The sequence below is a fragment of the Heliconius melpomene genome, chromosome 17 (genome assembly GCF_056956725.1).
Source record: "Heliconius melpomene rosina isolate 202511_hmr_F chromosome 17, ASM5695672v1, whole genome shotgun sequence".
Lineage (NCBI taxonomy): Eukaryota > Metazoa > Arthropoda > Insecta > Lepidoptera > Nymphalidae > Heliconius > Heliconius melpomene.
Window position 1 is genome coordinate 8,035,341 of NC_140405.1, and position 60,948 is coordinate 8,096,288.

The 60,948-nt window shown below is 31.9% G+C and overlaps 6 protein-coding genes across 9 annotated transcripts; all 6 read right to left on the bottom strand.

The window, feature by feature from the left end:
* Window positions 1–21,025: 21,025 nt before the first annotated feature.
* Window positions 21,026–22,990, bottom strand: LOC146530123 (lipopolysaccharide-induced tumor necrosis factor-alpha factor-like). Its single transcript, XM_085200628.1, has 3 exons — window positions 22,722–22,990; window positions 22,124–22,400; window positions 21,026–21,138 (listed from the first exon to the last, which is right to left on the bottom strand). Exons 1-3 carry the CDS (start codon window positions 22,732–22,734, stop codon window positions 21,039–21,041), a joined length of 390 nt encoding a protein of 129 aa, XP_085056754.1. The 5' UTR covers window positions 22,735–22,990; the 3' UTR covers window positions 21,026–21,038.
* Window positions 22,991–24,290: 1,300 nt separating this feature from the next.
* On the bottom strand, window positions 24,291–26,573 carry LOC146530124 (lipopolysaccharide-induced tumor necrosis factor-alpha factor homolog). Of its 2 annotated transcripts, XM_085200616.1 has the most exons (3): window positions 25,523–26,573; window positions 24,990–25,260; window positions 24,291–24,686 (listed from the first exon to the last, which is right to left on the bottom strand). In XM_085200616.1, exons 1-3 carry the CDS (start codon window positions 25,533–25,535, stop codon window positions 24,587–24,589), a joined length of 384 nt encoding a protein of 127 aa, XP_085056742.1. In that variant the 5' UTR covers window positions 25,536–26,573; the 3' UTR covers window positions 24,291–24,586. The 2 variants fall into 2 exon arrangements, with proteins under 2 accessions (XP_085056742.1, XP_085056741.1); XM_085200615.1 differs by having other exon boundaries at window positions 24,990–26,573.
* A 143-nt stretch (window positions 26,574–26,716) lies between these two features.
* On the bottom strand, window positions 26,717–28,933 carry LOC146530125 (lipopolysaccharide-induced tumor necrosis factor-alpha factor homolog). 2 transcript variants are annotated; one of them, XM_085200619.1, is made up of 3 exons: window positions 28,775–28,933; window positions 27,665–27,794; window positions 26,717–27,084 (listed from the first exon to the last, which is right to left on the bottom strand). In XM_085200619.1, the coding sequence occupies exons 2-3, from the start codon at window positions 27,781–27,783 to the stop codon at window positions 26,985–26,987; spliced, it is 219 nt and encodes a 72-aa protein (XP_085056745.1). In that variant the 5' UTR covers window positions 27,784–27,794; window positions 28,775–28,933; the 3' UTR covers window positions 26,717–26,984. The 2 variants fall into 2 exon arrangements, with proteins under 2 accessions (XP_085056745.1, XP_085056747.1); XM_085200621.1 differs by having other exon boundaries at window positions 28,769–28,924.
* Window positions 28,934–29,845: 912 nt separating this feature from the next.
* LOC146530126 (lipopolysaccharide-induced tumor necrosis factor-alpha factor homolog) lies at window positions 29,846–32,658 on the bottom strand. Of its 2 annotated transcripts, none has more exons than XM_085200617.1 (3): window positions 32,504–32,658; window positions 32,199–32,352; window positions 29,846–30,389 (listed from the first exon to the last, which is right to left on the bottom strand). In XM_085200617.1, the coding sequence occupies exons 2-3, from the start codon at window positions 32,330–32,332 to the stop codon at window positions 30,287–30,289; spliced, it is 237 nt and encodes a 78-aa protein (XP_085056743.1). In that variant the 5' UTR covers window positions 32,333–32,352; window positions 32,504–32,658; the 3' UTR covers window positions 29,846–30,286. The 2 variants fall into 2 exon arrangements, with proteins under 2 accessions (XP_085056743.1, XP_085056744.1); XM_085200618.1 differs by having other exon boundaries at window positions 32,199–32,364; window positions 32,504–32,599.
* A 657-nt stretch (window positions 32,659–33,315) lies between these two features.
* LOC146530127 (lipopolysaccharide-induced tumor necrosis factor-alpha factor homolog) lies at window positions 33,316–36,824 on the bottom strand. The gene is made up of 3 exons (XM_085200679.1): window positions 36,665–36,824; window positions 35,969–36,107; window positions 33,316–34,247 (listed from the first exon to the last, which is right to left on the bottom strand). The coding sequence occupies exons 2-3, from the start codon at window positions 36,100–36,102 to the stop codon at window positions 34,145–34,147; spliced, it is 237 nt and encodes a 78-aa protein (XP_085056805.1). The 5' UTR covers window positions 36,103–36,107; window positions 36,665–36,824; the 3' UTR covers window positions 33,316–34,144.
* Window positions 36,825–38,060: 1,236 nt separating this feature from the next.
* Window positions 38,061–40,357, bottom strand: LOC146530128 (lipopolysaccharide-induced tumor necrosis factor-alpha factor homolog). The gene is made up of 3 exons (XM_085200678.1): window positions 40,264–40,357; window positions 39,640–39,973; window positions 38,061–38,658 (listed from the first exon to the last, which is right to left on the bottom strand). Coding segments are annotated over exons 1-3 (438 nt in total). The 5' UTR covers window positions 40,265–40,357; the 3' UTR covers window positions 38,061–38,555.
* Window positions 40,358–60,948: the final 20,591 nt, after the last annotated feature.

The following is a 60,948-nucleotide window of genomic DNA, read 5'->3' on the forward strand; positions in this document are numbered from 1 at the left end:
AGTGCTAAAGCACCACAAGGTTGATTGAAAGCGGAGAACGGAGTATCTTAACACTCTCGGCTCTCTGCCTTAAGGCTTTAAACAGAATAGTATTTTTTAATTTTTTAAATGTAGCGTGAATTTAAAAAATAAAATGAAATATATAAGACTAAAGTGCTTAACAATATCATATGAGATACATAAATTACTTAAAATTATACCCAATTAATAAAAAATATCAAAGGAGCTGTAAACAGTATTAGATAAATTTCATATAACATAAATTAATCTTTACTTCACTACTACTAGATCTTAGAAGTTTTACTTCGTAGGTTCCCATTTAAATGGTTCATAGACATGCACCACCGAGCGTAAGGTAATAAATCGAAGAAAATTTATTGCTCTTATCTGATAACAGTTTGTCGATATACTTACTTGCAATTAAAACGGCGACGTTTAAAGGAAGATAGAATGAATTATGTATTATTTGTATATAACTAATGAAATTATTAGTATACGGCGTAGAGTTCCGCCACTTAAACTGCAATGCTTTGAAAATTCGGAGGAAATTGGGGAGCGGAGAGTTTTAACACTAGGTTTCCTATGCTTGAAGCGGAATACAGCGTGAAACTGAAAACGCACAAACTTTTTTCTTCCACAAACACGATTTTAATTGTATTATGCATTTACGATGTTACAAGGATATTTTCTCATACTTACTAATATTTACTTACATAAAACTTTTTTATTCAATAAAAAGATACAAATCTAACCATTAGTTGCTTAGATACCATAAATCAATTTACGACCTAAAATTCAAAATAGTTAATTTTTGCTCGTTCCACACTCAACACGCACCGAATCAAAATACAAATTGTTCTGTCAATCACGGTGCAGCCCTCGTATGCGCTATGCCCTATGCAGTTCTTGTTCACTCTGATTTCAAAAGAAAGGGATGTCATTGCACGCTCTCATATAACAACGGATGTTTGTTTTAGAAGCGCCTTTTAAGTGAGATACTGGTATCGATTTTTGAGTTAATTTACCAATTTGTAGGTTTATAAATTTTATTTCACTAGGCAGTATTGCTATGAAAATTTGCAAAACAACTACGACTTTTTAAATGTATTTTTTACTTAACAATTATTATTTTTTTCACATTGAAATATTTTTCAATTTTATTTTTTTTTTCAAATGTTCGGACAAATAATCGATTTTTTGTAAGTAAGATACTAAGAATAGAAGGTACTATCGCATGGCATGCAGGTCGTATTCGTAAACTGACTACCTCTGCGTACCGACATGATTTCATTTCCATGTGAATATATAGGTCCATATACATAAAACATGTGAATATGACTTTAAAATGCTTATTGGGATTGTTCGTGTAAGTTAAGACTTTAGGGATTTAGTTTTCTTTAAGTAAAGTTCATTTTGCAGCTCCAATTCCTTTCCGTATAGCAAAGTAGGCGAAAACGAACTTGGCATTTGGATACTCTATTCACCACTTTCCACCCAAATTTCGAAGCATTGTGGGTTGAGTGACGGAAAACTAAACCCCACAAGTTTTGTTTTTTGAGATTTTTTTGTTATTTTAAGAAATAATTGAATTAAATAAATATATAAAAAAATATAATAAATTCGAATTATGTTTCTTTATATTTCTTGTATTATTTCATAAAAATAACTATTGTCATTATAAAGCATACAAATCTCCACGTTCAATAGAAAATCGATTTATTCGTTCACGTTAAACAAATAAAATCAACGTAAGGGGATGGAACGTTAAACAGTTTATTCGATTAGAAATAGAGTAATCAATGAGCAAAGAATTTGTAAAGCAAACAACTCTAACTCTATCACTAACAAGCGAAATGACAAAGTCGACTGCACGCTATGGGTATTTACTTAAAGAAAACTTATTTCATTTCCTTTTAGATAGCAATGCAAGAATATTATTTTAAAAATAATATCATAAAATCATTATATTTCTCTCTATTTTGTCACATTATTGACAAATTTAAAAAGGTGATATTATTGGTCACAAAGGAACAAGCAATTATTTTGATTTCACCGCTCAACAGACACTGTCTTGATTTTGGGCAGAAAATCTTAATGCTCTTGTCTACCCTCTTATATTCAGGAAACAGTATGAACAAATAGATATTTTTTTGAGATTTTTTTTACACACGTATAAAAATATATAAATAAAATATAGCGCAAAAGATACTTATTATTATGAAAACTGTAGTAACATGTTAATATCGATTTTCAGAATTAAATAAGTAAAATGAACACATAATTGAAACCACAAAAGCACAAATAACAAGAACATGTATTCAATTCCTACGTAGCGTGCCTTTAGGGGCGTAAAAACCTGCGTCGTCCCTTCGCAGAAGAGTAAGGATCGCATTCTTCAATAATGAATTCAGGACCTTAGTATATTTTGAAAGGAATTATATAGCATAACATATTCTTTTTATATTAGATACTCTAGAGTTTTTATATAAACAAAAATATATGTATACATTTACTCTGGAATTGGCTATTTTAACCGACTTCTGTAAGAAAAGCAGGTTATCAATTCGAAATATAAAATTAAATAGTTAATTATTTTTATATAGTTAAGAATTTCCCTTAAATATTTGATGTTTTTATTATTGAAATTATATTTTTATTATTTTCATTTCCTCACTGGTAACGAGGCAAAGCGCGGCGTTGAGTTATGCCACTCAACAGACGGTGCCTCCAGAATTCGGAGAAAAGTGAGAAAGAAAATGTCAAAATGGGAACGGAATATCTCATCGCTAGGTCCCTATTCCCTCTGCTATAAAGCTAAAAGAAAAAATTACATTATTCATAAATTTCGACACAAATAATTATTTTTATCTATATACAAAGTACCTAACTAAGTGTGAAATGAAAATATGTAGGGTTAAATTAGGGCCTAACCGCACGAGCCAAGGGTTATTTAAAATGCCTTACGGTTTCGGCAGTGGTCAAGCCCAGACGAACACCAATGAATTATTGATGGGTACTGGAAGATGAGCTCCATTTATTAATCCGTCCATAAAATGTATGAGCAAGTTGTGAAAAAATGTAAAAATGTATTCATCGAATATGGTGTCAAATCTATCATGACGCTGTTTTTAGCTAGTTGATTTTACGTGATGGTTGTGGGTTTAAATTCCGCTTATTTTTTTTTATGTTTAAGTTTCTTGGTTTAAGATGGTGTATGGAAATTTCTTTACCTCAAATCCCATTTGAGGTAAGAAGAAGTATTTAACATGTTCATTTGGCAACGCCCGGCGTTAAGTTCCACCTCTCAACTCGTAATGCCGTAAAAATTCGGAGGATTTTTTTTTCATGCAAAAAAAAACTTTTTTATCAATATTTTTAAAATCTGATATAAAAATATATGTAGTTGCATAAAATTTTAATTTTAACGCATATTCCGAGTTATTACTACAGTGTAGCTTTCACGTCATTGAGGTATACTTAAAAGCTCTTCTCTGGGAAATTATGACAGATGAAATCCGAAGAGCAAAGATTTTCACATTCAAGCTTACATGATGAAGACGTCTTCAATCCCTTGAGCTTTCTCCCCTTGTCAGATGGGCTTTCACTATTGGATATTTTTGAGGTTATAAATGTTGCACATTTATTATATTGTATTGTTGTATTAATATTGCAAGTTTTCCTAGGTACAAACGGTAATATTGTTCACGCTAAATTGTAATTCTGTGATTTATCCTTACATAAAGATATTTTTAAATCGATTAAAAGTAAGTCTCCTTTTTGAAGTCGTTTAAAAGTATTGGTCTTAACGCATTCTACTAAATAGTATTTCTTTTCTAATTCTATTAATGTTTCCAAATGTTTACTAAACAATTTACATTGAACAACTATTGGCAAAATGTACCTGCAAACAGTAAGAAAATAAAATTATGTTAAAGCAAGGAATATTTAGACCAGAAACTTGGGTGAAATCAATAGTCACGTGTGGTGCAAAATAAAACGTATCAAGCAATATTATTTATTAAAACTTATAATTGAAAATTTTACTTTTTTTTAACTTGTTTTTCTTATATTAGCTATTAATTAATCTATTCATTCTTATTTTTAAAGTTCCGTACCTCAAAAGAAAAAATGGAAAGCAATTTGTAACATAATTTTGTTTTCTATCTGTCTATCTGTTTATTCATTTGTTTGTCTGTCCGTGTGACAAGACTATTTTTCTCCCATAACATGGTTTTTTTTATTAAAACTGTACTAAAACGTTAGTTCGTTATACTACTATTACATACTCACTTTTAGTTGTCTCATAATCTCATAATGTCTCTTCAAAGAAAATAAATTTTGTATATACGATTCTGTACCATCTCAAAGTAGTTTATACTACTTCCATTTGTGGATTTATACATTTTAATATATTTTCATGCATAAAGTGTGGTATAAAATATAAGTAAAAACGCTACCGCCTATACCTTGTACACAGGAAAACAGAAACTAACCTTTAGTTTTAAGTAAAGGAGCAAACAGCTCCGGGGTAAGTAAATATGCTGACGAAGGATAGAGGCACGGACACACCTCGCCGTTTGTATCTTGGTCTTATATTTACCGGTTTTTATCTGTCACTGACAGCCGAAGGGACAGCCTTTAAGTGAACCCTTTGATGATGTTGACTTTGAATATGTTTTTTGTGGTTTATTCGGTATTTTTATAATATTTTTTTTATTTCAATATTGAAATTAGTTAAGTCTTTAAGTAAATACCATTGAAGGTAAATAAAATAGATGTGTTATATTTTATTTATTATGAATAAAAGTAGCAGTTCAAATTAAAATATTACATTTTTCCTGCGTGTAGTTAGACAACTAACTTTGTAGCATATTCGATAATTGTCTTCATCTTTTCCTTTTTTTTTAAATTGTGGGCTAGAAACGGAACTTAAAATCTAATCAATGTTGTTTTCATACTTATATTTTTCAAAAGTTATTTTAAAAGTTAAAAGTTAGCTGAAAATTTACAGTGAGAATATTTTTATATACAGCTTTAACTAGCGAAAGCCATCAATTAGAATATAAAATAAACTCAATTCCAGCATAATTATATTTTACTTTCATATTTTATTCAACTTTTTATAAAAAGATTCAATAAAAAAAATATAGAAAATTACCTCTCATAATAATTAAACATAACTCAACCAAGAAAATGTTTTTCCCATACACTATTATAGAAATGAAAAAAAAAGGATGCATTTTTTATTAAAAGGTAATATAAAATATAAAACGCTGTACACTCATAATGTGAGGGGATCATCCGTCAGCTCGATGCATCGTCAGCTGAACTGAACGAGAGGGTATTGTCAGGCCCTCTGAATTTAACGTGGGGGAAAGTAAAGTAGACAAGGAACTTATGTATTAGAATTTTCATATTCTGAAAGTTTTAATATGGCACATAATGCGTAAGTATAATAAAGTGACGGATTTAAAAGTCATTTTTAATATATGAAATATCTATTCTATATAAATAAAATATATACAAATATAACATCGAATTAAGATTCAAGTCTACGGTCCAGCATATCTCAAACGTCATTGTTATTTTTGTAGATAGGTTTCTTATTTTAAAAGTTTCATATAACTCGGGCTCTCTCTTTTCTAAATTAATCATTCATTTAGTTATATTTTTTTTTGTTATTTAAATTAAACTTAGAATTAATACATTATTAAATATAATTATTTTTATCTATGTATGAATGATTAATTTAGAAAAAAATAACAGAAGATACTTCTAGAAATAAATAAAGTTAAATAAAAAATAGTTTAACCAGCCAACAAGTTAATTCGAATACTTTATTAAAATAAGGAATAAAATGATATATGACTGTATGTTTTCAAATTTACGCTTTCAATAAATGCCAGAGCTGGTTTGGCCGAGGTCCAGTACATGAATATAAAAATGCTTAACCTGTCAAACGTTTTGCCAAATAGGTACCAATACATAGTCTAAGCAATTTTCATAAATAAGATTGTAATCAGAAAAGTTCAGTTTATTTAACTTAAGTATATAAATTATACAACAGTTATAAAGCTTATAGAAAAATTCAAGCAAAATTCAAGAATTATAGAAAAATATCTATATATATAATAAAACTGTAAGGGGGGTAAAATCTGTACATTGAATATAAACTAAAAAAAACCTTTCCGGGGGACTTTATACAAGTAATAGAAGAGAAAAATATAATTTTTGGAATTCTTGTCTGTCTGTCTGTCTGTTGTGACTCTTTAACGCAAAAACTACTGGACGGATTTAAATGAAACTTCTTTTGTCGCATAGCCATTAGTCTTCGCCTACACATAGGCTATAATTTATTTTGATAGCCCGAATACCTGATGTGAAACCCTAGCAGCCCGCCTAATCTATAAGAGATATCAATACAACGCTTTAGGAAAAGTTATTTAGCGTGATGAGCATTTTCTGTTGAAATAAAAAAAAATTGGATCCAATTTTAAAAAATTGCCAGAAAAGATATAAAAACAACACTTTTCTACATTCCCATACAAAAGATCCGTATTAATACTTAAAAGTCAATTTGGACTTTAATACCGTACTATAAAGTTTAAATGTTAGTCGCTGGATTCCGGGAAGGCAAAACAATTGACTGACGTTAGTATCGTATAAATATTATAGCTCCAGATCCCAGAGTCGCCTGGACTATTAGTCTTACATGTAGTTAAGACATATGCTTACATATTATATGCTTACTCACTAATTTGAAAATAGGATCCTTTAAAAGGTAGCAAAAAAAAAACGGTATATCTCTTTCTGGGCAAATGATGAAGCCATCGGATTGATCTGGTTATATATGAGGGATCTTTAAATAGTCCGTAAATAATATATTTAAATTTTAAAGAACCTTTAGGAAGTTTGGCAGAAGTAAAGGTACACGTGAAAGAATGTGAAATATACATTTTTTACTTTAAAACATATATAAAAACGAGAATTTCTATTTTAATGTAACTGGAAGTGTGCTTTAAGTTGGCACTATCTCTGAAGGTTTTTTTAAGTTAGAGAGTATGCATACAGTCTTAAGTACATATTAGATTTCAGCTTTGCTAAAATGATGTAGGTCTGGGGGCCCTGGGATCTCAGTCTTTTAATGTCAATATTTGTCAATATTTCTATGGTAAAATGTCACTTGAAATGTAAAAGTCTCTTTGTTGTAAATGTGCATCTACATTATTAAATCTAAAAGCCACAAATTTTATAAAATTAATAAAGTGTTGTGTATTTGTGACTTACTAAATATGCCTTCTATAAGGCGGTGGACAAATTTAGGCAGAAGAATCTAATCGTACTGCCCAGAACGTGAAGATTGCAATGAACGTGAAAAAAATCGATTGAGACAGACCCGTAAAGCACGATAGTTTACTACTACTGATAATGGTGCAAATTTGAATCGAGCTCCTTTTTGTTATATATATCAATTGATGCCAGCAGTGCCTACAGCTGTGTTGCTATTGGACCTATGAACTCAGTTAGCCAATATTGTAAGGTTATTGTAAAAATTGAAATTTAAAAATTGTTATTGTAAAATAAAGCCAATAGATTGTGTTGTGTAAATTGATACCGTAACTTCCACCTCCAGAGCCATTGTACTCATTGGTTTTAGGAATAGGAGCATACTCCATATACACTTTTTAAAAAATATTCAACAATACAACGACTGCTTTCAAATGACTTCATTTGGAGTAACAAAAGCAGTTCGGGAAAATTTAATGCTAATTTTTAAGTTTTGTCATAGTATCTGCAGTTGCATGTATGTTAATCATAACTATTATAGTCCATACGCATTACAATACATTTTTCCCTCAACAGTTACAAGGTCAAATATATCATAGAGCAGGTTTATTGTTACCAGTACCAGATAGCGACTACAAGTCTTAGCAAATTTATTTTATGAAAAATTCTCCACAAGAAATCAACCTACGTTGTACACATAACAATTCACTGAAAAGGTCAATAGTTGAACAATTACAAAAATTATTTCACGAATACAATTAACTAATTATATTTTTCAAAAGTGCAATGTTTTAATGCATCTTCTATCGATGAAGTTGCCATTGTTGTAATTGGAGAAAATTTGGAGTAACGTGAAATAATCGATTACAACGTATTAAGGAAACACATCGCTCATATGATGCACTGCAATATCCCATTATATTTTGGCAAGTTGAAGATGGCTATGATTTCCCAATCAAGATGATAAATGCAGGTAATTGAAATATTTTGTTTATGAGATGCTATGTCATCTACTATATCACTTACTAAGCACTTTAATTTGATTGGACAGTTGAATTTAGAAAGAACTTTAAAAGATCTACGGATTTTATTATCAGGAGATTTTCGCCAAACATTGCCAGTGGTTCCACGTTCAAAGCAAGCTGATAAACTGAAATCATGTTTAAAGTCCTCCGAATTGTAGAAACATGTCAAGGTAATATAATATTGCATTTAAGCGAGAATATTCGTGTCATGATGCAAAATGATCAATCTGGAGACATATTCTCTAATTAACTCATTGATATTGGTAATGGCAAACTTCCTATAGATGCGCTGATTGGCTGCATCACCTTTCCTGATCGTTTTTGTCAGTTAACGTAATCCAAAGATGAACTCATTCATCATAAAGTGCTTCCAAATGTTGCTGAAAATTATTTATTCCATGGTTGGTTGAACGGAAGAGCTTTACTGGCTGCCAAACACACTGATATAAATGAATTAAATTTCAATTTCCAAGATGTCATTCCTGGCGTAATGAGGACATATAAATCAGTTGATACGGCTACTAATGAAGATGATGTCGTGAACTATCTACCGGAATTTTTAAACTCACTTGATTTGCCAGGGTTTCCGCCTAACAATCTTCATGGTCCATTTAAGTGGCGGTTGGCGGTTTTTAATTGGAGCCACCCCTTTGTGGGGAAAAACCGAGGGGAGAGTAAAATAGAAGGAGTAGGATAGGTAGAAGAAGGAGAGAGCTAAGGAAAGGAGGAGGGGAAGGGGGGGGGGCACCATTCTTCCGGACTGGATGAGGATGTAAGAGTGGCGGCTCGAGGATCCGGGGTCGCGTACCCGTATGCCCACAAACAAATATCGGACAGATATTAGTCAGGACATCCTCTGGAATAAGAATGAAGAACGGAAAAGCGGTGGGACCTGACGACATTCCGATCGAAGCGTGGAAATCGTTGGGCTCTCTTGGTGTGCTCATGCTTACTGACCTTTTTAACCATATCTTGAACACTGGTAAGATGCCGCATCAGTGGCGGCTTAGCTTTATTACCCCTATTTACAAGGGAAGGGGCAGTGTTCAAGATTGTGGTAGTTATAGGGGCATTAAGCTTATGAGTCATACCATGAAGCTCTTCGAGCGCATGATCGACCTCAGGCTCCGCCGAGAGTGTACTGTCTCTGCGTCTCAATATGGATTTCAGCCAGGATCGGGCACCATGGACGCCATTTTCGCCCTCAGAACTTTGATGGAGGCATACAGGGAAAAAAGGAGAGCTCTGCATGTGGCCTTTTTAGATCTGCAGAAGGCCTTTGACTGTGTGCCTCGTCAGTGTATCTGGTGGGCATTGCGATCCAAAGGGATCCCTGAGGCCTATATTGAGATTATCAGAGGCATGTACTACGATTCCGCTTCTATGGTTAGGACTGCTGTTGGCGACACTAGACCCTTCCCGATTACAGTGGGGGTTCACCAGGGCTCGGCTCTTAGTCCGTTCTTATTCAATGTAGTGCTCGATACTGTCTCGGCTCACATCCAAGACCAGCCTCCATGGCTGATGATGTATGCCGACGACATAGCACTCATTGCCGAGAACCGACTGACGCTGGAGCGTAAAGTGAACCTCTGGAAGGGTACGCTTGAGAACGGCGGTCTTAAACTAAATGTGTCGAAGACAGAGTACATGGCCTGCGGGAGCCGGGACTCGAGCACCATCCTTATAGGTCCTGAGCCAGCCGTTAAGTCGGAGAAGTTCAGGTACCTTGGATCCGTTATGCACGAGTCTGGAGGCATCGATCACGATGTCCATGGCCGGATAAGCGCTGCCTGGGCCAAATGGCGGGAGGTCACTGGTGTGGTCTGCGACCGCAGAATACCGCCCAAGCTCAAGGGGCTGATATACAAGAGCATCGTCGGACCGGTTTTTTTATACGGCAGCGAATGTTGGCCAGCACTATCTCGGCACACTCAGGAGCTTCACGTCACGGAAATGAAGATGCTGAGGTGGATGTGCGGCGTAACGCGGTCTGACCGCATACGCAACACATTCATTCTATTTAGTCTTGGGGTCCGTGATGTAGCGGATAAGCTCCAAGAGCGTCGCTTGAGATGGTTTGGCCATGTTACGCGCCGGCCTAAGAACTATGTCGGACGCAAGTGCCTTGCTATACCAGTTCCTGGGACGCGACCTTCCGGACGCCCAAGGAAGCGCTGGTTGGATGTCGTGATGCAGCACATGAGAGCCAATGGTCTAACCACCGAGGACGCAAAAGATCGTGCAAAGTGGAGTAGTTTGACTAGGAAGGCAGACCCTGGCAATAGCCGGGATTAATGCCAGGAAGAAGAAGAATCTTCAATTAAAGCTTGTATGTGTAGTTGTAATTTTGCGAAACTTTGTAAAGGCACACGATTAGCGATAAAAAAATAATGAATAACGTAATAGAAGCAATCATATTGAAAGGAAAGTATAAAGGAGAAGACTTTTTGATGATGCGGGGCATCCCAATGATTTCGACTGACATACCATACGAGCTTAAAAGACTACAGTTTCCAGTACGGCTTGATTTCGCAATGACTATAAACAAATCCCAGGGGCAGTTATCAAGTGTTTGTGGTATTAATATAGAAAACTCATGTTTCTCGCATGGTCTATTGTATGTTGCCTGTTCCCGTGTTGGAAAACCATCTGCTCTGTTTGTTTACGCGCCAGATAACCAAACAAAAAATAACGGGTACCATAAAGTTCTACAATGAAAATGAAACTGAATTTAGAATAAGTAAAAATAAAATATAATAAGTAGGTATCATAATAAGATATCGGAAATTGTTATTTTTATTGTAATTTTTAATGAATATTACAAGAATTTAAAGTGATTTAAGTTTTTTTTTTTGATATTATATAATTGTTGACTTATCAACTTTCTTTATTTTTTTATCTTACTAGCTGACCCGGTGTCCCGAATAGTAGAATACATATTAAAAAAAAAGAATCGACTGTAAGGCGATACGAAGTTCGCGGGTCTGCTAGTTTAATATAAATCTATTTATAGTCGTATCATTATCAACTATTACTTATAGATATATAATACTTCTCTTTAACCATATAATTTAAATTTTACCTCGTCTTCTCAGTTTTCAGTATAATATTTTTTTCTTAAAAAACTCCATGGGAAGGCAACTACCAGTTTACTTTCTACTCTTCACAGCCAATTCTAAATAACATATTAAAATATGGAAAAATAAATAAAAATAGAAATATTATCAGTCCAAAAAAAAAGTCTTTATAACTTTCTAATTTTTTACTTTCAGTTACAGTTGAATAAGCTTTTGTGTCGTTCTACTTACGCGTGTAACACAATTACCACGAGTCCAGTAAAGGAAGTTAGCGTATTCAGAACGAGCAGTCCGTGAAAAGGGCAGACGTGTGGTCACCCTTGCAGGCTAATGAAAATTCTTTGCGCAAATATTTGAACATACTTACATACATAGTGACAAGTTTAATGGAATTGATGTACTCCTACATACTTGTATAGAAGTTTTTGCGTTGCTATTTCTATTTTTATAAATATTAAAAGCCGTGATAGATATTTTTTTATAATATACTATGAATGTTAATTGCTACAACTTGTTTATTCAAGTAAAACCCGAACTTATTTCTGAAAGAAATATAGAAAAACAGCGATATATTTCATTAATGTACGATTGTTTATTTCTTTTCTCGATCTCATTTTCCGTGCAAGTAATAACTTATACTTGGATTTTATCCAAACGAATCTTCGGAATGCTCTTGAAATGAAGGAGGGTGCTACATGACCACTAAAGGAACTTTATACGCTTGTCTAATTCGAGCACCACCAATAAGGAAAGTTTTATTTTATGGAGACTTCTTATAGTGATAGTTCAGTCGCACATTTATTATGCCATTAACATATTATATTGATATAGTCTATTGCCTTGTATGAAATAAGGCAGACATATGAAACCATTTTGGTATATTATACTATTTAAATATATTAAGAAATTCCTTCACATTTTTTGTTCTTCGTTGAACTTTATAAGGCAAATTAAAATTTTAAAAAAGTTTAAATTTTGAGTTTTATTGTATTTATATCGATATTTCCATTTTGTTTAAAATGGCTTTTAGTAATTTCACTCGCTATGGGTTAATTTTCTTTCTAGGAAAATAGGAAATATTGAACGAATATAACAAAGATGCTTAGAAAAAGAGCATCGTTAGTTTCCGTCACACAGCATGTAATATATCTGGGAGGAAAGAGAAGATTGAAGTAATTTATTGTTAAGTATTTTATATTTATGCCGCAAAAAAGGAAAAGAAATAACAAATATATTTTATATTTATGCCGATAAATATACCCAAAACTAGTACCTCTTCAAATGAAATAGAAGCAAATAACATAAAATAAAATTATGTTTCTTTTACATTTTGCATTTAGTTTTTTCGTGTTGTAAGATTCGCGGGGAACGGAGTGTCTTTACACTAGGGTCCTTTTGTCCACCCGGCCGCAAAACGTGGCCAAAAAGCAGCAAAAAATCAGCAGCAGCAGTAACTCGTAAAATTACTACTGCTGCTGATTTTTTGCTGCTGCTGATGTAAAATTATACTGAAATTACCACCACCCCCATATGACATAGATATATTTCAATTCCTTAAGACCCAAAGAAAATCTAGGATCAGTTCTACAGCGGTGGACTCCAGACGATAGGTCATTAGTAATCGATAATGAGCAGTACGTGCTTAATGCGTATCGAGGGCGACCTAATTGGATTTGCAAATCAATTAATGTTGAACATCGCCTCATTATACGTACACACAATATTGTAAAGTCAATAGCGGTCCGGCATTCATAGCTAATTGATTAGTTGCTGGAGTGATTGGAATCACCTTACCTTACGGTATAGTTATCTATCTATGGGGTCAGTTGAGCAAGATAGGTGGAGAGGTGCTGTGGGAAACGTGGGATTACAGGTTTAAATGATAATATGTATATATTTCTGAGATATTCCTATATTATTATTTTTTAGCTTGCCGCTATATTCCGCCTATTGCAGAGGGAAACTGGAAACCTAGTGTTAATATACTCTGTTCCCATTAAGACACTTTCAGTTGATTTTTGGAGAAATTTTGTGTTGAGTGGTGAATGTCAATGCCACGCTTTGCTCCGGTACCAGAGCTAGGAAGAAACTATTATGTAAATATTTGAATTCCTCTAGTGAAATTCGAACCCACCGTTGAACTTACAGTCACGCACTTGTGCCTCTGTGCCACAACGTTTAATTTGATAAATGTTAATAAATAGATAGATAGAATAAATAACTTAAAAATATATCCGGAATATTTTATTTTGAATTTTAAAAACATGTATAAGCCAACATGTTAAATGTATATTAAATAATATGTATATTCGATTAGTGTTAGCATTCAATTTTTTTAGGCTTAAAAGAAATTATTCCGTTTGTATTTTTACACACTATGTAATTTTTTTATTGAAAAACTTACATTTTAAAATGTTGTTCCTATTTATTGTTATATTTAACAGTATTTATTAAACCAAGGATTTGTTTGTTTCAAGGTAGAGCTACGATGAAATTGAGTATTAACACAGTTTCATCTAATGTGCATACATGCCGTTCAATACTAATGATATGTTAATCACTGTCATTGTTACATGACATGTAAAATTATGTTTACATAAATTAATCTTAATTTTAAATGATAACGAACTGTAAACGCGACGGTTGTAGGTTTTATTATCACTCGAGGAATAAACTTTTAGTGGAAATTGTTTCCTCTCTCTCTCTATTAACGAGCTAAAGCGTAGCGTTATAAGGCCTGAATAAGGGAATGGTATGTTTTAATACTAGGCTACCAGGTCCCCTTTGCCAACCCTGCTATGTGCGGGAAATTTTCTTGAATTTTAATTTTAACAATATGTAAAATCATTTACTTTCATTATTGTAATAAGCTTTTCCTTCCCTATATAAATAATACTCTAAAAGAAATGGATCAATTTAGTTCGAAATAAATAGTTTGCAAAAAAATCTACCAAAAATCAATGTTTCTTAGTTGAAGATCCCCTTCCCTTTATCGTATCCGTCTAAATTTAACGAATCAAGGCAATATAAAATATATTTTTAATATTTTTTTTTGTATAAACATTCTTAATTTATATAAACACATTGCATATATTTGTGACATAAAATAAGGTGACTGAAATATCTTTGCCCTAAATAAAGTTCCCTGACGTGGAGGGCAGCCTCGCAATATTCTCAATAAAATGCTGTTGACCTTTCTCTTTGTACCCGAGTATAACGATATGACCTCTACATTCAGCTAAAAATATCTTAAAAGTGGAATATTTCATCCATCAATCTCTTTACTGTCACCTTCATCCTGCGTATCATTGAAGAAGTGGGGTTGGTATGGCAAAAATGAGCTTTAAGCTTATATTAAGCTTACTTGGAGTTTGAAGATATGGAGAAAAACATTGATATATTATCATATTTATAAATTCATATTTTAATTCATAAAAATATAAATTTTAATCAATATTGATTGAGGTTAGTCGGACAAGCATGTGAACGGTAAAGCGACAGTTTGCAAATTCGATTACCCACTCAAGGACATGAAATATTTAATCTTTTTATTTCTTCGCTCTATTGTAGAGACAATGCACGACGTTGAGTTCCGCCACTCAAAAATGATTCCAGAAATTGGCAGAAAGTGGGGGGCGGATTCTACTCGTATGTAGAATTTTAGTAAAAATATTTCAAAGGTTTCAGGCGTTAGGGCTTTGGATTACACGCTCGCGTTTTAGCCAATCAAGTTATATGTTCACATACCGCCGCTCTGAAATTTTTATACGGCTGTTACAACTTTGTTGTTAGCACCTCGCTAGGAAAATTTTTATAAAGTTTTGGAAGCCAAATTATATTACGAATGGCCATTTCGTTGGAGAACATGTTATACAGTTATTTTATAATATCTTAATGATTATAATCTTACGTCAGTGATTTTTTTTTACATAGTTAAAAAACTCTATTGTCTGATAATGATTATGTGCAATGAGTTTTGAGCGAAGGTACCCAATCGTACATGAATCGTTTTTTTTTTTTTAAATCCGTCTGTGTCCCTAGCGGGGTAGCCAGAGAGAACGGAGCGCCATATGCTACGGTCTCTGGATACCTCTTTCACCTCGTCTACTTTCTTCAACCTCTTCATACATGCCCTCCGAGAAGTCCATGATGACCTACCTCCAGTATCAAGAGCCAAGGCCACCAGTGGCTAGTAGTCCAAAGTGTGAAGCTCCCTCACGATACTCCTCTTAAGCAATAAAGTTCTTGATCTACCAGTTCACCGATAGTCTCTTAAAACGTTCATCGAGGCTTTTCACTATTAAGATAATTATTATTAATATAAAGATATATATATTCCAATCCCACTATGATAGCGCAGATTACCTAAGAACAATGGAGAAATACACAAAAGGTAGAAAAACAATATATCCTCAACGTTTAGATATACACATGCCTATATATGTAAAGCATTTAGCTTACAGCAAATTGAACCATGTCACATCTACTCAGCTATATGTATATAGGGAGCTTAAAAGCATAGGTCAGTGCATCAAATATCGACGATAATTTGTGTATTGTTCGCTAATACACACTCTGAGCCAAATGGCAAGTAATTATCCCTCTCTCAACGACTTATTGAATGCTGCTTTTGCCATAAATTACGTAGAATATAACAAGTACTTTGAATCGAAATTCTGTATAGGGTAATAAGGCTTCAAATGTCAATCTTTTAATATATATATATTGGTAAACTGTTTTCTGAATAAAACTATGATAATATATGATAAATATCTTTATACGAAATTTATGTTGTGTTATCTATATTACTTGTACATGAATATTTCGCTTTTTTTAGTATCCCGCTTTTTTAGCTTCACGCTGTATCCCGCACATGGCAAGGTAAACAGAGGAAGCCCGAGAACCTAGTGTTAAAACACTCCGTTGCCATTAAGACAATTCTATTCTCCAAAGCGGGAGGCGGAATTTCTTTACACTAGGCCTCTGCCTACCCTGCTAGATGTGGGATAGAGCGTGAAGCTAACTCCCCACTTTCCGCCGATATCTAGATCTACATAGATCATCTACGTTCTACCTAAATATTAATTTAGTTATTATAGCATGTTATTTTTGGATATTTGTTACTTAAACCTGCATAATGAATAATTATTAATTATTAATAATTATTAACATTTGACTTAAATATTTCAATATTAATAATGTAGAATTAGTAAATTTAATATTTCATAATTATATTAGTCCCTAAAACATATAAACGAGTTAGCAATAAATTTGGTCCATCGACGACTAACTCTGAAACTTGGATCAAGTTGTTCTAATTAAATTATAGAGGGGTTCAAAGGCAGAATGCATAACATCTATGCACCGAGTAAGCTATGGAAATGATTTACCAAGTTCTAGAATGTTCGGTAGAATGGATGGTACACGATGGGATTGATTAAGCATGATAAGCCGCAATCGAATGAGGGGGGAGTTTGGTGGTTACCACTGAAGATGTATATTATATGTATATATGTATGTATTTGAGTTTCAATTTTTCCTCCTCATATGATCATTGCTCTAGTAACGAAGCAAAGTGCGGCGTTGTGTTCCGCCACTCAACACGCAATTAATGCAAAAGTTCGGCTGAAAGTGGGGAGAAGAAGGATTTAGGAGCAAGTTTATATATATTTTTTATTTTCATATCTTTTTCGGTATATTTAAAAAAGAATCAAAACGAATACAATTCGATTGACATTCCTATTTGTAACCGCTATATTGTTAGCATAAACTATGTGCTCGGCGCCGTCTCCGTGGCGCGTGACTGATGTTTTTACGCGGCCTACTTGCGACGTTTATTGCACCTTTACTTAGAACAAACATCATGGAATATATATATGCATAAATGTAAGTAATATATAAACAAATCCACAAAAAAGATATATATGAAAAATATAATTATATCATATGAGGAGGTTCAGAGGTCAACTAAAACAGAATTTAATCAATACCATTATTCGTTATGTTCAAAAAAATAGGCTTACCCTATAGAAAAAGTACCTATGTTTTCAATTCAAGATATTTTTTTCTAGCTACACACTCCAGCATATAACTAAATAGGGGAATCTAATGATAAGACACTCTGTTCCACTTTCCCCCCAATTTTCAAGACATTGCGTATTGAGTGACGGAACTTAACACCGTAACCAGAGCCAGAATACACATATAGGTACACGTCAATTTATCATAAAGCACATTTAACACTTCTATTTTTTTTTTATTGCAATAGAAAGATCTCATGTTTATATCGCATACGTTCGCGTTTTATGGGTAACTGTGATGAGTTTGGTTTGAATACCGTAAACACGTACAGAAACGTAATGCAGCTAAGAAGTTAGTAGCAAACCTGACTTGCAATATCACTAAATATTTTATGCCAAGCCACCTTGTGGCCTTGAGTCTCTGGAACTACTGTACAGATTACATACGATGTTCTCCAGAAGAAAATTTATAATTATTGATGAGAGTAAAAGTTTGAAAAATATGAAAGCAGAACGTGCGTACTATTAAAATAATTTACTTAATCAATACAATTAATAGGTTGTATAGATCCTCTGTAAAAGTACCTACTTGATACGATTCTTTCGACTTTTACACAATAACTTTTTTTTTAATTCCTTAAGATTTTTTTACATCCTCACGTTGTATCCCGCGTGTAGCAGAGTAGGCAGTCCAGTGGCCTGACTAGTGTTAAGACACTCCGCTCTCCACTTTCCGCCGAATTCTGTAAGCATTGTGTGTTGGATAGCGGTAGTCAACACCGTGTTTGCCACGTTACAAGACCAAGAAAATGAAATCTTCGAATGAGAATCGAACCCAACAACCTGTCGCATTTACAGTAGAACGCTTGTACCTCTGGACCACGACTGGCCTCAGAATATAAGCATCTTACATAAGTGTATTCAACATTTACGATGTGGTACGTTTCTGAACAGAAGTTATGAAACGAGGAAAGCTGTAAAAGGATGATAGCTTTCACTCACGTACTTCCTTCCGTGGTTTGCATGCTACGATTTGAAATCGGGCAAATAATAAACCTGTAAACCTGTGTAAATATGTATAAATAAAATATTTTACTTCGTTATGCCAAATTTTATTGTTCTATATAAAAATAAAACTATAACATTACTGTAAATGTTTATATTGTGGCGCAGAGGCAAGTATAACTGTAAAATCGACTGGTTTTGGGTTCGATCCTCAGTCGAGGAGATGAAATATTTATTTAAATTTATATTTCCATTTCTTCGCTCTGGTGTCGAGAGCGCAGCGTTGAGTTCTGCCACTCAACACACAATGCCTCCAGAATTCGGCGGAAAGAGCAGAACGGAGTAGAACCCTCTGCCTACCCTGCTGAGTGTGGAATACAGAGTGAAGCTGATTAATTTGATTTAATTATTTGATGTAAATTCTTATTACCAAATTCATAATAGGCTAATTAGATACATACAAAAAACGTGCAATCCAATTTTCAAACTCCTCTGTTTTATACTAGCTTAAAAAGGTATGCTTTTCTGTGTATAGGTACCATATTTCCTACATCATAAAAAAATTGTAAAATATAATTTCTTATTAATTAATTGTTTATTACAGCCGATAGACGAAAAAGATAGCAAAAGTCATTCATATCGATTACAAATAAATAAAAATAGAATTATCTATAGATATTTTGTTTTCTTGATAAAACGATTATACAAATATTTTAACAAATTATCAAATAATAGTCCCAGTATTTAAATTTTTAAATGAATACTTATTTATCTGTTTAATCAAATGATAGGTAAAATCTCAATTTTTTTCTGATTCCGTTTTAATAAATGAAAAAAAAACAGCTTCCTATGCATATATACTTTCGAATGTGTCTTGCTTGTCTTAATTGCTAACTACCCATTGTAGTGTCATAGTTGTAGATTCGATTTCCAATACGAAAACCTATTATTTTGTTTTACCTGTTGACATCCTCCACATGACATTTATAGCTTGAATCCAGGTGAAAAGAACAGAGTGTTATATTTCTATTTAAATAGGCAACCACCAGTCAACACGAAATAACGGAAATATTTTAATGGGAAGGGAAACTGTGATAACATTTAGGAGATTATCTGCCTTTATTTGGCATTGTCTACGTTTGGCTACTAGCGACCCAGTCGCAGCTTCGCCTGCTTGTAGTGTATAATTTATTTTCTCACCTGAATTACTCATAATAATTAATAATATAATCTTAAAAATTTAAGAATATCCATATATTCAAATTTCAATCATACATTAAAAAATTTCAGCCAATTCAATAAAACATTTATTTTGTAAAATATTATCGTATAAAATAATTTGTCTTGACATAACTTTTTTATTTATAAAGTGATTTAAGTAAAACTAACACGAACGTTAAGAAAAGCTTTCCAAAATAAAAGTAAATATTAAACTTAACCGATTTAATGTTATGCAGTTCATTTAAATCGGTTAAACCGTTTCTGAGATTAGCGTACACAAACACACAGAGGCACAGATAGAAATTTTAAAAATCATTGATTTGGGTTCAATATCACTTATAAATGCCTCCAGTACAAGAGTATATACGAGTACAGATAAAATATAGATAAGCGTTATCATGACGCAGGTACAAAAAGTGTAGATATCGATTAATGTGGTTCAGTTCGTATTTAGGAAGTAATTGTATATATTTTTCATGGTTAAGGACGTGAAACTGAAGATATTTTTCGTTATTTAATAATATACAAATTTGTAAGATATATATATAAGGATTTCTATCTATATATATATATACTAGCGGACCCGGACGCGGCTACGCCTGCTTGAAATATAAGAATATAATTTCTATAGAAATATAATTTCAATCTAGATGAAATGCTAAAAGTGACTATTATATTTATCAAAATGACGCGGTAACGAACGCGGTCGTGTAGCGACGACGGTTGTTATTAACATGGCAGAATAAATTGCATGTCAAATTAGAAAGTATTTTAATTTATTAATATATATGTGTAATGTAATACTATATAGCCTATAGCACTTCTGAAGAATGCAGCTTTCATACAAAACAAAAACAAAGTAAATCGGACCAGTAGATCCAGAGATTTTAGCGTTCAAACAAACAAACAAACAAACAAACAAACTCTTCCGCTTTATTATATTAGTTTAGATATATCAGGATAAATATATTTTTATAAGGATTTAGTTTTTATCATGTATTAGCATTCCGTATAAAACTTATATTATTTTTTTCATAAAAGAAAAATTAAAACACTTTGTAGGTATGAACACTTTTATTATTCTTAAAAAAAAACATTACATTCCATTAACTGACACCCATACTAAACTAATTAGTTTAACTCTTGTTTATATACTAAACTATTGGTAATTACATTCGTATATCCTTGCACATCCTAATACGTTAGAGCTCTAAAACTTACAATTCTAAAACGAATAATTCTCGATTTTTTTTTAAATTACTTAAAAAATGAGATTACGTTTTGTTATTATCATTAATTCCCAAAAAAAATTTAGGAATTTTCACTCAAATACAAGTTATATCAAAAAATATAACTTTACAAGTGAATTAGAAAAAAAGATAGAATATAAAGTTTATAAGCTATAATTGTGTGCCAATATATGCGTTGCAATTAGGACAGTAGTGCACAGCTTTCTTGCAGACGTCCGTACAATATGGTATAGCGACGCATGGCCAGCATCTAAAATAAGAAAAAACAATAACTTAATAATTATAAGACGTTTTAAAGCAGTTTTTACATGCTTCAGTGGAGAATAATTTTATATTATTTAGTATTTTTTAAATTACTTAAAAAAATTAGTAACTAGTGGACCCGAACGCGGCTACGCCCGCTTGAACTATACGAATATTTATTAAATATATTTATGAAATTATTTTCAGTTTTCAATAGAGAGGATGCGTTAAGCAAGCTCATTTTGGGTGACGTTTTCCAACAACAAACTTTGCAAATCGTTGCTTAGCAACGGTCGCTTACTCGAATCGCTCGACGGTTGTTATTAACATGGCAGAATAAATTGCATGTCAAATTAATAAGTATTTTAATATATTGGTATATATCCATAATATTACAAATATGAGAAAAAAAAAGTATCCTATATTGATCCCGAGATCCTCAAAAATCTCTATGTGAGTATTTTATCACAATTAAATTAGCGGTTTGGCCCTGATTGCGTAAAAGACAGACAGATAGAGTTACTCTGGAATTTATAATATAGGTATGGATTCTTGGTTTTGATTACTAACAGCGACAAACTAAGTTCTGTTTATCTATAACAAAAGTGCTTAAAATATGTAAAAACTAAAAAAAAAACTATGAATTAAAACAGTTCCTACTAACATGTTATTTCCAAAACATTGACATAGCATCGTTATAAATAGACAAAATAAACAATATCACCTATACCAGATCACGAAGCGTCGAAATAGGAACAGATAATGTATATCATTGACCACAGACCATTCAGTACATATTAAATATTAAAAATAAACGATATAAAAAGCCTATTTTTGCACTTATCAATTTCTAAAGGTAAGCTCATTAATGCATGTATAATAGTGAAAGAACAAGAGTTAATTATAAAGGTATTAATAGAAATAATAATAAAGCTTCTAAAGTGCTATATATATCTATATATATATATATTATTTTAATAAATAATGCTTACCCCATTAGACACAATATGCCAGCTATGAAATGAGTTCTGAACCAAACTGATCTTTCAATTCTTGTAACAATACGCTCATTACACGAACTACACACCATTGCTACAGGCTCTATTCCTAATGCACCTGCTATAATTATAGGTGGCGCGCTCACAGGTTGAACTGTTACTACATTTCCATTATATTCGGCAGAATCATATTTTGGTGGAGAATTCGGTGGTCCTGGGTAGCCTGGTGGCTGTGCAAGGTCTGGTCCAGGAGCCGCCTTTGTTATATTTGCTGAAAATATAGTATTTGCGTTGTAAATTAATTAGTATACGAAATGATTAAAAGTTGGACTCATGTGAAGAACGAAATTTTATTTATTTATTTTTAGCGTTCGTCTTTAACTTTTTTTCTTTTCTACATTATTGATTACAAGTATAATATCTAACAAATCATTAACATCCACTAAAAACAATTTATTAATACTTCAATCGATCTAACTGTCATGTTAATAATTAAAGAAAGAAAGAAAGTAGAAAAGAAAAGAAATAAGAAAATATATAGATATATTTAGTACAAAAATAATATTATAAGCTAATAAAAAAATATTCTTACCTTGGCCTTCCATTTTACAAACAACGTAATATCACGATTGGATCGCAACTAATTTTAGATATCAATATCACATAATATATACAAATTCGGGTACAATTTTCGTGCAATTTTATCTACGATATGGCTGAGATAGTATTTTGGTTATCAATACAGAAAATAATGTATGCTTATTTATGTAGTATTTCTTCATCTTCTAACGTATTTCTAGCTTTTAGTAGATCAGACATGAAATACCTAATGAAATTTCATTTTATTTAAGACCTAAGAACTATGTTTTCTTTTTCTTTTCAGTTTCCGTTTATCCTGTATATATCAGGGTAACTAGAGAGAAGTCATTTCTTCATCTACAGAGATGTGCTACTGTGACCTAAAGAGCTATGTACCTATGTATGTAATTGATGTCTTAAATTAAAACCGAAAAAACTTACTATTATTATTATAAAGATAACAACTTATAACTGTAAACACTGGTTACAGTTTCAAATCAAGGCGGGATTATATGGGAACATATTATTTTAATGTAGCGTTGTTTTCTGTCAGTCAACACACAATGTGTCGAATTCAGGTGGAAAACAAAGAGTGGAGGGCAAAAAAACAAAGAAAAAAGTCGATTGCGCCATAATAAATACATTTTACCAATATGTAAAGAAAACATAGTATGAGTCATATTGATATTTTTGTACAAACATTTATGAATAAACATTGCCTAAACAATTGAATTATACATAGAAGTTAACAAAAGTAATAAAACTGTTATTATAAAATGAAAAATCTGCTTAAAAATTAACCGTAAAAAATATATTTATCAAATGAAACTATTTTAGCCGGATTAATCGTGTATATTTAAATACAAAATAATGAATGGAAATATAAATTTAAATAAAAAGTTAATTATTAACAAGATAATTACAGTGGTATACAAAATTAAATAATTTACATAGATCTGGTTGTAACATTATCTACCAGTGTTCTTTGAGATTTGTGTTATCAGGCAGACTGCCTGTCTTATCATCAATTAATTGGTCTGGATATTTGAATTGGAATGTTACTTTTAGCGTCACGCTGTATGCACAAAGTAGGGTAAGTGTGGCAACTTAGTGCAAGGACACTGCGTTCTCCATTTTACGCCAAAGTCTACAGAACGACGGCGGAGCTCTCGATTTGTCTCGACACCAGAGCGATGAAATGAAAATATTAAATATTTTTTTTCCTCAAATGGAAATCGAACCCACAATCTATCGCATTTCACTCGCAATCTATCGCATGTCACACTGAGCCCCTGCGCCACGACTGGCCTCAAAGTTTGTAAAAAAAGAATTCAATGCTGATGTAACAGACAATTTTTTTACATTAGTCGCTATTTTGTATTTTTAGTTTAGTAAATGAATGGTATCTCTATTGAGTTTTGTCACAAAACAAACAATGCTTTGAAAATTTGGAGAAAAGTGGGAAACAGAGTATCTTAACGCTAAGTTCCTTTTACCTATTCTTCTATATACGTGATAGATACAGCGTGAAGATGAAAAATAAAAGATAATGTAAATAATAGACATGAAATAAATCGATGTGTTTATTATTAAGTAAGAATTCTTTAATTTACTTAAATAATAATTATGTAATATTATGCTATTTTAAAAATATTATTACATATTTCTATACAATTAAATACATACTAATTATTACAAGTAATTATTAACTTTAACATAGTTTTCCTTACCAATTCAGATCATAATTAAGTCTAAATTAACTGTAGATACTTACAAATGTAAGAAAATTAGAATATCACTAACTTCGAATTTATTTATACGAATAATTATAATTTGACAAGTCAATCGTAAAATATATAAGATGTAAATTATATGTAACTATAATTGTGTACCAATATAAGCGTCGCAATTAGGACAATAGTGAACAGCTTTCTTGCAGACGTGCGTAAAGTATGGTATAGGAACGCAGGGCCAACATCTAAAACAAAATAAGAAAAATAATATAATGTAAAAAACTGCTCTCCCACTCTATTCTACTGGAATTATTAAAATACTGACTTTACTCATCAATAAAACACAATTTTAAAATCAATCAACTTTGAATTCGCAATTAGAATTTACTTTCCAAATCCATTATATTTCTTCTTCTTTTAATTTTTGTTAGAACTATTATAATAACTAATATAAGGATCCAATTAATATTTTTTGAAGACCAATGCCCAAATATATTATATTAAATTATCTAAATACAATTTAGAAAGTAAATACTCGCACTCCTTACCCAAAAAGACAGAATGCACCAGCCCAGCAATGAGTTCTGAACCAATTCAACCTGTCTATTCTTGTAACGATACGTTGGTTGCAAACGCCACACACCATTGCTACTGGCTCTATTCCTATTCCATGGATAATAACAGATGTGCCATCGGGCTGGACTGCAATAGTGGCAAGTTCAGGATCAGCAGCGACAAATATAGTCGTAGGATTTGGTGGTTCTGGGTAGCTAGGAGGGTCTACAGGCATTTGGTCAGGTGCCGATTTTGTACCTTTATCTGAAAGTGACATCATTTTCATAAAGAAGCATTTCAAAAATATTCAACGTTTGTTCTAATTTTACATATTTATAACAAAATAATTAAGTACTAGAGATATAGGAAACGTATAAAAATTTGAACGTATTGGGATCTGAACCCGCGCCTTTTGAAAATTGTCCAAAGGACTGACTCTGACCACTGATCCATACGTTCTCATCAAGCTAGGTCGAACCGTGGAATTTTCATACGTTTTCTAAATAAGTATATATATATATTTTACCTTGATTTTCCATTTTCACCAATATTCTATATCACTCCCGAAATAACACTAATCAGCTGTAGATATGAACATCACATAATATACCTATTTTAATAAAATTTACCTGAACGTTTATCTACGATACGATATTCGGTTGTGCGTCCAATGTATAAACTAGCGATTGTGATATTATAAACTATGGCATTATCTATTTAAAAACTCTATACATTGAAAACTAAGGTTTCAGCTGATTTAATATAACATATTTTTTTTTTATATGGAATAGGCTTGCGTTTGACCGCATCAAGCATTTTTGTAGCAATATTGTCAAAAAAAATATATTATAATATATTAGTATTGTTTTTTTTTTATTTACAAATCCATTTAAAAAAACATTAAATATTAAAGTAAGTTTGCTAAAATACAATAGTGGAAACTGCATTTATTTTCGTAAGACCGCTTCTGAGATTAGCGTATATAAGCCCAGATATAAGGCAGCCGTAGATAAGCCCAGAGGTAAACAAACAAACCGACAAAAAAATTAAAAATCATTGTTTTGGGTTCTAGGACATGGATAAATGGTCCTAATAATAGTTTTTCTTATATATCTTCCATGTACAGATAGCGAATAGTTACTATTTTATTTTATGTATAGTTTGACACAAAGCCCAATTATTCTGGCAATTTAAATCGTAGTAATCTATATTTTCAATACAAACACGTGAGAAACTCTGGACAACAGTAGAAACAGAATCGATGATCCACTAAACCTAGAGAAAGTAGGAAAACAAATTAATATTATTTTTGTAAATTATATTTGTGCATAACAAAAATATCTTAATATAAATACATGTAAAAAAGTGTAAAATTTTAAGAGGGTCAAATACCCAAAACACATGGATTAGTCAGTCATAACTTCATCTCAATTTAGATACATAGGATTATACTTAGATATATGTATATATATTAGACATCTATTTATATGGTACATGTTTAATTCTAAATGAATTAAGTTTGATGTCAATGTTGCTAAAGTGGCATTATCTATATTTTATTATTTTATTTTTTTCGTTTATTAATTAAAATAAACATATATAAAAAGTAGTCAATAGTATCATACGGAAAAAATCGGAATCGAAATTCGGAATTAGTTTCAAAGTTATCCAAATTGACTGTACCGTTCTCAAAAAAAAATACAAATAACAAAAACGAAACTCTTACTTAAAACATATATTAGATTTAAGTATCACGTGAAATATATTTATTATTATTATAGCTTTCATTCGTTATAACATTAAAAATTAAATAATTTGTAAAAAAATTAAACACTAACAAAAAAAAATACCAAAAAACTGAGATACAAATGCAAAAGAACAATCTTAGTTCTCTCTTTCTCTCTCTTTCTAATCGAAATAGGTTAAAGTGTATCAATAAACAATAATTATTATAAGGAAGTTGTAGTATGATAAAAACGAATATTATATCATCCTCGGTATGTGCCAATATGCGCCTTACAGCTAGGACAGTAGTGTTCGGCGTCGTTGCAGGAGTCACAATAAGGAACGCAAGTGCAAGGATAACAGCTGAAATAGACGAAAAAACAATTATTATTGGAGCTTTACTATCAATAGACAGAGATATTTTTTTTTAGTAAATTAATTGTTTCTCTTTTTTTCTCTTCTTTTTATACAAATTTGTAGGTATTGAATGCCTTGTGGGAAATTACCCCCAGTTGGAAACCTATAATTACACATCCGCTCTGAAATGTAGCATTCATAAAAATACGAGGTTTAGAAAACCTACAAAATTGTAAACTGCATCTAATGTGACAATACTATAATTATACTGTCACTTAGCGTAAAAAAAAAACAGTTAATTATTTAGGAGGCCAGAAGTGGTGCAAGTGTGACAGGAAAGCCGACAGGTTGTGGGTTCGATTGCCACTCGAGGAAGTGATTTATTTAATATTTTTATTTCATTTTCCATTTCATGCTTGGAGAACAAACAAGGAGAAAAACAAACAAGAATTCTGCTGAGTTGTTGTATAGCTTCTATTGTCGATATGTTAACCGACTCAATTTTTATTATTTCTATATTTTTCATATACAGAATCGATTTTTTTTTATTCTTTTCTTATATATAGAGATTATTTAAATAACTTACAGGATGAGTAGTATATGTGTACATATGTTAAATTTACGATCCACTTTGGTAACGACACTGGTATTGCAGGAAGGACAGACCACAGCCGTGGCCTTGGGACCCACAGGTACGACGCTCATGTTATATGGAACTTGAAAAATTGAAAATACACCTTGAGAATTTAAGAATTAAGTTTTAACTATACAAATGAACATGTTAGTATAAATACAAAATAATTACATATTTATGTCTTATTTTATGTTTGATATGAAATAACACAATTATTGGATTAAAAAGCAACAATAAATTAATACCCATTATTGAAGAAAATCCATATTATCATAGAGTACTTAATAATGATATGAAATCATACATAGAGTATATAATTGATCGCTAAACATTCGATAATATGTAACTTTTGACATAAGTTTTTTATTTGTGAGCCATTAGTAGAAAAACAAACATTAAATGTTAAAGGAAGCTTGAAGATTGCGTTAAAGAAAGATTCGAATAGTGAAAACTGCATCTAAATCAGTTTAACCATTTCAAAGTTTAGCGTGAACAAACGCACAAACAGACAATAAATTTAAAAAAACTTCGTTTTGGATTCCATTTCATTAATAAAGGCCTCCAATAATATATTTTTTACACATCTTCTTGATACAAATACCGATGCCTTACGATTTTATTATAAGTATTAATATAGATATAGATGTAAATAATCCTGTGAGTTTAATTTTAGGAATCTAATCACGCACGTATAATTTTAGCTTTATATGTCAAAATGTACACATAGTAGAGGAATAGTACTCCGTTCCTCACTTTCCGCGGAATTCTAAAGGCATTGCGTGTTGAGTGGCGGGAAACATACATTTCAATAAATATTTCATTTACTACTTCCTCGAGTGGGAATCGAGCCCACAACCAGTCGCGTTTACAGTCACACTTTATGCCTCTGCGTCACTGATGGCCTCGAAGTACATTAAAAGTAAACAATAATGAAACATACTGGTACATGTGTTGATTGAAGAGTAAACAAAATCGATATCACTATTTGAAATATTCTACAAAATAAATATAGACAATTTATTAGTGTTTTTAAATAAAAAATCTTATATAAATTACCTTTACCTATATTGCTTGGAATATAATAAATAAACACCACTTTTACGTCGATTAAAACCGACTTCGCCGCAGTACGATCAACAGGCAACTAAAAGCGTCCTTGCAGTTGCATGCCCTTCGTACTCGTAGTTCACTAATGCAGTTATTATCATACTAAGTTGTTTAGTATAGTACTTTATTTAATATTTCCTAGTAGCCAGTAACAACGTGCGCGTGGTGCACGTGCTAGACGACCTGATGAGTAACCATAACAGTCCAGTTATATTGTAAGAAATATTGAAAAGACGCTTTAATGAGAAATTCGGTATCATAGGCATTTTATATTAGGTACAGGTATATAAAAATAGATCTGTAATATCTGGTGAAAAACTATAGTGGCATAAGAAAACGTATGTTTAAACTTAGTGGTCAGGACGCCTGGACGGATTCCAGGAGGCGCGGGTTCGAATCCCTATTTTTACGTTCTTATTTGCTCTGCAAAGTTGGAGTGTGTCACTTGTATCTTGTGTGTGTGATATCTTTATCTTCTACTCCATTTCCAATAGCTGATAAGATAATTATTTAAAAGATACCCAGGCCAGGATACATGCACCTGTAGCTCCTCTGATGTTGCACGGGGTCGTGGGCGGCGGTGATCACTTACCATCAGGTGACCCGTACGCTCGTTTGCCTTGTCTTTTTCCATAAAAAAAGTAGAAAATAGACATTATGGGTAATGTATTTAATTAGATAAGTAATAATACTGTTTTGTTAAAAATGGTTGTGTTAATGCCTTTATTATTTTGTATATTTTTTTTACTGCAGATTATATTTATTATTATTATAGATATTTGTCGTCATGGACTTTTATTAAGAACTTTCAAACTTTGATCGTGTCCACGATTTCGTTGAATAAATAGATTAGCATTACACCAAATTAGAAAATGATGCAGTTTGGCACAAAGCCCATTACTTTGGCTATTTAAATCGCAACAATCTATGTTTTCAATGCGAGCTCGTGAGAAAATAAACTTACGATAACAGTAGAAACAGAATCGATGATCCACCAAACCTTGGGGAAATAGGAAAACAAATTAATATTATTTCTGAAAATTATATTTTTACATTAAAAAAAATAACTTAATATATTTACATGTAAATAAGCGTAAAATTTTAAAGGTTAGTCATAGATTCATCTCCAGATCATATATGAGTATACTTAGATATATTTATATTAGGTACGTACCTATTCCAATCTTCAAAAAAATAACACAATTAAATAAAAAACAAAAGTTACATACTTAGGGGCAAAAATATTTATAACTACTATAAGCCTACGTTACAACATTTTAAAATAAAATTGTATAATTATAAAAAAAAATAACATTAACATAAAAAATAATAAAAAACTAAGTTACGAATGCAAAAAAGTAATGAAGGTTAATCTTAGTTCTCTCTCTATAATTGAAATAAATAATAAATATGAATAAACTATAATTATTATAGAGAAGTCGTACTATGCCATAAACGAATATTATATCATCCTTGATATGTGCCAATATACGCGTTGCAACTCGGGCAGTAGTGATCGGCGTTCTTGCAGGAGTCCATACAATAAGGAATGCAAATGCAAGGCCAACATCTGAAATAGACGAAAAAAAACAAATTGTAATTCTTCTTCTTCTTTGTCGTTTCACTCTTGACAGAGCGGTCGTGGTCGTACATTATAGGTTGGTGGTGTGCCACACAGTCCGACGCCATTCTAGGTGGTTGACTGGTGCACTCGCAGAGAGGGTCACTGAGGGCAACCTTCACTTGGTCTGTCCATCGCATGGCGGATCTACCGCGTGGCCTACCGCCAAATTGTAATTAATTGTCAAAACGGAAGGTCGAGAGAGAGTTGTTTCTCTTTTTATTCGGCAAAATTATAATTATTGGCGGTGTTGTAGCTGCCATCAGCTCGAAAGGTAGCATTGCTGAGAAAATTAAAAACAAACCTCTGGCTCTATAATATTATGTATGTAGGTATCAGTCATTCGCAATGAAATGTAATAACATTCATTAAAATACGTGGTTCAGATAACCGTGTCATTGAAAACCTAATCAATTGCAAGCTGCATCTGGTGTCATATAATAACTATTGTTTTGCTCTTATGTATAAATTCCCTTCGACTTAATTGCAAAAGTATTGTAGCAAAAATCACTGCGTTCTTTTCATTCATCTTGCATCAGGTTCAGTGGCGGTACCCAACGCTACAATGGTAAAATATACTTAAAACGAAATATTCCTTAGAACTAGATACAAATTCACAGCCCTCGTTTACTCCAATTGGGATATGAGTTTCAAACACCTGTACTTCCTGCGTAGCGTTTAGTTCCGCCGCTCAACACGCATTGTCTATAGAATTCGGCGGAAAGTGGAGACACAATGTCTTAAGACTAGTTTCCCACGTTCCCTCTGCCTATCCTGCTATGTGCGGGATCCAGCGTGAAGCTGTATTTTCAACACACGCGTATACGTACATTGTACACGTTGATTATAACAATAATAGTGTCAAATTTCTTAGTAACTCTATACATGCGCAAATTAAAATTGATATAGGTACACCTGAATTGACCTTTGAAGACATCCCGCCTCAAAGTCGTCTCAATTACCCGTCAACTAATTATTATTAATTGTAATGGTAACTAAAACTAGAGTATAGCCAGTAAGAATATGTACCTTTTTTGATATTTTTTTTAACTTCACGCTGTATTCCGCATAAAGCAGGGTAAGCCAAGCAGTCTTAGTGTTAAGACACTCTGCTCACTTTCTGAGGAATTTTAGAGACAATGCGTATTGAGTAGCGGAACTCAACTCCGCGCTTTGTCTTGTAACAATAAAATGAGAATATTAAATAATTCATTCCCCACAATAGGAATCGAGCCCGAAACCGTAACGTTATATTTGAAATAGTATTTTTTTAGCTAGCTAACCATTTCAAGCTGAATAGTAAAATCAACTATAGCACATTGAAAATTGGCTAGCAATCGTTGGCAGTAATCAATTGGCTAACGAAACTAATATATCAACAAACTTCAATAGAAGAACATACCAAATTTAATCTGATAACATTGTTTGTTTGTTTCACGCTGTATTCCGCACAGGGTAGGCAGAAGGAACATGGAAACTTAGTGTTAGGACACTTCCATTAAGACACTTTCCGCCGAATTCTGGAGACATTGCGGTTGTGCCCTTGCGCTACGGTTGGCCTCTATGAGAGAACATAGTGTTTTGACACTATACCGACACATTCCAAATGACACGTAATATTTAAAAAAAATCAACATTTAAATAAACTACACTTCTGTGGGTGATATGTGAAAATAAACAAACATTACTAAAATAATGAAAATTATCGAAAATGACTAACATTACTTTTACTTTCATAAAATTATTTAAATAACTTACAAACAAACGAATAAAATGCAGGCAATTATATGTGTTCTTGTGTTAGATTTGTGATCCACTTTGGTGACGACGCTGGCTTTGCAGGAAGGACAGACCAAAGTGGTGGCCTTGGGACCCACAGGTACGACGCTCATGTTATATGGAACTCGAAGAACTGAAAATACACCTTGAGAATTTAATAATTACCGTTCGTTCGTCCGTAAGAATTATCGTTCCCCACTTTCCGCCGAATTCTGGGGGGCATTGCGTTTTGAGTGATTAATTATTAGTGACTTTTAAATAAAATGATATAAATCTCAATCTACCTGTCTGGCTTATAATTTAACAAATAAACACCTCTTTTATGCCAATTAAAACCGACTTCGCCGCAGCACAATCAACAGGCAACTAAAAGCGTGCTTGCAGTTGCCGTCCCTTCGTAGTTCACGAATGTAGCTATTATTATGCCAATTTGTTCAGTATAGTACTTCATTTACTACTTCCTGGCAGCCACATCGTACGCGTGGACTCTAAGATATTTCAGCTTATCACATATTTATTTTTATCGAAAATATAAGTTAATAACCCTGGGAAGCAAATATCAAATAATATTATTTAAGGCTCCATTTTTTGTTGGGGCTAGTTGTGGCGCAGGGTTACAAATGGGGGTGGGTTCAATCCTCACTCGATAAAATATTTTATTTAAATGTATATTTCCTAATAGGAACGGAGGGTCCAATACTAGGTTCCCATGTTACGTCTACCTACCATGCTATGTGCGGGATACAGCGAGAAGTTAATAGACCTTTCCTCGTATACTTTGTATATATCTTTTGTTTTGTTATTGATAAAGGCAGTATTTTAACTGGATCCCTTTTGCATTTTTATGTTGTGAAGCATTATCTCTTTTTAGTCTTGAAAAATTCGACGAAAAGTGTGGAATGGAGTGTTTTACCATAGATAGAAGTTCCTCTTTAACTACTATTGTTTTTTTATGTTATTATCTAATAATTTAGATTTCGTAAACTATGCTTTTAATTTCGTTTCGTTAAATCTTACATAAGGTATAAAAAATATACATGGCCGATCGCGATAGCAATAACAATAATAAAGGAGGTAGAAAAATAAAACAAGAAAATTTTATCATTAAATTTTAATCGTACATAACAATCTTAATATAAATTATATGTAAAATATAATTAAAGTACAGTTAAGTAAAAAATGTTATAAACTGAAAGTAAAGATGATGGACCTTGAAAGATTGGCAAGAAACAGTGTTGATGTTTTCAGGAATAGTTAGTTGAACTGTTAAACAATATTCAAATATTGTATTCTTTTATTCACATCTTCACTTATTACCGCAATGTTAAGAAGATTCTTTCTCTAAAGAATTAAAAAAAAATCCCTGAAGAAATAAAATAATTATTTCATTTATACATTATTTGAGGGTCACCTCCTAAGAGGCGCACTTACAATCAGACATAATTTTTTATATCGCATAACATGTTAAGCTGTTTCTGAGATTAGCGTGAACAAGCGAACAGACAAAAAAATAAAAATTATTGTTTTTGATTCTATTACGTTATTAAATGCCACAAATAACATTTTTTCTTATACATGTTCCATGTACCATGTACCGATGCGTTACGATTTTATTATAAGTATAGATATAAATAGTAATATTACATGTAGGTAGATGCAAATAAAATTCTGCATAACACTTGAAGTAGGTACTTATAATTTACTTTTGTAGTAAAATCTATACTCGTATACTATAACATAATAAACAAAAAACATATTGAACGTATAAATAATAATTACAAAATATTTAAACGGCATTAACAATAAACAGCATAGGTGCCATAGTAAAAGAATAATTATTGTTAATCTCAGTTCATTATCTAATTGAAATAGATAAATAGGAGATCGATATAAAATTATATTATACGGAAGTGCCAGTACGGAAGTTATCCTTGGTATGTGCCTAAATACGCGTTACAGCTCGGACAATAGTGGTCGGCGTTTTTGCAGGAGTCCATACAATAAGGCACGCAAATGCAAGGCCAACATCTGAAATAAACAAAAAAAAATTAAATAAAGCCAGGCGTAGTGCAAGAATATAAGTGTGTCTATAAGCGCGATTGTTATGGGTTCGATTCCCACCCGAGGGAATCAAATATTAAATATTTAGTATTTTTTATATATTCATTCTGGTGTCGAGGCAAAACGCTATGTTGAGTTCCGCCACCAAACAGGCATAGCCTCCAGAATTCAGTGGGAAGTGGGGAGCGAAGTGTTTTAACACTAGATTCCCTCTGCCTACCCTACCCTATCTGTACAAGACATCGTCAAACTGAAAAAAATGTAATATATAAAAAATATAATGATGAATATTAAATAATGTAATACATGTTGCTGTCATCAAATACATTTTTTTTCAAATAGAGTACGGTCGTTAAGCAATTATAATGTCATCGTCGAAAAGTACAAAATAAAGTAAATATACATAAGTTTTAACCTATATGAGTAACGAAGTATTTGGAACAATCAATAATTTTAATTGTTGTTTAGTTAATTTCCTTCTTTTTCTTAGATCTATTATTATTCAAAATATTAATAGCTCTAACAAGTTATTTTATTTTTAGTTTTTAATAACTGTAACTTCTTAATTATAAATCTTTGGACAATGTTAAAGTGTCATTCAGTATGTGCTATTTCCTAAAGAAAGGCAGACGATAGGAATTGATGTTTTAAGATATTTCTCATTAATCTAAAACTACTCCAAAAAAAGGACAACGGTTTGGTGTCGAGACAGAGCGCTGCATTAAATTTCGTCACTCAACACACACTGTCTCCAGAATACGGTGGAAAGTGGGGGAGCGGAGTGTCTTAACACTAGGCCCAAAAAAGATATATAAATGTTGTAATTACATTAGGCGAGTAAAACATTTCTTAAAATCTATATTTGTTCGTAACACACATAGATAATATTCTAAGAAACTCTTTAGCTTGCTTAGTACTTAAGATAATTGCCGAGACTGTAAATTGATTGTTTTAAGTGTTCTTTTTGTTTAAGAAGTTTATATGTAGAAGTGAAATTATCGTAAAATTATAGGAAACGAATATAAATACATTTAATTTATATGTCATACTTATAATCTTTACAATGAAACAAAATATTCATAAATAAACATGATAGCTGTGTCATTAAAAATCTTATCAATTGTAAGGTGCATGTGGTATAAAAATATTATAATTATAATGCTTAAATAATTTAAATAAAATCGTCATTTACCGCCCAATTCTGGAGGTATTGTGTATTGAGGGACGGAACTCAACTCCGCGTTTTCCCTTCGACACAAGAGTGAAGAAATGAAAATATAAATCTAAATAAATGTTTCATTTCCTCGAGTGGGGATCGAACCCATAAAATAGTCATATTTACAGACACACACTTGTTCCCCTGCGCCACGACTGGCCTTAAATATTTGTAATGTTATTTTAAAGATTGTTTGTGTGAAAACAAAAATTAAATTTGCGTTTACAACTTTACACCATAATATGAAACGTTAGATTATTTTCCTGTTGCAATTTGCTAACGCGACAGAACTAGTTTAGTAAAAATGCACACAGCCTTAAAACATAGTTCTACAAAAAAAAAATAGTCCAAACGTAAATATTTTTCAAAGCCTTATTCTAAGAAAAATTGGCTGTTGTTGATTAAAAGCTAATATAGAAAATGTAAGTAACATAAATAGTAATAAAAATATATTTTTAGTAAAATAACTTACAAAAATAAAAACAAAAGGCAGGCTATAATGTGTGTCCGCGTGGTAGAGTTGAAATCCACTCTGCTCACGATGGTGGATCTGCAGGAAGGGCACACGAGAGTGGTGGGCTTGGGACCCACGGGTACGGCGCTCATGTTATCTGAAATTTAAATGTGCATTTTAATAGCTTTAAAAAAAAGAGAAGTAGGAGAAAAAAATAATGGTAGTGGTATACGATGACGATGTGAAACCAAAATTTATTTTTTGTTTCGATGCTATTTTTTGGAAAGAATATTATTTTTATTGCAAAACAATAGAATTTAAGTTTTTTCTGCCTACCCTCCTTTATACAAGATACAACGTGAGAGTAGAAAACGAGTGTGATAGATAGTAAAAGTAAATATTTATTCACAAAATACTCACCCGAAACTATGTCAAACTAATAAAAGAAAAATAATAGATGTAGAATAAAATATTCTTAAAATTTAAATGTTATTCTTAACAATGTAGTATGGCGTAACAATTTCTCTTTTATTGGAAGCGTCGAGCTAGGTGCGTTCCACATAACGCGAGCCGCTGTCACTTTTTATAACACACTTACATAGACCGACCTCACCTATTACAGTTATTTTAAGCCACAAAATCACTTTCGATTTTATAATAAACTGTACACCACTAGGAAAATTAAATAATATATATAAAAGAAACATAATTTACCTTTATTTCTTTTAATTTAATCAATGAACAGCACTTTTAAAACGATTGAATCCGACTTCGTCGCGGCACAATCAACAGGCAACTAAAAGCGTGTTTGCGGTCTCTTCACGAGTACAGCTATTATAATGTCAATTCGTTTAGTAGTTTATTTATTATCATTTTTAATATGTTTTTCTATCTATAACAAATATATGTATTATTTGTTAAAGAAGTGTATGTAAAAGTATTAATTTTATTTTGATGTAATTTTAATGTGCGGTTTCCAAGCAACGCGGGTTCCAATCCTACTATATTTTTTTTTCTTATAAATTATTTTCCTTAAGTTTTCTTAAGTGTGGAATAATATATATTTTTTTTTAAATAATTTTATTGTAGTATAAAAATATATTAATTATTGTAACTATAATATTTACTTTATTACTCACTCATTTTATTACATTTTTTTATTAAAAACACACTCATTCATATAAAATGAACGAATACCAATGCTTGTTGATGATTCATATCACCTTGTGTCGAACTTGTGACGTCATCTAAAACCGTGATTATAAAATTAGTCTAGAAGCGCTGTCATAATACGTTGCAAGTAGTCTTCAAATAAATAACAGAAAATCGTGAGCTCCTTCAGAATATAGAATAAATTATTATAATAATTATGTATTTTATAATATAGATATAGAAACGTTTATTTACCTTTTCATATGTAAATGTTTTAGTTCAGTTCAGTTCGTTTATTATGGCGGCAGTTGAATAAATGTTTTAAAATATTGATATAAGGCTATACCTACAGCGGCTATATGACAGATTTAAAATGTTATAGTAAAAAAATAGTTTTTGAAACGCCATAGACAAACAACAATATAAAGATATTTATAAAGAAAAATATATTAAAAATGTCCTAGAATAATAATTACACACAGTAAATACAATGACCTCCATTAGGTACTCTGACACGCAAACACGAACATTAACTTGTATGCTCTAAAATTTCCATATAAATGAAAACATTTCAATATAAAACAAAGCTTTTTAAATATTTTTTTTTGTAATTTTTAATGTAATTATAAAAATATTATAATATATTTATTTATTCTGTAATAAAAAATAAACTGAAAGACTATTAATAGTTTAGAAACTGTCATCATTTCAAACGTAATTACTCCACGGACAGATCGTTATACGGAAATATTCATTTACTTTAATATATGGATACAAATTAATGCTTATTTATTCCTGCAAAGCAATAACCCTTTTATAATAAATAATAATAAAAATAATCATATAAATAACATATTAAGATAAGAATAATGATTTTAATTATTATGATTTTAATATAATTTTTTTTAAAAGAACACACACATAATGAGAAAAACGTGATAATAATAAAAGAAAAAAATAATAATTTAAAAATTTTATTATCTTAAAACTACCTTTTTGTACATAATTATAGTTATAGTTTTATTATTAAAATAAATAATTGATCTATTCATAAATAATTTGTAAGATATTTAGTTTTTCGAGACATCGCGTGCTCCGCGCTTCAGAAATGGGGGAAATTAAAATAATTGAAATATTAATAATATAATAATTTTAAAGTGTTATTCCATACTCAGGAAATATTCATTTAGAAAACGCATCATTTTGAACCTGAACCCTCCCCCTTGAACCTATGACTAAGAAGCGAGGGTTCAATTACAGCAACGTTAATAAAATACATTTTCTAAGTATAAACACCCCCGAGTGGGGTTCAATAACAAAAAAATAATTATCTACATTGTTTAAATTGTCTAGTTAAAACACGTCGATAGCTTAATTCACTATTTCAATTTTATCAAATTCAGAAAAGACAATTAAAATTAAAATTTCATATTTCACATTTCACAATACTTTTTCAACCAACGTAAGATCCAATATACGCGTTGCAGTTTGTGCAATAGTGGTCGGCGTTGTTGCAAGAATTAACGCAGTAAGGCATGCACGCGCACGGCCAGCATCTGAAAAACACAACAAGAATTTTAAGTATGGCGTTTACATGTGAGGTAAACATTATCATATAATTTCATTACAGGGAATGATACTAATTTAGATTAGGTACTATTAAATCAATTATACATGAACGAAGATTAAATTATAATATTAATTTGCTTATTATTTAAATATCTCCATATAAAAAAAATAAAACACAATTACGATTTAATCGCTTTTTTAAGACAGTCCGCTCTCCACTTCCAGCCGAATTTTTCGAGGTATTGCGTGTTGAACTCACCGCCGGGCTTTTTTAAAATATTAATAAATAATAATTAATTCCCTCAAGTGGGGATTGAACCCACAACCATCATGTAACAGTCACACCACTGTGCGTCTGTGCCACGAAAACCTAGTAAATATTTTGCTTATCAAATATTTTAATTTCGTGTTATTATCTTTATGTTTTACATATAAAATAAAGATAAAACGCTTAAGCCTCTTTTAAATATTGTGAGAATAACAATAGAACAAAACAAAAGACAATACGTAAATCTAAGACAATCGAGTTTATTCTTGAAAAAGTACTTTGAAATTTTATTGATTCTGTGATGAGTCAGTTTCAAAATAAAATAAACATGATAATATGTTGCCGTACGAGCTTCACGGAATTAAAATAGTATTCTATTCTTTCGCCTTCAGTACACCTATAGTGTATGAATAAGAATAACTAAAGACCCACATTATTTAAATATTACATATGCATTATTTATGTAAATAATTAATATTTTTCCAAAATAACTATATTCAGTGATGCATATATTAAAATTATTAAACAATACAGTTTTCTAACTTTATAATTTCAATGATTTCACTACCACTATCTATTGATTCTGAATTCCTCTTTTAAACAAAAAATAATTTACTTTAAACGTAAACAGTTTTCCTGTCTAATTGAGTCACCATTTTACAGATAAGAGAAAAAAAGCTAAAAAAAAAATATTACTCACCCAACAAGACATAACAAAAGAGCACATAAGTGAGTTCGCATGGAAGGTGTCGTTTCAATTCTTGTAATTGTTGGCTGTTGGCAGGACCTGCATATAACTTGAGCTGGATCTGGGCCCATCGTATTTGCTAATACTACTGGTATTACAGTAGTTCCTTGAATTATAGTAGTATTAGCTGTCATGGGATGTGCGTTCACTCCTGATAAAGTAGGCTGAGTTGTCGTTGGATATCCAGGATAACCTGGATAACTTGGACCAGCTGCTCCGGGTGGACCAGGATAAGGAGGAGGATCAGACTGTGGTCTTATAAAAGCCTGATCTTTCATTTCTGTCACTGAAAATGTAATAAATGAGATCTAAGTTAGGAAATTATTATAGCAAGTCGATTTATTTGTATTAATTTCGCTACGTTTTTGTCCGTGCAAATTCTACAACAGCGCAATTACTTCTAATCACTAATTTAGAATTTAGATAACACTTATGAAAAATTTTAGTTCTATATATTAAATGTACACCTATAATAATGTCGAACAAAAATGGCGAAATCATTAGTTCATTCACTATTGGAAAATTACCACAATTTTCATTGTTGCAGAATAAAAAATAAGGAAGAAGTTTACTTACTTTTTGTGTATTTTTTTAAGCACTCAGTATCACGATTGAGCCACGACTGAACGATTCACAATTATTTCACATAAAGTACTAGTTGTCGCGTAATATCTTATATTTTTTGTGGTTCCGACCCTTGTAAAATATTTAATAGGGAAAAATATTCTGATGTACTAAAACATTTTTTTTCTTTTCTCTTTTACTAGATTTTAATACAGTAAAATATGTTATTCTAGATAACATTATCTTCCAGTCTATGATATGTATATAATCAATTTATGAAATACCTTTGCTACTCATCGTAGATTCTTGTCACAGTTTCTGTCGACTTGTTTATAAAATTGTTTAAAATACTGAATAAATATTATTGTTCGATAACTGATTGTTTTTGTAGAAAAAGATCTATGGGAAAAGGTGAATGTTGTGGATTCGATTTCCACTCGAAGAAATTAATTATTTTAATTTTGCCACTCTAACAAGGCAATCTGACAATGTTTTGATACTCGAAAACGTAGTGCTATGACCCTAGGTTCTTTTTGCCTTCTCTTCTATAGGCTGAAGTTGAAAAAAACAAGTTTATAGCATATGTATTTTATATTTACCATAGCCACTTTGAAACTCAACCATAATTTGGCTTCTTCCCAATAACAGCGAGCATAAACTGGAGAGTTCAAATGCCTTTAAATGTATTTGGAGTATTGTAATAAATCTTATAGAATATAGAAGCTCTTTTAAGTAGCAAATGAATAAAAATATAATTCATTATATACAATTATAAATTTTAAAAAAAACGTAATTCGGTTTAAATAAAAAAAACAGTTTATTCAAACAAAGCTTACAGCAATATTGCAAAATAAATATATACATATACAAATATATACAAGTACATTATACATTTAATGTTAAATACAATAAAAATGGCCAAACTAGTTTTATTGAATATTTCTTACGGATCTCTGAAAAATGATAATAAGTTGTCGATAATGTTTATCTAACTGATAAAATGATAAAATATAATATTTGGACAAATATATTTTTTTGACTGTATTGGTATGCTGAAAGGCATTTATTTCTTCATTGTTCAAACAATAATGTAATTTTAGTCTATATTATTTCCCAAACATTATTATTGCTTATATTTCTTTTGTTAATCATAATGTAAGTTAATAATATTATTATTTTTTAATTAATTCCGGAATAATAGAAAACGAATGTTTTTTCGCATTTTCAATAAGTTACGTAAATAATTTCATAAATATTTTGATATTCTATTAAAATTATCTACTTTTGATGGAGCTCTCCGAATGTACTACATATTGAAAGATATTATTAGATAATTTTACGAGCTTCTACATATGGTTACAAGCTCGCAGCATCAATTAAATTTGCAACCACTAAGTTTGAACCTTGCTTTAATATAATATACAACATGTTAAGCTTATTTCATTACAATATTTACCTCTTTACGCTAGTTATGGGTTCAAACCCAAAATCCGTTTTTTTTCTGTTGTTTATTATTTGAATAAAATAATATAATAGCATGTCCGGCCTATAGATAAGCTACGAATGAAACACTTGACTAAATCTTAGAGGTAAGTCATATGGATATGGAAAACTGGACTGTAAACGCAACAGGTTGTGGGTTCGATTCTCACTTGAGGATATGAAAGAGGCGTTGAGTTCCGCCACTCAACACGGAATATCTTTAGAATTGGGCAGAAAGTATCTCAACACTAGGCTCCCTCTGCTTACCCCGCTACATGCGGGATAGAACTAACCAAAAAGTTATTAAGAAAAAAAACCAAAAATTATTGTTAAGAAACATTGAAAAAAACTTTAGCAAATCACATAAAAATGTAATTAATTAACTAAGTAATTGAAGAAATACAAAAACAACTAGCAAAGCAGAAGAGCAAGTTAAGCGGAAAATAATTGAATTTCACGACCTTGGACCCTAAATACCTTTTTAAGGCATGACTTGGGTGGAAACTTCTGACACAGTTATTAATGCTAAAAGAAAGAAGTTCCAACAGGAAATATTTCACGGTGATCTTTTTTTCTTTGCAAATTTACCGGCGCTTTCTTAATATTAGATTTACTGCGCTAGTCTTCTCATTTATACTAAAAAGTAGGTGAAAAAGTAAATCTTATAATGAGATTCAATTCTAACGGTGTTGAGAGGCGACTGATAGTACGTCACGGGTTGTGCCACAAGAAATAGTCATAAATTATACACTTTAAATACAGGTCACCGTGACGCAAAGGAACCTTAAGGTTCCACCACTTAACACAGCATCACGAATGGACTAAAATGGACGATGGGGGGCCACTCTGATTTCCTGAGAAATGTTATTCACAACGTAAATCTTTATTAAAAGAAATACGGTAATGTATGTATTTACTTGTACACATACTCGTACATTCCGAAATCCGCAACCCACATTTAGTATTTACACTAGTACTATTTCTAAACAAAAACACAACCTGATATTATATAAACTGGGCGGGCTGTTTAGAGGTCGGTCGCTATCACAGCCCAGATAAGTTAATCTTGATGGAAAAGCTATTTGACTAATGCATCGCGAAATACGAACAAACCGACAGCCCAATCTATCACTTAGTTGGACAAAACTTTGATGTTGTTCACAAATTATTGCGATTTCGAAAAACATTTGGTATCAGACATAATTGAATCATTTTTTTTTATATAGTAAGGCCGATCTACGATGGTTGTAGATTCGATTCCCATTTACGGGAATGAATTATAATTTAATAATGTTTCTATTTCTTCGCTCTGTTACCACAGCAATAAGTGAGAGTTCCGCCACTCTACACGCAATGCCTCGAATTTGAATTGCTTTCGAATCGTCTACTGTCACCCACCTCTTCATACATCCGGGGGGTTCTCATACTTTTTACGTGACCTTCCTCCAGTATCTTTGATATTGTATTTTCAAATAGTCTCCTTTTTCTTGTCTTACCGCTCACTTTTCCTTCATAAAACTTTTTTGCCATTACTAAACTACTTAATTGTAAATACTCGTTAAAGAGGAATAAAAATTTATCGACAACAGACCATCATTCGATAGCAGCGAATATTCTATAGCATTAAATTGTATACCATTATAGTTCAGGAAGTCTTTTGTTTGCCTTACAAAGGTTGAGGTCCAGTTATTATTGTATAGTAACAATAGATATTGAATGATATTTTTTTTAAAAGCTAAGCACTCTAGTCAATAGTATCAGCTTCACGCTACATCCCGCACACAGCAGGGTAGGCAGAGTAAACATAGTGTTAAGACACTCCACTCCTCACTTTCTGTAATTAACAAAAATCATTTTTTTTTTAGTCAATAAATAATCTAAATTTGATAATAACTAAACTTAATTTTTTTAAACTGGACTTATTATAGGATATCATATTAATAAAACAAAGTTTTCCGTGAAATATAATTACTTGTTTATTTAAATTTAGAATTTTATCAAATCATTGCTCTCCATGATTCACAACGTTATCTAATGAGGCTCGTTAGCATGACACACCACACAAATAGTAGGAAATGTGTGATAAAATGAAAATATTGACAAAGAAGTCTTTTTTGTCAGATAAACGTAAATGATAAGGTATTAAGTTTACAAAATTTTTAATCTTGACCTGAGGCCACAGCTCAAGAAGATCATGTAACAGATATGTAACAGAGCAGGCAGAGGGAGCTTAGTGTTAAAACACTCCGCTCTCCGCTTTCCCCAGAATTGGTGTTGGAAGCATTGCGTGTTGCGCGGTGGAACTCAACGCCGCGCTTGCCTCGACGCCAGAGCAAAGTAAATATTAAATATATCATTTCCTCGAGTGGGAATCGAATCTACAATCCGTCGCGTATACTTAGCTAAAATAAGGTAATATACAAATTATTAAACAATAAACGCAGTATAACCTTGCATTACATTACAAAGTCAACACTGGTACTGGTACTGAACGGCGCGACGTTTCAATTAAGTGATTGCCTGCTCGCAGCAGTAGGACAAATAGGGCCTTTGTGTGAGCTATTCAGCGAGCATTGAGCAGGATTGGGAGCTCTGATGAGATGACGTATGGGTGAGGGTTTGTTCGGGGTATATTGCAATTGTAACAGTAATGCTGTAAATGCTTCTGATGCCATTGTGGTGCGGTTAGTGGTGTTTGATATAATGGTTGTAAGTTCATATCACATTTAGGGGAGTGTTTGTTTTAAAAAAATATGTAGAGTTTTGGAACGTGGGTGATGCTTTATATAGGGTCTCACAATCTGTAATACCTTAATTGGTAAAATCAGCTTATGTTACATAGTGTGAGAAACAAAGACTGACTATGGATAATTCAATGATTACTTATTTATTTTTTTCGTTAGATATGGCTTACAGAAATATAACATAACATAGATCTTAATTTTATGGAGAATTTTCTTAATCTTACCCGACTTCCAAAAAGAGTAGAGAATCAATATAACTATAAATACATATTTATTCCCTTTTTCGTACGTTTCCTTTTTATTATTATAATTAATAGATATAATTTGTTTAATAGCACACCATATATTTAAGCGCCGTCAGATATAAAACATATATCCCTATATTATTAATTACTTTAATAATTCTAATGTTTGAAATTAGTAAAGGCGTAATCCATTATCCCAAAAGATTGATTATGTCATTCATCCCGCTTTTGACCGAATTAAGCTCACTAGCTATTAAGGGTCCCATACAAAGACACTTTAAATGCATAACGATATATTATAAGGAAGTAGAATTACATAAGGCCTATTTAACTAATTGTAATTTGATATAAGTTATTATATAAGTGACACATTTGACTGCAATAGTCATGAATTCGAACTCTTGTTGAGAAAATTTTAAAATTTCCTTTCCTTAACATGTCCTCTAAGAATAAAATAAGTTCTTACACCTAAACAATATAAAGAAATGAAAAGTTCAAAATAGATAAATGTAACAGAGTAGAGCAAAGCAGAGGCAGTCCAGTATAAGACAATTTATTCTCCACATTAAACATTTAATTTACTCGAATGGGGATCGAACCCACACCTGTCGCGTTTATAGTCACACGCTCGTGCCCCTGTGCCGCGATATACCTCAAAAACTTCTTATTATAATGAAGACAGCTTACAGTGTTTGTAAAACAGTATATGTTATAATCTGGGTGCTACCTGATGGACCTCAAGGAGTTAATGGTTTCATCCATTAACTCAACCGAGCACTTATGAAATTCATGCCCGCACCCGAACAAGATTACGCAGGCTAGCTGACATGTCTTCATTTACAGGGTTGACAGCAGTAATGACGTTATACCTAATTGTTTATTTTTCAAGTATTTTGTTTATTTTAGTGTGTGAACCAGTTCATCCGCTGCCATATCTTCGTCAATTCTTTATAAAATTTACTGCATTCGTGTTTTTTCTGCTACCCTTGACATTGGCAGTTTATTTTGCGCTTCTCGTCGCAAAATCAGGCCATTAAAAGAAATTATATTTGCAATGATAGACTGCCGAATTTATATTTATGTTTGATATCACTATTTTTGTATGAAAGATTTTGAATTTTTTTTTGGCATGGTCATTTTCTATTTGAAAATGTTAAAAAGCATAAAAAGAGTAAACGTTAAAACATAGTTTTAACTATATTGTATAAAATGTAAGAAAGAATAAACGAAGCTATTATTATGTCATTAAGATTTTACCATGTAAACAAAATTTCCGATTAAGATGCTATTTGCGCAATAATTATCCTAAGTAATAACATTATAAAGAAGACATGTATATTAAATTATGACGTAATTATATAGTGTATGTGAGGGGAAAAAAGAACACGCTATATAAGCTAAATTTGTTTAAGAGTTAACAACCCTATATCTTGCCTCGTTACCTAGACGAACACACCTCAGGCGCTTGCTGCGTCTTACACCGACCATTATAATTAGATCCCTGATCACACACCAACGGCCCTTCTATGTTCCTACTATAGAAGACTCGGGAGAAAGGGGAGGAGGCCTCGCAAAAATGGTAAATCACGCGACAGGTTGGATATGTTCGCTAATGGAATACAGATGTGAAAATGAACAATATTCTAAGGTTTATCGAAATTCTAACAACTTGGCATATTTTGATCTTTCCATGAAATATGACATTCAAAATCAATTTTCGAAATATTTTTAGTAGCTATAAGGCCCATGAATATTTAATAAGAAAATTAGCATAGGTACAACAAAATTAGAAACTTCCTGATAAAGAAATATTTCACGATAGCCTTGCGGGTTCAGACAAGTTCAAGGACGCCAGAACTAAACTTCTAATTTAAAGTTCAAATATACAACGAGAGTAACGCTATATAACATATTTCTATAAAAGTAGTTTTATTTTATTTATTGTGAAATTCATATTAAAATCAGTTACGAATGATTTTAAGCTTTTCTCTACCTCTCATAAAAGCGTGAAGCTTAAAAAAACATAAAATAAGCTGCAAAACTTAAAATAAAAAAATCTTAATCACTTGGGGTGATTGTGGTTGCCGTGCCAAGCTGAAACATTAAACAGATCGTCATTCTCGAGAACTTTCAGCTTAGTTACCTGCCAAGTTAGAAACGGCCCGAGAACTTAATTGGTATCTCTACCTTTTATGGTCCAATAATAAATTAAGACAACCACACCGTGAAGCCCTCCGTGTATTGAAGATCCTTCAACCGACAAGTGCAGGAGTTTGTTTTGTGAGAATGAGGTGCGGTGAAACGATTTTTGATGTACTTTTTTATTGCCATTATATAAGAGCGCCTGAATAAATGTAAAAGCAAATGTTAGTTTTATTAATTTGTTTAATAATTGTAGGGCGTCGTCGGATATAAACTTGTGGCTGTAAACGAGACGGTTATTCCGGTTCTATTGCTGATTGAAGAAATTAATTATTTAATTTCAGTTCCTCGTTCTATTGACGAGGCAAAGCGTGCCGTGGAATTCCGCCACTCAACACGCAATGCCTCCAGAATTCGGCGGAAAGTGAAGAATGGAGTGTCTTAACACTAGGTTCCCTCTAAAAAGAAATTAAACAGTTCACCTCCTGCTATATACTTACAGAACTGAAACATAGATTATCAGGTATTTTAAGATATTAACTCAAAAAGCAAATACAGGAAAATGATCAAGATATACAGGTGGACACGGAATGACGTTATGATAACTGCGGGCGACCAGCATTGTGCACCAGCTACCGGAGGGCACGAACTACGATAATCTTCGACGGACGTAATTTCCAAATTGGAATTGAGCATCTATGGAGACGCCATATGTCTGTAGGTAAGGATATGTAATAATATAGCTTCACGCTCAATCCCGCATGTAGCAGGTTAGATAGAGGGAATCTAGAGTTAAGGCACTTCATTTCTGCCTAATTTTGAGGTGTTGCGTGTTCAGTGGCGGAACTCAACCCGGGGGTTTACCTAGTTACCAGAGCGAAGTAATGAAATATTAAAAAATAATTATTCATTCTTCCGAGTGGGGATCGAACTCACAACCACCGGCTTACACTCACTCGCTTGTGCTACTGCCCCACGATGACCTTTCTTTAAATTCTTCATATTGAAATCTTATATATTGGTATAAATAATTTATCGTCAACTAAAATAAGAAAGACCACATGTCTTTCGTTATTCCAGCACCCTTCAAAATCGAGTATAGTGATTCCAGTCGCTCCCTATAGGTAAACAGCGGAGCCGAACACCTGGGATCAACTCCTGCTATTAACTTTATAAGAGCAACATTTACCGTCGTCGCACAATTCCAAGTAATTAAATGTAAATATTTGACTTAAAAATATCAGATAAACTAGGACTAGATAATAATAGGTTATTTAACTTTGCTAATTTTTAAGTAAACTGCTATTTATATACGTTTTAGCTAGTGATAAAACGTATATAAGACATACTTTTTTACTAAAAAAACTATTACAAAAATAGAAATCCAACAATTTCATAACAAAAACTAATAGATGACAAAAAAACTAATTCATGTCATATGAAGCTTTAGTCCACAAAGCCAACACCTAAAAGCTCACTCTCTAAAAAGGTTAAAACAAAAAAAAAATTCAAACTGTCCGGAACAAATTCGAACATTTGAAATATTTATGACGACTACCGTCATATCTCTGGCTCCGCACGCACTTCCGCTACATTGAGCTAAACAAAAACTAATGGTGTCACGAAATATATAAAGTTTAACCCTCGCCCTTGCTTAAAAATGACAACCTGAACGCACAATTTAAAGTTAACAAGATAACATAATTGGTAGATGGAAATTGGTTTCCATTTTCTTTTGTATTTCGTTAGTTTAGTACAAAAAAGATATTGACGAAATTCTTAAGAAAATAAAGTAATATGTATTATTAGTTATATGTATTATTATTAAATATATATACTAATTCAATACAAATTAATGTGTAATTAATTTTATAAAGTCATTTATAGAAAGTATTTCATCTCCTTCTTTCAATTTGTCTTCCAGAGGAGAGATGAAAATATCTTTTGTCATTCCCCGAGTGGAAATTGAATCCACAACCATAACGTTTGCAATCTGACTTAATTCCACTGCGTCATAACGACCTTCTATCAATATTGCCTGCAATAAATCAATTATAAAAACAACATTTTCACTTTCACTTTAACACTGATTGCTACAACTACTATAAAAGCCTTAACAATTTATTATATCTAAATTATTAGCTACGAACGCCCCATTAAAGCGATTCATTAGATACTGAGGGTGTTAAAAGGTATGTTTTTCATTCTATATATAAACGTAACAAAAGATAATTTTCCCGTTGGAAAATGAAGCCATAAATCAGGCGAGCACTCGCGGCGTGACGTTCATCTTATTGGCGTTATTGTTGTTGTAATAGATTGTAAGGAACGAGAACGAGAACTAGGTTTCATGCATTCTGTAAGTTATAGTATAGAAAGATATAAGTTGTAGAGTTATTTTTCTTTTTAATTCAAATCCGGCACTTTCAATATATTTCATGTTATAAATGGTAGATAATGATGGGTTATACTTTGAGGAATATTTTTTGTTGTTTTTGTTGTTAATTGGCGAATAAAACTGCTATTTTCTACCTTGAGCACTAATTCCGCCAACCACTAAAATAAAAAAGACGTTAAAATAGTTAAATAAACTAATTTCATATAATAGACGAATAGTTAGTTAACTTCATGAAATGTATTCCTAAGAAAATTATCAAAATACGTTCAATACTCAAAGCAAGTGTTCCCAGTTAAATTGCTTCGTGGCGAGTAAACATTGTTGGATCCTGAAACAATACCGTCCTAACTTACAGTGGGAGTTGCTAATTGATCTTATACACGGACACTTGGAGCTCCAGACCGAATTTGTGAGCATCACTTCCAGGCATTGTCTAGTTCTATAATAGACACGTGTATTCGAAGATCTTTCTTGTCAATAAAAACATATATATATTCACTGTTTTGATAACAAAATTGCTGTAATATAATTTTTCAAAAACAGTCATAAAAATACAAATACATTCAATAATAACTATAACATCAGTGGAACGAAGCTTTTCCCAATGACACTAACCAAATAAAAAATATAAAGAAACCAATAGTCAAATGTGTGAAGTTAAAAAAAAATACTCTAATCAGTATTTAACTACAAATACTACATTAAAACTAATACTTAACTAGTATTTTTTATGACAGTTCTGCTTCACGCTGTATCCCGTACACAGCAGGGTAGCCAGAGGAAACCTAGTGTTAACTTTGTAGTCTGTTTATTCAATCAGATACAATTTCAGATACATAGAGAAAAATAAAAAAATAAATGACCAGGTACATTTTGTTTATCCCACAATGTCTAGAAAGTAGATATCTATACTAATATAATAAAGCGGAAGAGTTTGTTTGTTTGTTTGTTTGTTTGTTTGTTTGTTTGTTTGTTTGAACGCTAAGATCTCTGGATCTACTGGTTCGATTTACTGTTTTTGTTTTGTATGAAAGCTGCATTCTTCAGAAGTGCTATAGGCTATATAATATTACAATACACATATGTACTAATAAATTAAAATACTTTCTAATTTGACATGCAATTTATTCTGCCATGTTAATAACAACCGTCGTCGCTACGTGACCGCGTTCGTTACCGCGTCATTTTGATATTCATCCTTATGAAAATAAATATAATAGTCACTTTTAGCATTTCATCTAGATTGAAATTATATTTCTATAGAAATCATATTCTTATATTTCAAGCAGGCGTAGCCGCGTCCGGGTCCGCTAGTAAGTTTATAAAAAGAAAATCGACATTCGAGGGAATTAATAGATTACCCACTACCGTCTCTATTACAGCCTACAAATTATTGTGCCCATATTTTTTGCCAAAAAGAAAAAAATGTAGATGCTCCAGGAAAATGGTTTAACTTCATAAATTTAATTTAATACAAACTAAAAGCTAGATTGAATACCCGCAATTCTAATTTACATATCAGACTACCCTCATAACACACGCGCTTAAGCTTACACGTTTACTTAAGTCCATATAAATATTAATTGAACATTTTATTTAAATATAAATTAATAATAGCAAAGAAAAATATTATTAGATAAACACTTAATGAAATTATAATTCATTTTATCGCGTACGGCTCACAGTTTAATATTAAACCAACAAAAAGTAATAAGTAGTAGTAGCAATAAAAGTTATTAAAAAATTTATTAAATTGAGGCCACAGAATTCTTGGGGCATTACTTACTGAGTGGCGTAACTCAACACCGCGCTTTTCCCCATAACCAGAGCGAGGAAATTAAAATATTAAATATTCCAACGAGTAAGAATTGAACCCACAAGCTTCGCGTGTACAGTCCATGCTTGCTTTTTCATCTTAACTACCAAAAAAAGTTAACTACCAAAACTCGTTTGTTAATTGAACTTTGCGCTTTAAAAGTTTAGAGGCTTAATTAAAACTGCATTTACTTTATAGCCCACTTACTCAACGGCACGCATGGTCGATTTCGGAAATTAAAGAAACTATTAAGAAATACGGAAAATCCATTTATTCGTTTGCAAGCAAGCTAATAATGTTTTGTTTTATATTGTTTTTAATGTTAGATATTGTTTTTAAAAAAATAAAAATTATTATTAGAAAACGAAAGTAATGCATCAGTAAGTTAATAATTACATAGTTTAAGCGGGCGGAACCGCGAGCAGGTTGCTAGCATGTAATAAAATAACTAGGTATCCCTAAATTTTATCAGTAGGTACGACTTCCATCATAAAAGTGACCGTTTACCTGTATTCTCTAATGTGCATTAAGAATTCCTCTCACGTATCTACTATCTAGAGATTACATATGAGGTTCAGCATCAGGAGTTGAACATGGAGAGGAACGACCGCTTTGGCCATTCTTTATTTAATTTATTACTTTATGCCAAATGTTATTATTAACACAGTATTTTTACATATTTAAAGTAATATGAAGATATTATTAATAATGTTTAAGGGAACGAAAAAATAATATTTAAGTTATCTTTAAATAGTCCTTAGTCGACATTCTTTAATTTGAAAATACTAAACACTAACTAAAATCCCTGAGAGTGGCTTAGCCTTAGTAATTTACCTAAAATTTTAACTATCTCATAAATTCTCTTACAATTAAATATTTGAATGTTAAAAAATATATTTTATATAATAGTTAATTTACTAAAGTAGTTAGTTAATAGTTAGTGCATTTCCGCCTCAATGATAGTGCTGTTAAAATATTTTCTGTTAATACATGAGATCACAAGCTAGTCTGTCTGGCCGAATAGTATCCGCTCATCCATATATTACACCAGGTATGTGCACGCAATAAAGGGGTCCCGATGCAAGGGTCGAGGCTGTAATTATGGCGAGAAGGAACATATAGGTATGTATAGGCAACCTGAGTAACTGATTGACGCTGTTTGATTGTCAAAACCAGAACATATGATTGAGAAAGAAAGATATTCTATCCTCCAATGAAATCTCTCCACTGTTCTCCTATTTTTGAGACATTGCTTGTTAAGTTATGAAATCTAATGACCTGCTTTTTATCATTAAACCGAGGAAATAATTTGAATATTTAAATCATTTTCCAAAGTGATCGAACTCACATTTATTGAAAGAATAGTTAAACTATTAAGAAATTCGCAACTATACTAACACTTTTAAAAGTGCAATATAATGTTTTACCATTCACATCCCTCTTTTACTTGTAAAATGCACTCCGAGCTTTAAACCTATGACTAAATAGTATTCAAATACAACATAAATACTACAACTAGAACAGCCATACTAACGAAGTTGTGGTGGATTTTAAGTGCTTTAGAGGTACATTTTGTATGCTGCAGTAAATCAGGGGGCTTTCACTAGGAGAGACCCGACGTTTCCATTTTCAGAATGTGGAAGGAATTTAAAAGTGTCTAAGCAAGTAATTGTCCTGCCAGTTACTAGCCACCATATTTGTATGTTCGTTGTTCCTATGTTATATTTTGCACGTTTTTCCTAACAATGGTTGGCAAAATGGATCTGTACACATGTTTTACAAATATAAATTTTGAAAAATAAATAAAATAATTATTATTTATTACAAAACTCTAAAGTATGATGTTGACCATTTATTATTTCCAAAGTGTTCCAAACATTAGCCTCAAACAAGAATTTTGATCCGTATAAATGTAAGTTTTATTTAACAAGCACGAAAACTAACTGTCAAAGATCATAGAAAATTAATTATATAATCTGCTTCACGCTGTATCACGCACACAGCAGGGTAAACAGAGGAAACCTAGTGTTAAGACACTCCGTTCCCCATATTCCGTTAAGTTGTGGAGGCATTGCTTGTTAAAGTGACGGAATTCAACGTCGCGCTTTGGTTTGGTTAAAATTTCATTTCCTCGAGGGAATCCAACCCAAAACCAGTCGCGCTACTGGCCTAGCTACTGAAAAAATATATAAATTAAAACAGATTCTAACCGTGTTTTAGAGCTGAAAATATAAATATTAATACTAAACATACCACTATATTCAATTACAAACATACAGAACATATTTTTAATTAAAAGTATCTATCATTATGCATTTGCCACGTTATTTCGCGCTTGACAAAAACCCACAAATAATTTAGTAATTACGACATTGATGATGAAAAGAAAATGAAATGGGAATACGCTATTCATCAACAGCAGTGCTATTTATCTCTCAAATCTATCATCACAAATGAAATGTACTAAAAGGGGAGTCGCAGCTATTAGCAGAATGAACGAACAAATATTAACATTGACGTTTCAAAGCAGAACCGATAAGCCTTTTAACACCGTTCGTGTATACAATTTCCTAAATTTGCTAAAATATATTTGGAAATTAATCATGTTTTTGTTTTTCAATAGTTATGATAATTGTAATAAAACGTAATATTTCATACAATAATCTTATGTTATGCTATATTGGTATTTTATTGGGAAAGAATGGTACTCAAATCTCTCGAAGTACACTGAGTTGGTAGTTGCTCTCTACTTTTTAAACAATAACGTAACAACAACAGAGAACCATCCCTCTGTATATTACTAGTCCACAATCATTCACAAATCGCTTAAAGCAAAATAATAATATTTTACTTTAAGCGATTAAAATATTTACAAATAATTATTTTAAGATATTCTAAAACACCAAAACGCCTGATTCCTGATAAACACCGCCAGGGAACCAATTTACTCCATCTTCTAAAATCCTTTCACATAAGCTTAACTACATTAAAATCTTCATTGAATACTTAAAACGTACAATTTGCATAGATTAGAGTAACGCACGCGTTAAATTTAAATTACACAGTGTATTCACTGATAGTGGTAGCCATGTTAGGTAAGTATCGGCTTATGTCTAATGATACATACTCCTTTGATGTGAACTCAGTGCGGCCCAGCAGTGTTTGCCAGTACGCTCAAAGCTATATTTAATTGCTAGCTCGTTATTTTTGGATTATTTACAGAGAAAACTTTTGAAGCCGGTCCCTCTACGTCTACACTAAGTTCAATTGGAATCGTCAAACAATTTTTCGCATATGTAACTGTTGTTTAATTGTACAGTGGCTTGAGTTTTAATTTTTTTTTGTTTTATATGGTATTTCGTATAAGCGTTAGCCGCATGAAATATTTTTTATAATATTATTATTTTACTAATTTCACGCTTTTATTCCGCATACTCTACTGGAGTATATAGAGACAATCTTATGTAAAGACACTCCGTTCTCCAATTTCCGTCTGAACGACAATAACAATGAAACTAAATCAACCAATTATATGAGAAATAAAAGTTTCATTTGTAAGAAAAACTTCACCAAATAGCATTATTTCTGTAGTTTTGTTTTATTTCCCATTTAAACAAATAAATTAATCTTAAAAAATCTTCTATACAAAAAAATATATATATTCTTGGCCCCCCACGTAAAGAAGCTAAAAAGATATTAATAAAAAGCTAAACGAAATCAGGGCAAAAAAATAGTTTGTTAAACTATAATAAAAATTTTGTAGTTGACTGATTTGATTAGGATTAATACTAATATCTTGTGAATTGACTGCAATGATTATTTAATTCATAATTATACGTTAAGATTATTTAAAAAAATATCTTCCTTACTTATAATTCCAATCTCTTAAAATCCAATTAATAATATCTATTGCACTTTGAAATACAATAGACCCCAAAACGGTTTGCCAGACTTAAGTACCTAATACAAGTGCCACCCTTTCGGTACGAAATTCTAAAAAGTATATGCATACATATGTATAACAGTGGATTCGAATATATAATTCTGACATTTTTCGCTCTAATCTCATTAAGGAAATCCTACGGAAGCCGCGTCCCGGGATTGTTAACACACTCGTAACAAGTAATTAAGTATATATAATCTTGTTTAATGGCGATTTAAATTTTACCATGACAAAAGTGGAGCAGTGTAGCAGTAGCTGCCGATATTTCTGAGCTGCAGATACGACTCCATAACTTAGAAATATCAGCATCAGGAAAATATTAAACATTTTAAATATTAATCTCGGCATGAATCCATTAGTAATACAAATATAAAAATTATATACGTAAATTATACTGTTTAATCATATAAAAAAATTACAATTCCTTTTCTTAAATATTATTTCTTAAACATAAATTTTTCGTTCCCCTCATCACATAATTCTGGAAACCATGAATACAAAATTAGAGTACGGATATATGAATTAATGTATATTGTTCATGTTCCTTTGTAGGACAGTTTTATTTCAAACTCCTGAACATATTTATTTTTTGTAGAGAAAGTACGTTTCTTAACTAATATAAAATTAATTAAATTTCTCAAAACTATCAGTATCTATTTTTTTTTCTTCACGCTATATCCCGCACACAGCAGGGTAGGCAGAGGAAACCTAGTGTGACACTGCGTTCATCATTTTCTGCCGAATTCTGGAGGCATTGCGTGTTGAGTGGCAGAACTTCGCGCTTTGCCTCAACACCAGAGCGAAAAAATGGGAATACAACGTAAATAAATATTTCACTTCCTCGAGTGTGGATCGAACCCACAACCGTCGCGTTACAGTCACACCCTTGTACCGCTGCGCCACGACGGCCTATTACGTATAATATCCATTCTACGGACAAACATACTCCAGTACAGATACAACTTTACCCTCAAACTACAATGAAGAAATAAGAAAACTTACAAGGTACAGCAATGCACGCTAATAAAGTAAGCTTTGTGCTGGATCTCTAGGAAATAACGAACTTTACCATATTCCATTGCAGATAAAATCTTCAAATGTACCATTGAAAGGCTTTCCAGCTCGTCCTGAATGTCATAAGTCTACGAGTTTTAACAAGACAAACTTGTCTAACAAGTCGGGCTTTGTGCCCTGTCGAATTTGCGAGCTGCTTATGTATGCAACCCTTGAATAGGATTAAATACTGTATGGGATGAAAGTTAATTAACGTTCTATTCCAGTTAACTTTGCCTTTTAAAGTAAGTATGGAAGTATGATTTTGAAAATTACTTTTTAACTGCTTAACAATTTTATATTTTTTAAGGTATCAATTAAATTTTATGACTCTATCAATTGTCAACTTCAAATATTTGGTTTAGTTCTCGTTCCTGTTACAAATTAAGATTTTTTTTTTATCCTCCATTATCTTAGAAATGATCTTATAACCTCAATAAAATGCACTACAGTTTGCAAACACTGTGCAGTATGTACTTTTACTATGAATCCATTATCATCGATCGACAACCGACAACCGACACTCGAGGCTTCTAGGAAAGTTAAGTGCAGTTTTCCTCCCCTAATCTCTAATGTTACGTGAGGTATTAAGAATTTAAGGAGCATCCCCTCCTATCGATTGGCTTACGGACGTATCTTCAATGTTTTGATTTTCGACTGTTATTATCAGAGAATATTATTACTTTGTGAAGTTTTCCGCGTTTATATGTAATAACAATGTATTCTATTCATTGAAAAAAATATCTTTTTATATATATTTGTTTAGTATTAAAAATGTTTTAAATAATTATTATCATTTTAGTTACTATTAAAGTTACTAGCAATATGACCATATGTAACAATCTACAAATATAACCTATACCTATACCTAAATATATATCATATTAAACTTTCTTAAGCATTCCGTAGATCCCCTACGAGCCTTCTAATTTAGGGGGAAGTGGAAAACACCCACATTAAAAGTGATTATACATAAATGCATCCTGTGCTTAATTCAAAAAGCTTTGCATATATTTTTAGATTAGACTTATAGACAAGGAGTTAAATTTAATTTAGTAAAATTAAATATAATTAGGCAGAAAGTGGAGAGCGGGTGTACCTTAATGGAAACGGAGTGAAAATCTTAGGTTCCCTCGACCTACCCTGATGTTTGCAGGATACAGCGTAAAAAATACTTACTATGTAGAAGGTATGTATATATTTAAGGTACATTTTTATATAACAGTAATAATATTTATTGCAGAAAAATTGTAACAAAATGCGAAAAAAGGTACCCAAAAAAACCGGCAAACCAATCAATTATGCAATACCAATTACTTTTAGCAATAAATTAAGTTAATAAATCATAAGGTCTACCACACGGCTACGAATGAATAAATCGAGCCACTTCCATATGAAAAGCGTACATGACGGGCGTATATGTCACCCGGCTGATATATGATAGGCTTCGCGGATAGCTGTTAACTTATAGAGTTCCTTGCAATTTAGAGATGTTATTACTATATCGATATTGTTATCGTTATAATAATTATAATTAATAATAATAATGTTTTGGGTAAAGTATGAAAATTATATTAAAATTTCGGTTTCCGATATTAAAAGACTAAAAATCAAAAATTTTATATAACATACATTTTTCAATAGAACTTTCTTAATAGTATTTTGATAAAGATAGATAAAAAGAATCTATGATATATATTTCATCGTAAACCAAAGTATCGACAGTATCGATATTTACTAGCTCTTAGACCACTTTACATTCAACGCCTTTGCTCACGGCGGCGGCGAACGACTAATCTTTTGATATATTGACGCTCACCTTCCCTTATCTAGAGATCTCCGAAAAAGTGCTCCTTTATTACGCTATTTGGATTACTCCCCTACATACTTCAAAGCCTATAAAGCCTTTGGGACGCTTAAATCCATAAAACCTTTAAATTTTAAATTAAATCATCTATCAAATGTTTTTACAAATTATACGTAAAAATATTTTTTTTAAATAAAAAGCAACACAAAATTATATTTTTACTATTTTTAAGCTTTATGTATATTTCAGTATTTAAATAAATTATACTAAAACAGTACTTATAAACATAAACTATCACCTATGATATACAATAAACTATGCGTGAAGACAACTGGAAAAATTAAAAGGTATATTTTCTTATAGCTTCGTGAAAGTGTTTATTATATTATCTTTCTATTGCAAGTTAGTAAGTTGCATCTTAAACTAGTGATTTTATTCGTATTGTTTGACTGTGAACATAGTGGTACTGGATTCGATTTACACTCGAGATATTGAAAAATTAACATTTTCTTGCTCTGGAAAGACAGAGTGCAGGGTTGAGTTCTGCCACTCAGTCCGCAATATTTGAAAATCAGTTGCAAAGCGTGTGACTGACTGTAAGCACGACGGTTGTGGGTTGCATGAACGGAAAATCTATGGAAATGTATCTATGAAATATATTTTAAATTTTAAATTCAAAACTAAAATATACTCTGATAATAATTGAATAATCTATAGTATCTAATGCAACATAGGTAACTTATTAAGACAAAGTTTGCCTTCAAACCTACTCGCGTTCGTTAACATTATACAAACACATGGATCGATTTACTCTAAGAGCCACCTTCGAGCTGAACAGCGAACAGAGTCAAAGTCTATAAAAGTCTAAAGTGAGAAACCTGGCAAGTTAGAGCTGAATAAAGTTTTATCTTTTGAGCTGGAGGAAGTTTGACAAAGCATTTATTGTTAGTGAAGAAGTAGCAGAATAGTCACGATGCCGGCGGAGCAAGATAACGACTTCTAAAATATAAATCCATTGGACAAAAATATACGATTTTGATTTTCGATATTCAGTTTTCCTAGTTTATTTTATCTTGTAGGACTAAACGCTGTTATACGCGTTTTTTTTTTCGCGGGTAGACGCAGAAGTGACTAGACGTATTTTTATTGCTCCTAATTTTACTTATTAACTAAAATAGTAATAAGTGTGCATATGTGTTAATAGTTTGATACGTGTGTTAAGTTGAACATTACTAAACTTTCTCACAAACTTTCTACACTAAATAAGTAACAATGGTGACACCAGTGGACCAGCTTTTCAAGAGTATGGAGGAACTCTCCTCTATGTTTTCTACACGAATGGGCGAGTTTGAAAAAAACTTGTCTCAGCCGGGTCCTGCAGCAGCCGCTACCACCATAAAGGCTTTATCTACAGAATTTCACTCCTTCAAGGCTTTTGTTTGGAAGACACTGAATTTACTAAAATCACAGGTGGAACTTGTTGTGCTTGGTATGGACCGCCTGGAGACACAGTCCAGACGAAAAGTTCTTCTTATGCATGGTGTAAAGGAGGACAAGGATGAAAACGTGATGCATAAAATAATTGAAGTGTTATCCGGCCAAATGAAATTGTCTGACGTGAGGCCTGCAGCTATTGAATCTTGTCACCGACTGGGCGCTAAAAAAGACTCTCCTCGTCCCATCCTCGTTAGATTTACTAGTTTGCAAGTCCGCTCCAACGTGTGGAGGGCTAAAACATCTTTGAAGGGTTCTAAAATGACAATTACCGAATTTCTAACAAAATCACGCCAAGAGGTATTTATAGCAGCTCGTAAGCATTTTGGAATCAATAAATGTTGGTCGGCTGATGGCATGATTATTATATTAATGCCAAATAAAGCTAAAAGTAAGATTTCTTCTCTATCTGAACTAAAACAGTTAATGCATCGATGTTCTGATATGAAATCAGCTGACGACAATTAAACTGACTGGATGTGATTTGCTTATACCAACGTAATTTCCTCGGTTTATACTTAATTGCTGATGCAATAACATATTTTGTTACATATTTATATTTTTTTTATTTTGTAGGGTACATTCATGTTCTCGTAAGATTCAATCTTAACACGTAATAATTTTGTTTTTTTTTTGTTCTGTACCATATGTAAGTTTATTTTTGATTGTTGGTATTTTTTTATTATGTCCCATTGTGTTTTTTTTTAATAGTTGTAAATGTAAAATGATAAAATTATGTTATTTTTTTTTCTTAGTGTTAATTTTGTATTCAGTCAACTTGTGCACATGGATCAAATTTAATTTTAATTTTTGTGTTATCTTTTTTTTTTATTATTATTTTATTTTTTTATTATAATATTTGTGCCATATATATATATATTTATTATATACCTAAATTATGTTCATTGATGATGAATACTTTTCTTGCTCTAACAGTGATTATGACAGCGCTGAAAGTCAAAATCACTCTTCACTTTCTGATTCCGAACCACTTGTAGATAAATTGTCTAAGACCTTCAACAACCCGTCTAATACTTTTTCCTTGGTGCATATCAACGCTCAGAGCATTCCTGCTCACTACTCAGATCTTCTCGCATCCTTTAGCTCCGGCATAGTCGATTGTATTTGTATATCTGAGACCTGGTTAAACCCTTCTCTTTCCTCTGTTAGTTACAGTATCCCAGGTTATCAGCTGTTTCGCAATGATCGTACTTTGCAAGGTGGCGGTGGGGTCGGTATCTACCTTCGCAACAACATTACTGCTCGTATTATTGCCTGCTCCCCCAATCAATCGACAGGAACCCTAGAATATATTTTTGTGGAAGTAACGTTAAACCATAAAAAAATTCTTTTAGGGACTTTATACTCCCCAAATGATAAAATCAACTATTTTAGTGCTTTAGAAGGTGTTCTGGAATATCTTTCACCTCAATACGAGCATGTAATCTGTACGGGCGATTTAAACACTTGTCTGTTAAAAAATGATACAAGATCTAATTTATTAAAAACATTATATGATACCTACAACTTACACATTCTTCCGATGGCGTGTCCCACCCATTACTTTCCTAAC

Bases quoted from the DNA above. Each gene is read 5' to 3' on its own strand.
- LOC146530124 (XM_085200615.1), bottom strand. From the start codon at position 25,282: ATGAAAATGATGTCACTTTCAGATAAAGGTACAAAATCGGCACCTGAC. The intron at 24,687-24,989 runs GTAAGGAGTGCG...ATTTTGTTTTAG, and splicing joins GGTGCATTCTGTCTTTTTGG to ATGTTGGCCCTGCGTTCCTA.
- LOC146530125 (XM_085200619.1), bottom strand. From the start codon at position 27,783: ATGAGCGTCGTACCTGTGGGTCCCAAGGCCACGGCTGTGGTCTGTCCT. The intron at 27,085-27,664 runs GTAAGTTATTTA...CGTCTATTTCAG, and splicing joins ACACATATACTACTCATCCT to CTGTTATCCTTGCACTTGCG.
- LOC146530128 (XM_085200678.1), bottom strand. The intron at 38,659-39,639 runs GTGAGTAATATT...TGTGTTTTTCAG, and splicing joins CTTTTGTTATGTCTTGTTGG to ATGCTGGCCGTGCGCGTGCA.
- LOC146530123 (XM_085200628.1), bottom strand. The intron at 21,139-22,123 runs GTAAGCATTATT...TTCTTATTTTAG, and splicing joins GGCATATTGTGTCTAATGGG to ATGCTGGCCATGCGTCGCTA.
- LOC146530126 (XM_085200617.1), bottom strand. From the start codon at position 32,332: ATGAGCGTCGTACCTGTGGGTCCCAAGGCCACCACTTTGGTCTGTCCT. The intron at 30,390-32,198 runs GTAAGTTATTTA...CGTCTATTTCAG, and splicing joins TGCATTTTATTCGTTTGTTT to ATGTTGGCCTTGCATTTGCA.
- LOC146530127 (XM_085200679.1), bottom strand. From the start codon at position 36,102: ATGAGCGCCGTACCCGTGGGTCCCAAGCCCACCACTCTCGTGTGCCCT. The intron at 34,248-35,968 runs GTAAGTTATTTT...TGTTTATTTCAG, and splicing joins TGCCTTTTGTTTTTATTTTT to ATGTTGGCCTTGCATTTGCG.